At 32.8% G+C, this 72,089-nt stretch overlaps 1 protein-coding gene and 1 long non-coding RNA gene across 2 annotated transcripts; one reads left to right on the forward strand and one right to left on the reverse strand.

Annotated features, from left to right (window-relative positions):
- Nucleotides 1–8,846: 8,846 nt before the first annotated feature.
- Nucleotides 8,847–33,609, reverse strand: LOC129231430 (lymphocyte-specific helicase-like). Its single transcript, XM_054865748.1, has 2 exons — nt 33,507–33,609; nt 8,847–13,129 (listed from the first exon to the last, which is right to left on the reverse strand). The coding sequence occupies exon 2, from the start codon at nt 13,105–13,107 to the stop codon at nt 10,828–10,830; it is 2,280 nt and encodes a 759-aa protein (XP_054721723.1). The 5' UTR covers nt 13,108–13,129; nt 33,507–33,609; the 3' UTR covers nt 8,847–10,827.
- A 248-nt stretch (nt 33,610–33,857) lies between these two features.
- LOC129231530 (uncharacterized) lies at nt 33,858–54,406 on the forward strand. Its single transcript, XR_008581265.1, has 3 exons — nt 33,858–34,061; nt 39,095–39,208; nt 52,675–54,406. It is a non-coding gene; the product is annotated as an uncharacterized LOC129231530 (long non-coding RNA).
- The last annotated feature ends 17,683 nt before the right edge of the window (nt 54,407–72,089 follow it).

Genomic DNA, 72,089 nt, shown 5'->3' on the forward strand with positions numbered 1-72,089 from the left:
AGGTATCTCTCAAATTGTTATCCAGTGAATGAAATTTATTTGTCAGGTTCTAAGAACTAAAGTGAAAATCATGGGATATACACTTGGGGTGGGGGGATTGCGGTCTCCTTCCCGGGCCCTTGGTTTTAAAGTAGATTTAGATTGCCAATAATTTTAATACAGTAGTTTATATGCATGTAAAGATGGTTATGACCAAACTCCCCTCCCCTCTCCACAGAAGGCAAGTTCTGGCAGCGCTTGTGCTTTATGGTATATGTGTGGCCTATGCTACATACGAGGCGTGTTTTAAAAGTAAGTTCCGTTTTGAAATAAAAAAAGAACGAGTACAAATAGAGCAAAGAAATTTATTGCACAAAAATCTACCACCCTTACGCTATTTTTCGACATTGCTCCCGTGATTTTCCGAGCATTTGTCATAGCGTGGTACAGGTTTTTGTATACCTATTCCTACAAAGTTGCCGCCCGTGTAGTCAACCATGAGATTTTTACAGGGCTTTGAGTGGGACGTTTTTGAACATCCTCTGGTCTACCCCCACCTTGCTCGCAGCATCTTTCATTTGTTTCGGCATCTGAAGTCTTTCCTAGGTGGTCTGTGGCACAACAGCAATAATGCGCTCAGAGAACATGTTATCCCAAGTCCGACTTAAACCTTTTTAATGACATAAATTAAACAAAATGAATGAAAACGAAATAATATTTGAAAAAAAGTTACTCAAAAGTAATAAACTAAAAATGACAAAAATAATAATACTCTTCAAGAACCAGTAAAAATGTTTTCATACCAGGCCCTAATTTCGTCAAACTAATAATAACTTTGTAAATTTCAAATTAGTGTTAAATCTTATCATTTTATCCGGAAAAATTTTATCCGAAATTTCAATGTATGCTACTTAACGAATTTAAACATTGCATTTATCAATTTGACACTGAATAATAACATTAAAATTGAAAAGTATATGATGATAAGATTTTTAAAAATGTACTTTTCGTACTAGTTGCAATATGGTAGTTCTACTTATGAATAAAAAAATAATAGTTTCTGGGAATACTGAATTTCAGATTCGGAAATTTTAGATTCGCTTTTACGATTGTTACATTAAAAATATAAGTGAAAATAGATACGTTATTTATGATTAAAATGGGCAAAAACACTTAAAGCAATCACACTTATCAATCTAGTTAAGAAAGAAAAATCTATAAACAAGCATTACAAATCATTTAACAGGAAAAAACTTCAAAAATAAAGATTATTTGATGAAATATTATTAAATACTTAATACATATATGGTTAAAGAAGCTAATTTTTTTTTCTTCTATAACTTAGTGTATCCCTTTAAAAGATAGGGAAACAAAATTTTACAGTATTTAAGACATAATAATTACTTAAATTTTTCAACATTCCTTTTTGATTTTATCAAAACATTTCCTTCAAAGCATGTAACTTATATTTTTTTTCTTAAAAGTAATAGATTATGAATGTCCGTTAAAGACTACTTGGTACTAAAGATAAAAATAAAAGAAACACAAACACAAATATATTCAACAAAATTGGTTGAGACAAAGGAAAAACTTTAAAATCCGGACGTTTTGTCCAGCCTGCTCAGAAAACTGGACGTTATGTCCTAGCTGTCCAAAAATGTGGACGTTCTGTCTTTGGACCTTTTGTCCGTCAGACATTGTGTCCGTTGGACGTTATGTCCGTCGGACGTTACGTCCCTTGGATGTTTTGTCCGTTGGACGTTTTGGTCATGGATGTTATGTCCGTGGACGTTTTGGATCTGGACGTTTTGTCCGGTTCCCGTAAAAAACACATTTCTACAACATTAATCTTTCTTACAAAAAGTCTACTTTGTTGAGCAACAACATCAATGGTATCCTCTGAATCTATTTGATTTAAAGTGTCCTTCTCTACAGACATCAACATGAGAGCTTCTAAATTTTCTTGAGAAAGGGTTAGACAAAAAATCATGAGTTTAAAAAAATGAATGAAGTTCAGGAGGGCTATGCACATCCTCATATCTTGGACAAGCATACGAATTGTACTCATGGCAGGTTCTGGGTTCTGGATACCGGAACAAATCCTTCTCTCTCTCTTTTTTTTTTTTCTTCAAGTTTAAACTGTCAAAGTATTTTATTCTTCCAAATCCTAAATTTTATACCAAAAAAGGGTGGGGGGGGGGGAGAAAAATGTTCTGCTGTCTTTGAGAAGTACATTAATAATCTTAGTTTATTATCTCCCTTAACAAATTACTCTTGAAAAAAAAACATAAAAAATGTGTGTAACAATAAATGGATAAAATTGGTACAGTATTTAGGCTTTAAATTAAAATTAAGTACAGTAAAACCTGTAGAGTTGACCATCCTTGTAAGTTGACCACCTGTCTATGTTGACCTTTTTTGTCAGGAACGGAATTAGTCCTATCTTATATAACGAAGGAAAACTTCTGTAACTTAACCACCTGTCTATCTTGACCACTAATGTACGCCAAATTTGGTTTGAAGTATTGTAAAAAAAAAAAAAAAAAACTTTGAAAGTTTATCATTTGGTTTATTTTTTAAAACTTTCTTCAGTAAATTATTTTATTTTATTATTTATTAATTTATTATTATTGTATTATTATTATTATTTGATAGCTTCCCAAGAATGTTTTTAATGCTTTGATGACGGACTAGAATTTTACTAACTAAACAGCAGCATAAAACTTATGCTGCTCTTTATTCTCCAAACTTGTTTTTCATTTGTTGTTCTATTTGAGATAGTTTTTTGTACTTTGTTCAATAAAAATAGGTGTCAGTAGAAAAGTACAAATTGTTTTCTTTCAGTTGCAATAGGTTGTGGCAATACTGTAATTGCGCTAAGGCCCGGATCTGTACATTTTGGGCCCTTTGAAACAAAATGGATAGGGCATCTCCCTAGTGGCCCAGTGTCTATTTGTAAAGTTAATAAGTCTTAATGCCAGTTTTTCTTCTTTTTTTTCTTCAATTTCTAGGGCCGTCAGCCCCCTTGAGGAAGTGAGCCCCCCGCACTGCGGGTACGCAGATATGGGCTTGCTAAAGAGTCCTTCTGGCTTATTTTGGGTGCAAGGGTTAAGATATAAGACATTTTAATTTTGCCTTTATGAACTGAGAGAGTCGAGCTTGTTGCTCTTCGGGCTGTAAGTGTTACATAAAAAGACTTCAAAAAGAAAGTTTTGAACTTGAAATTAATAAAAAGTATGAAATATTAAAATGAACTGAAAAAGGAGAAAGTCAGAGAAAATTAGCTGGCACATATAGAATTTCTAAAACTATGGCGTCTAATATAGTTTAAAACAAGGAAAAAATAATAAAACTATTTAAATAGTATTTTTAATTATGGTTTCACTTTCAATAATGTTAAACAATGAAAGTTAGTTAAACAGAAAGAGTAATAAAAGGTGAATTCCTCGAAAAATGAATACACGGTGCGAGAAATGACAAAAAATATTTCAAAAAATCGTTACTGCCCTTTATAAGTTGACCACCAAAGTACTGCACCGCGAGTGGTCAACTTACACAGGTTTCACTGTATACAAAAAATACCCAATATCGATTTTACGTTGCTCTAAAATTTGCCTTTTTAAAGGAAAAGGTAAGGGGGTGACGGATAAAAAAATGTTGGAAATCACTGTTTTAAATATTTATACTGTTAGTACTTTTATAAATTTTATCTTAGTTAAACGAAAATAGATGAATTGGACGGTGTTATACAAAAAAGAGTTATCCAACAAAAATTATCAAAAAAATAATGAGTTATTCACATAGGTTGGCAGATAAACTGTTACACTACGGGGATACAAAGACGATTTAAGCCAAATTCTATTTTAAAATGCCATCTATGAAGTTCAGTTTAGAACTCAATTTACTCAAAAGTACTGCTTGGTGGGTTGACCCATATTTGTGTAACATCGTCAGTTTGTTATAATTATAACCGATAGTTCAAGTTCTTATTATTTAAAGTGCTGATGACAAAAAAAAAAAAAATATTAAAAAACACATGATGATTAAAAATATTAAACTTACCTAAAAAAAATTCTTGTCACCGTTGGATTTAAAACACATGCAATCCCATTGAGCAGACGTTTTGCTCCTATTCATTCTATTCTTAGGATGGCGCCTTTCTCTTATTTCATTTGAAAAAGGTTCAATGTAATCTTTTCCCAGACAGATGGCCACAAAAAAAGATCCCCACCCCCAATAAAACTCCTTACCAGAATTCCAGGAAACATCAATCCCGAACAGATACGAGAGACACCCATGGACCCTGAAGGCTTCGCTTCGGACGAAGACCACCCAACCAAGACATTGTTTCGTTTTCCCTAGAGTCCCTATATGAAAACTACGTTTTCATATAGGGACTCTAGTTTTCCCTACGTAACAAGATACGGTAATAGTTAGGCAAGAACAGAGTAACGTCCTGAGAGTGACCGTTGGAAAAGGAGCGGCTGTCCTCCTCTCCCTCCCCCCCCACCCAAAAAAGAGCAGTTCTGGCTGCAGCCCTCGACACAAGAACGGCCGGCCTAGCTAAGAACTTTTTTTTAAAATAAAATTGAGGAAAACGGCACGTACACATTGAATGCACAGAAAACGGCCCGAGTTAAGGACGGCCCATGTGGAATTTTCCACATCTCACACGTGGCCAGTCCGCCCCTGACCCTTTGAGGAATATACCGACTTCACTTGAGAACACCATTTATTTCTTGCTTCTCTTTTTTTTCAGCCAACTGAAATCACTGTGTCAGTTGGTTGAAGAAAGAAAAAATATATATATAAAAAATGGTTGCAAAAAGGAAGCCTCCGTCCCTGAAAGAGTTAATAGTTTGTTCAAGCTTTTAATTGATGATTAGGAATGATAATTAGAAAACGGATAAGATTGGAAATATCATTCTATTTCGTGTTATCAAAAGAATATTATAAATGTAAATAAATAAAACTAATTCAAGCTTTTTAAATGAAACCTTGTTAATATTTTCGTTGAGAGAGATGTGGGATTTTGCCTGAAATGTTGTTCAAATCGGACAGGGTACGTTATGTAACATTCATATAGTTATACATTCGACTCCATAGATATAGATTTATTTATCCTCATATAAATAATGCCGATGATCGAGTAACCCGCGTGTTTCAATAATGAATTCGCACCACGACATGATATGTAATTCGATAATATGTTTTGGTAATGTTTAACATGCAGAGAAAGGCTTTATTGTGACGAGGCTGAACTCGATCCGGTAACTTGAACAGTTTTACTGGTAAGACTATGTCATATCAGAGGAACGAAGAAACGAAAACAATGAACGCTATCTACTGGAGTTTAGGGTTAATCCACTGGTGTTAGAGTTAAAATTTCAACTATCAAAATATCACCAAACAGGCAATTGCTTCGTTCAAATGAAGAAGAGTTGAAGCAATTTTCACCTGTCATGCTTTGACGGGTGACTTTCTAGTTTTCAAATAAAATGGCATAAGTACAAATGTACATATTTTGTTGAAATATATTACAAAGCTTTAATATTTTATTAAATTATCGCATGCATTTTCCAAGTAATTTCTGGAACAGTTTTCGTTTTCCGTTTTTCTTTTATTGTGCCCTTTTGATTAATAGAAAATATATCACTTATTTTCAGGAGGACGGAGGTTCACCCATATTTGGAAACTTAGTTTGTGATAACTTTCAGTTTAATGTTAATTTACAAACTGACAATAATTAATTTACCACTTAACATAAACTTTTTGTTAACTAATTTTAACTAAGGACTCTATTAATTTCAATTATTTAATTAATTTTAGTTAATTATCATATTTTAATGATCAGTTTTAATTGGATTTATCTTAGTCTTGTGTAATTATCAGCTACTAATTCTGCTTTAGCATGCCTCCTCCCTTGAAGTTCGTGCAACCTTGGACCCCCCCCCCCCCTTAACAAAGTTCTAGCTACGTGCCTGTTTGAGCACTCATTGACTGGACTAGTAGCCCTTAGTGGGTATAAGAGCTGATTTTATTTTGGTGTCAACAGCTAAAAAGGGGGTAGCGCAATCGCCCGTTCTTTTTTTCCATTGTGAAGTGCCCTATTTCAAGAAGTAATGCTACGTTCTGGTTGAAATTTGGAATATATGTGAATCCATATGTAAACAGGCTTTGGTTCAATTTTAACGCCAATCGCCCCAAGAGGTGTTGATTTTTTTTTTCTTTTTGCGAATAAAAATAGCTTTATTAATGCAACAATAAGAAAGATAAATCGTAATAGATTGTCATCTGCGTAGTTCTCGTGATTTTAATTGCATGGAAATGATCGGAAATATTATCTCAATGAAATAGAATTTTTAACTGTTGCCATCGTATATGTTTCTTAACAAATAAAATATTTGTAATTAATTCAAGCAAGGCTTTTAAAATAACTTTCAATTTTCACTCTTTGCTTTGCTTTTGTAATTATAATTCAAACACTGGGATGTTGGTCAAGTTTTTGCACGTGTAATTTTTTTTTTTTTTTTTTGGAATATTGCTTCCTTGTCAAGCATGGGGAGGGATCAGAAAAAAAAAAAATAAATAAAACTATAGAAGAAAGTTTCGTGATGGCCACAACATACAAGTTTCATTATGAGCTCATTACAATCCCAGTCAGAATTTTTATCCACAACTACGGTAGTCAAAACACATGATTTTCATACACTGCTTGTCACATTTTCAATTAATAATTACGTGGTGAAAAAATTGCAACATTTAAAAACATCGGTAAATCTCTTCTCACAGTTTTATTATTACTTTTTGGAAAGAACCCTTTACAGTACCATTCTGAAATTTTTTACCACTTATGCACCACATTTATTGAGCAATCCGAATTGCTTATTGTCCTTATTTAACCGCTGTTGAGGTTCTTTGATTTTTCAGCTTGGACCAGGGGCCTCTGCAGCACCAACATCCTCTGCAGGCACGGCTCCTCTGGTCCTGAGCACTGTTTCCCGGAATCCGCTTCTCCTGGGTGTTGGCGTCCATGTCCTACACACACACACGCTCATACACAAACACGCACATACACACACGCCTACGTGCATACACACAGGTCTACACACACACACTAGTCTACACAGGCACACACACACACGTAACCACCCAGGAGGAGGGACAGACTAGGGGGGACAGGAGCCGTTTCTAGAAACAAAAACTCCAATGAGTAGGGTCCTGTCGCAACTCGTGATTGCGAAAAACATAATTTGAATTAAAAATTTCAGAATTCAAATTCATTTTTTTCCTCTTTTTAAAAAAAATATCAATATGCTTCTTATGACTTTGAAATATTAGTGTCGCATAACCTTGTGAAGTGACATATAATTTTAAGTCATATCCCCCCCACCTCCCGAGAGCTTTAAAAAAACACCTAGTCGGAAACTCTCGCCCTCATAGGAGCTGAGAATAAAGCACTGAAACTTAACTTTTTACATTTTTCGAGTTTTCCTGGGGAGCGCTTCCACAAAAACAAATGGTCTAATATATCTGAATTTTATTTTTCTTTTCAAAACACAGATGCAGTAGATCCTGTAAATTTTATTGGAATTGCTTGACATGCATTTGTAAGTAATTGAAAAAGTAATTTATGCTGTAAGTAAGTAATTAATGTTGCACAATTAAAAGTGTGCTCTTTTTAAAGATATGAAGAAAAATCAAATTAAAGAGGACCATTTTGAGATTGCTCTTTTTAATTGAGACAATATTGACGAAAACTTTTTTGACTGGTTTTTCAACTGGAAAAAATTTAGCAATTATTTGGGCTATCAAGATGCCACTTGCATACAGTGACGGATACAGCAGATTGTTTTGGGAGGGGCCATCCGAAATTTTTGAACAAACTCCCCAGGGCCGAATTTAGCTCCATGCCGCCCCTAAGCAAATTTGAAATCTGCCGCCCCCCCTGTAAAAGAAGCAAAATATCCTTGACTCAAAAAAACGTAAAAAAGTGTTCCCCAGATTCAAACTGTCAAACTTATGAAGAAATGATGGCGTTTCACATTCTGAGGCGCCCGGACAAGGGCGTATATAAGGAAACAAACCGGTAGTTAATGCAGAATTAGCAAACCAGATGAGCGACAGCAGCAATGGTGCGGTTCAACTCAAAGATTGAGGGCAAAGCTAAGGTATTTTCTAGTAAGTTACCACCCTAAAGCCAGGGCTAAGGCAGAAACCTGGCCGGCCTGGCTTTAGGGCGGTAACTTACTAGAAAATACCTTAGCTTTGCCATCAATCTTTGAGTTAAACCGCACCATTGCTGCGGTCGCTCATCTGGTTTGCCAATTCTGCATTAATTACCAGTTTGCTTGGCTCTCTTAAGAGATTTTTTGCTCTCCAGCTCATGTGATTCCTATTCCGGGCTGATGAGCGCTAAAAAGCACGAAACTGCAGTCCTCGGATGGAATAACTGAGCTGGCGGTGTATTTTAAGAATATATATAGTTGTTTTTATAGTTTTATGCACACAAAATGAATTTCAAATTAAATTATCTTACTTATTTTCTAATTCATTAATACATGCTACAAATTTTTTGAAAAATAGTTTACATTGCAGGCTGTTTTGTATTGCTAATAAACAAGTGTCTCTTGTCTTTGGTGTGAACAACTTTAAATGTTGATATAAGAAAACTTGCATTTAAATCAATAAATCAGTTTAAAAATTATTTCAATTATAATAAACAGACATATTTTAACAGACCTATTTATTTTAATTAAGTATTAAAATGTGCAACATTATGCATACAAATTGTATGTGTTTACATATTAGTGTGCTTTTATCGAATACAGTTTTGGCCAGTGGTTAAATTCAGTTTTGGCCGGGTTTTGCTAGTGGCATGGCCAAAATAGGTTTTATCCGACCAAAACTACAACTCTGCGCCCTGCATGATGCTTTTTCTAATAAAGTAACCTTATCTTGTGCTCTACGTAGTGTTTATTATTAGTCTACTCATATGAAATTAAATATTTTACCATTCATATTTTTACTGTGAATTTTATTTTGTTTGTTTGTGTCTAAATTTTTGGGACAGGGTGTAAGTTCACTTATACTGCAAGAACTTATAATGGAAGTTAAAATAAGAATTTAAATATAACAAATTTTTACTTATCTTGATATTGTACCCAAATGTAGCTGTCATGTATACCTCGCTGCTTGAAAAAAATCTTCATCTTACCTTGTACTTTGGGCAAAGACAGGAAAATGTTTCAAATAATATACCCAATATCAAAGGGTGTGTGTGGGGGGGGGGGGGAGTTAGGTTTCTCATAAAACTAAATCATCCCAATCCAATAAAAGAATAGCAAAGATTTGTATCAAGTAAAACAGATTACCAGCAGTTTTAAAATACTGACTTTTATGGACCAGTTTTATGCCATGTGAGGTGGATGGGCCCCATGGAATGACAAAAATATGTGCTTTTTACACAGCACATTCTGCGATTGTAACAATTCAAAAAGGGGTTCTTACAAATGGGTCGGGCTTACTATCCTAATACTTTTAAATCAGGCCCTATAAATAAGTGAATTCATAAATGAATACATGATATAATAAATGCATGAATAAGTAAACAAACCAGACAGTAGGCTGTATGGGACAAAATTGTGAAAAAGGGTTGTAAAGTTCAAAGACAAATTAAAAGGCAAACACTTTAAATATCTTTAATTAAATGGTTGAATAAAGAACATACAATTAAAAATGTAAAAAATGAAAGACCATTTTTTTCAATTGAAATTTTTGGATAGTCGAATTATTTTTCTTATTATCCTTAAAAGTTTGATACTAAATATTTGTACAAAGTATGTATAATTATAAGATATTCAAATGTGTACATTTTATAATTTCCTCCCCCCTGAATTTTTTTAATAATCAACTATTTTTCTTACCTTATACATATATACATATTATATGTATAGAACACATTATATATATATTTGTTATTTTTGAAATTTAGAAACTTTAAAAAAATATTTTATGTAAAAATTTGTCAATACAGCATTTAATCAGAAAGGTTAATTGTTGAGAATATGCAACTTAAGAACAAATGATAAGTCAGTTTTTAAAATTTAAAAGAAAATCAAACCACTACAAATTTAGCATAAATATACACTGAAGGACTCTACTTTCTTACTTAATATGATCAGTACTCTCCACCTTTTGCTAATTTATCTGATTTTCTGACCAACTATAAATGTTGCATTCCAATGGTTTTGCGTGTGCGAAGTCATTTAATATGACATAAATTAAAAGTGCAATTATGCTGAAATTTCTTAGGAAAAATAACAATTGAAAATATCATTAATAAGTTAATGCAATAGTTTTATCATTTGAAAATTTTGAAACAAAAATTGAATAGCTCATCTCTTTAAGTCAGTCAATAACCTTTAAATATTTTTTTTTATAGTTCCAGTTTAAAGAAAAATTTAATTTATTTACATGTAAAATGAAAAGTAACTTTATGATAAATTACTGTATTTTAACAATCAACAAATATATGTTAGATTTATGGAGCAACAGCACAAATTCTGGTCAGTAGTTTTTGTTAACAAATTTTGCAATTTTAAATGCTCAGCAAAATTTTGGACATTGAAAAAGCACACTATCTACCACGCTTTATGTACAGTATCATAAAACTGTTAGGATTATAGTGATGCCAGGTATGAATGAACTAGACCAGTATACAGCCTGTTGTGTTTTGTTTCATTTTCTTTTTGTGGGATTGGATGAACTAATGGTACAGCTGATTAAAAAAAAAAGATTTAAAAAAAATGATACAAATAAATGCAATTTGTTTCATCCCATTTTGATCTACATCATGTCACTCCTATCTAAAAGTTCTTCTAGCTGTTTAGGAGAAATTACGCTGCTTTCATCAGTTTTAACAAAACCATCCACATCAGCAGCTTCCAGCAATTCCAACAACTCCTCTTTGCTTAATTTTTTTTCATCTTGAGCATTCAGAGAGTTTATAGACTTGAAACGCCCCTTTTGTATGATGGCTTTCTCAAGTTTACGCTTTGCAGTAGCCCTGTCCAAAATTCTTTCATCAATAGTGCTAGGCACTATTAACCTGTATACAACAACAGGTTTGGTTTGTCCAATTCTGTGGCATCTGTCCTGCGCTTGAAGATCAGCCTGAGGGTTCCAGTCAGAATCAAACACAATGACGGTGTCGGCTGAAGTAAGATTGATGCCTAAACCACCAGCTCTGGTACTGACTAAAAACAGGAAAGAGTCTGGATTTGTATTAAAATCAGTGATGTTCAAGTCTCTTTCTTCCAGAGACATAGAGCCTGTTAATAAGTTGTAAGGGTAGTTACGGAACGAGCAGTAGTCCTCTAAAATTGCTATTAAAGATGTAAACTGAGAAAATAATATAACTTTGTGCCCTCTTTCCTTGAGAGCAGGTAGCATGACATCCAAAACTAAAAATTTTCCACTATTTTTTACCAATTCAATATCAACTTTATATTCCAAAGAGTTTGTTAGAGGATAAGAGAGTAAATATGGATGACAGCATATTTTTCTCAAAATCATTTGCGAGTTTCTTGTATTAATATATATCTCTGAAAAACCATCTTTTCTCAAGGAGGAGCTATTGTTATATGTTTCGCTCCAACTTGTTGTTGCTGAAGAAGTAGTTTTAAAGTCTGTTTCATTTAATTCACGATAATTTAAATTTGAATTGCGTTTTCGTTTCCCTACAACTATTTCCGAATCTTCTTTTTTGGAAGCTCTCGCAACTTCTTCAATTGTTTTATTCAGTACTGCCGTGTAATACTCTCGCTGTAAAGCAGTGAGTGGAGCATGCACAATAACTTCTTTCTTTTTAGGCAATTCTAGCTCTACATCATCTTTGGTACGCCTCAAAAAAAATGGGGTCAATATCTGATGTATAGTTGACACAATCTGTCGTTCTTGCTCCTTAGCAACTATTTCTTGAGCAGCTCCGGATGCTGTAAGACGAGTGACATCAAACCAAGATTCAAAAATTTGAAGATCATCAAAAATTTCAGGTAATATAAAATTAAGAAGAGACCAAAGTTCACTTAAATTATTTTGCAAAGGTGTTCCTGTCAGTAGCAAACGATGGGTAGCATTGAACAATTTCAATTCCTTGACAAGCCTGCACTGATAATTTTTTATTCTGTGAGCTTCATCTATAATCAGAAGCTTCCAATCAAAAGCATACAGTTTTTTACGATCAATAAGTGAAATTTGAAAAGATGTAACAATGACAGGATAGCTAAATTTATTCCCGACTGGATATTTTTTACGAATCTTACTACATAAACTGTGCCTTACATCTCTATGTCCATGATAAAGTACAACAGGAATATCAGGAGCAAATCGCTTAAATTCTGCACACCAGTTGGGAACTGTTGATAATGGTCCACAAACAAAAAATGGTCCTGAAACTCCCATTTCAATCAAATGAGCTATGAATGCAATGCATTGAATAGTTTTCCCTAAACCCATTTCATCACCTAATATACCATTCACTCCATTTTCATACAAAACTTTTAACCACTCATAACCTTCCATCTGATAGGAACGCATTGTTCCACCACAAAACAAATCTGGTTGCAGTTGATTTGAGCCCTTTGGCTTATCCAATGATGGGGAATTGTCAACGTTTTCCAGGTTTGTCTTTTCTTTTTCAAATAAATCAACCACATCAACACGCATTCTTTTTCTTCGGGTTTTAACGGGAGAATCGATTGTTTTCTTTCTTTTCCCAGAATTATCAGGGTCATTTCTCTTGCTCTTTTTTTTCAATTTAGCATTCTTCCGGTTCAACTTGTCAGCCATAAACTGGGCATAAATACTGCTCCGACCAAGTAAAAGTTTTAAACGTTTATAACATTGTTCTTCCATCATTTCTTTCTCTTCTTGTAGCATCTTCTGTTTCATTTCTTCTTCTTCTTTGATAGCATTTTTCTCTAAACGTTCTTCTTCTTTGATCATTTCTTCGGTAATAACATTATTTGGCAATAACTTACTTTCATTGGAACTCTCAGTTTGTTCTAAAGAGTCCTTTGGATTGTCACCTGCCGGACAAGCATCAATAGATGTACTGCTATCCATATTGCAGTTAAAAGAAAAAGAGCTACAAGAAAAGGCAAGAAAACGTGAATTAAACAAGGACAATAATGGCTCAATATTAACTAAACACAAGACTAACAGATAACAGGATAGAGAAAATATGATCAGTGAGTCTACAATTTACTAGATAACTTGGTTCCTAAGATAAACTTTTAAAAATTTAAGAGTCTAAGCGAATAAAAAACACTACCTTCGATTTAAAATAAGACCTATTTATTAAGATAAAATTTTCTCATGAAGCTGCAATAACTGTCAGCAACTGTCTTTGCAACTATTAGCAATTGATTGTATTTGCAACAAATTATATGAAGAATGATATTGATTTACTGTATTACTGAAAATGGCTGTAAGGGGCCATATTCGTTGCTCCGAGGGGGAGGAGAGGTTGGAAAAATCTCTACATACACTTACTTGGGGAGGGGGGGGGGGCAAACCCATTCTTACTTAACACTTTCTAAGTCAATATTTTGTATCAGAAATTAAGTGGTTAAGTGGTCAGGCTGGGATGCTATCTCATTCACGTCTGGAAGTTAAAAAAACATATTGGGATGAACTAAGGTAGGTGCGGGTATTAAGGCCTGTAGGCAAATAAGTTCTAAACAACAAAAGTACAATTAAAAATGTTCGTTTCCACTCAAGGAAACACTGGTAGGTATCAAACACTCATAGATGGTCATTCATACAGGTCACGACTAGAGACGTACCAAGTAGCACTTTTTTGTTTTAAGAACCACCGACACAAACATGCTGAATTTTGAACTCATTGGAATATAGACCTCCATGTCCATATAATAGTTTTCAAAACAAAATTCCAGCTGAAATGTAATAACTCATAATTTAAAAGTTTTGTTTGTCAAAAATTTTACAAGGAAGTTACTTTTAAAATTAAAAATAAAAGGTATGACAGAATTAAAACTCATTATATCAATCTATTATAGTTCTAGTCCAAACATAAATTATTTTTAAAAGCTAATAAAACATTAAAAGCACAAATGTGCAGGAACACTACAGACATGTGCTTCTGCATTACAAGGAACATCTTTTTCAGTGCATAAAATGTGAGCTAAAAAATGAGTGTAACACCGGACAAAAAAATCCAACTTTTGTTGGATGTCTTTAAATCCATAAGCTCACATTTTGTGCATTGAAAAAGGTATTCCTTGTAACACCAAAACAAATGTTTGCAGTGTTCCTACACATTTGTGCTTTTAATGTTGTTTTAGCTGTTCTTTTTTGAGCAAAGCTATTTTTATATTTCTTACAAATAATTTTTATTTGTCGCGAAAATTTTATTAATAATATAAAAATTTCATATTTTCTATACTTACTTTTTTTGCCTCATTTTTAATAAATAAGTTTTATTAACTTTGGAGACATTAAAATAAATTCTCTATCTCTATTGACTCCATTGAAGCATAACAAACTTCAGTATTCTCAAAATTTTAATTTTAAATGATTGCAGTATAGTATACTAGCTCTTACCCGCGGCTTCGCTCACGTTGATGTAGTTTTTTTCAATTGATTTAAGTTAATGGTCATTACAGGCAGAGGTCAAATAGTTACCAAAAAATTGTTTGTCTCTACTTTCGCCGACATTTCAAATTGTCTGTCTGCTTAAATGTATCAAAAGGTATGATTAAGACTGAAAATTAGGGGGAAGGGGAGTAAATGAAATGTCGGCAAAACTGAGAAGACACCCAAAAACCACAAAAAATAAATCACGAAAACATTCAGGAGTTGTAAAGAAGTCATGGGTAATTCCCAAAAAATCCTATTCGAGTGAGGTCAACTATTCTTAAATAAAGTGAAACAGTTCCCTTATAATCCCGATCTCCATCAAATGCATAATATCCAACGCTACACCGGCAATCTAAATTATTGTATAATGTATAACTTCTTACTGTAGAAATCGTCCCAAAATGGGACCAACAATGATGCTACCCGAAATGTTTCCAATAAACAGTAAAAATTTGGCAATTGTTTGAAATTGTGTGCAAAGACAAAGTAATGGAAGTTTTTGCGCTGTTTATGAATTTGCGAATTAGTTGGCGAATTATTTTACGTGTTAACAAATTTAAAGAAATATTAAAGAAATGGCGATATTTGGTTACATGGTGAAAACCGAGAAACACAGTACTGCGTAAGATAAATAAGATAAATTAACGTTGTTTCGTCTTACTTTACAGTACTGCGTAGTCTTTAGCTTCAAAAACAGCGACAGTTGAAAAAAATGCCAAATGCCTTAGCTATTGAAATGATTCCACAAAAAAAGTTTGGCTAGATTCCAGCTGATCGATTAAATACCCAGTCAATACAAATAAATAAAAAAAAGACCATTAATTGCCTCAAAGTTGCATTAAAATGGAAAAAAAATCAGCCAAATCCATGTATTATTTTCCAATCTTGTGCAAAAATCTTACTTCAAGATTTGACTTGAGAAAAGTCTTGAACACAGGGTTGGGTTTTGGACTGTCCAAAACTGGTTTAGGACAGGACAGGTGGTTTTTACCGTCCAAAACTGTCTAAAACTGTCCAAAAGTGTCCGAAACTGCCTTAAACTGTCCAAAACTGTGTTAAAGTTAAAGGGGTGTAATCTAATCAATTTGTTTTCACTGCAATATTCATGATGCATAAATAAAGATATTAATGAGGTTTAATTAATCAGTATTTGATAATATTTTTCTTCAAAATGTTCATTTAAAAAACATTTTACTTAAAAAAAAATTGCCAATAACTTTTTCACAAAAACTTATTTAACAGTTGGTAGAGTTTTGAAAGAAAATTCAACACTACCAAGACAACTAATTTCAGTTCCATTCATTACGCAAAGGAATATTATTAAATATACAATATTTAGGTGCAAGAAAAAAGCTAAATTTTCTAAATGGATTTTGCATGATTTTTTAACAAAAATCATTTTTTAAATCTTAGATTAAAGAACAAGAAATTGATGATTAAACACTTATATTATAAAACTTCTGCTATTCTTTTTTTAGTTTACGTTTTTAATATACATTCTGTTACTAAAAAAAATTGTAATTTATTGCATTTAAGTCAATTATTGCACTATATTTTGAACACTTTCTTTTGCACACATGCATAAATGTCAAAAAATTTTGTTTATACAAAAAAAAAAAAAAAAACTCCTGCATACAAATTGAAATTTTTAATGAAGAATTTAATTTCTACTTAACTAGATTAAAATCAGCTGCATAAATAAGTTACATATATATTTATACCTGAATATTCACATTGAATAAATATATTAAATAGTCAATAAAATAATTTTGACACTTTTTGTTCTGTTTTTGATATTTTCTCACAAAATAGTTTTGGACATTTTCGGACACAAGGGTTTTGAACAGGATGGTAAAAACCTTACCAACCCTGCTTTCATTTGCACACATGCATAAACATAGAGAAATTTTGTTCCTTATATCAAAAATAAATAAACACGCATAAAAATTGAAATTTTTATCAAGAAGTCAACTCCTATGCAACTAGATTAAAATCAGCTGCATAAGTAAGTTGAATGTTCTCATTGAATAAATGTTCAATATAAAACATTACTTTGATACATTTTATGCTGTTTTTTGATGTTTTCTCACACAATACTATTTTTCTTAAAATATAGTTTTTGACACTTTCGGACAGTTTTGGACAGGACAGTAAAAACCAGGGTTTTTACCATGGTTTTTACCGTAGTGTCCAAAACCTTGCCAACCAGGGGCGGCATTTCAACATTTCATTTGGGGGGTCGAGTTTTTTAAACATGAATTTTCACAATATGGAATAAAATACCAGTACATTTTTTTAAGTAAGGTCATTAAAGAAATTCAAATTTTAATTTCCACGCTTTTAATTTATTTTATAGTAAACTGTAACGGAAAAGATCTTGATACTGCCGTTTCTAAAGTAAATTTTTAATGTTCGATTTTTGGAATCCAGAAAAAAAAAAAAGGAAATCTTGGTACTATATTCCGTCAATGTCCAGTGGCATGCTCTTTGGCAGTGTAGCTGAAGATGAAAGTCTTGCTTGTCCCATCATGCACCAAAAAAAAAAAAAAAATCTCTAACCTTCTGAGACACGAAAATGATCTTTCACAGTTAGCTGAGTTGATTGGAATTGGTGAAAAATAATTGAAGCTACAAAGTTATGTTAGAAAATGCATCTTTAAAAATTTTCTCTTAAAAAAAAAACCACGCAAGTTTAAAATTTGTGCTCTAGTCTTCATTTTTCATCATTGAAGTACACTGGCTCTTCATAAAACAATTCTTTTTGCTTCGTTCAACAACTTTTACATGTAACTGAAATATTTTATTTATCTTGTTCAATAACCTGCACATATAATATTGAACTTAGATTTATCACTAAATCTTGTGTTAATTTCATTAGAAACTGAATGAATCTATTATTTGATACAAAATATTGAGCCAATCATAGGACTTTGCATCATCATGTGAATTTTTGTCACTTGTTTAAATATTTTTTTTAATGGGTCTAATAATTCCAAATTAACAAGAAACTCTTAATAGGAGCTCAATCAAGAGTTCTAGCTTTAACTTTTGAATACCATTTTGTACCTCTCAGTTTAAGAAATACAAAAGTAAACCCAACAAAAGTACTTGTTGATGCACGAATTTTTTTTTCAAAAATAGCGTGTCTTTTGTAAGAAGTTTCCATGAAAGTATACAATGTATTGAATTGCTCAAATATGCCTCTTAACAGAAGGAATCAATGTTCACTCACTAACTGAACGTACATTTTAAATATAATCGCAACAATGAACTCAAAATACCAAGGAACTTCTCGTAAAAATCGGGCCAGTCACACCTGTGCACTGCCCTTTCACATTAGAAGCAGAAGCATCATCTTAACTCTGAACTTAAAAGTATGAGGCATTTAACCCATATGAGGAAATTTCTTCTTCAGTTGAAACAAACTTATTCTCCATCTGTTTTTTATTCTGGAAGTTCTGAAAATGATTCATGAATTTCTAAGTTATTACCCTAAATAGTGAAAAACAGTTGCTCGTGTCTGGACAGGTCTCGAATTTCATCAACTTTTACTAAAGATCGTCTGCAGATTATTTTTTTTTAAGTATTGCATATGATTACTGATTCGCGCGTTATGTGAATTGAATTTCCCGATTTCTTAATATTTTGCGCAAAATATTTGGGGGTGCAACCGCCCCCTCTTGCTCCCCCTATTTGCCGCCCCTGTTGCCAACCCTGCTTGAACAGTCACGAAAAGCAAAGATAGTCAACAATACAATAGTCGCTATCGACAGGGAGTTGAGATGATACACTAAATATTGTATTGAGTTAAGGAAAGCCTTCGAACATGGAACTAAAAAGCTCATAACTCGTTTTTTATTCTACTTAGAAATTTCGAATAGGTGCCATCTTCAGCAGAAAAATCAGAGCTTTCGATGGGCATATAATGTTAATATGTGCAAGTATTTTTTCTTCCCCATATTAGAGAATTTATACTAAAATTGTGTTTTATTGCCCCCCTAAGGGGGTTTTGCCCCCATAATGGGACGAAAACTACCCTATGTGTTATTCTGATACATAAGCTATATTATTGTAAAGTTTCATCAAAATCCATTCAGTAGTTTTTGCGTGAAAGAGTAACAAACATCCATACATCCATACAGACAAACTTTCGTATATATAATAGTAGTAAGAAGCTTGCACTATTTTATTGATTGTAAAATCTGTCTTGAACAATATTCAATTTTTTCAACTACTCAGTATTGGCCGAGTATCTGGTCAAAATTTGGCCGAGTACTGAGTACTCGGTACCCCTCTAGTCATGACATATTGCGACGAGATCCATTTGCGTGGCGTAATCAAGAGCTGAAAAATATTGAACTTATGTTTCTGAAAGATTTTTACGTTATCTAACAACAAATAGATGCTCACTGTCAGATGTAAAGATATTTAGAGATGGCATCCACCCTTTTTATGTTGCATGAACGAAGGTGCATTTGGTAAATGTTCATTAGAGAAGATAGACAGTACCGATTAATTATTGACAAATGACTACTTATTGACAAAAACAAACAATCAATTGAAAAGTTGAATAAAATATGACAACGTATATGGGCAGTTCTCAAAAGGTGGGAGCAAACACAGACTTCAACTTTGAAGCTTCAACACCAAATAACTTTCATTTTAATTAACTCAAAAATTTTTGAGTTAAATTATAATACTGTATAGAGACAAGAATTGACATAAATTATGGAAAAAATGCTCTTTAAATGCCCTTAAAAAAATATTTTCTTTGCTAAAAGGCGCAATTTTGGACATACCAAAACGTTAACTGAGCAAATATACCATTAAAGAAAATTTTTTTAAAATTATTTCCATACGTTTCAAAAAAAATTTAAAGGTATGAATCTTACACTGAATAATTTTTTGTTAATATTTTACACAAATAACAAAAGTAAAGACAGATTATTCACTTTGTAAACGATTTTAGAAAATATTAAGTTTGAAATTTGATGCATGTCCAAAATTTACGATCTTTACAATGCTATTTTTTGAGAACTAACTATATGATGTTTTCATTTTAAAGGTGTTTATCAAGCCTCAGAATCAATTTTTAATTGTTTAAAAGTGTTTTCATAAGCTTTTATGCAGTATCTTAGAAGAAAAATAATTTTTTTTAAACGTACATGTGAGATGTCCAAATAGCGTTACGATCTTGACGCCGATAATTCTGTCCATTTATTCAAAATTTTTGATGATCTACTGTCTTCTAACCTCAATAAAAAACGTTATTATAATGTTATCTTCTTTAATCCATTGGTATTTTGCTAATTAATATGTTACACATTGAACAATACATAAATTACAGTAGAAACATGGCTGCTTATGATCGAACCGAAAGCCATTTTGCGCTAAAATCGCCAAGCAAACCTCCGTTGGCGACAGCACAGTATACGATAAGCTAAAGGTTACCAGAGGGGAATTCCAATTTGACAAATGTAGTTTATCGTCAGCTGTACCAGTTTTGGCGACTTTATCACCTGCGCTAGCATTCCCCCCCCCCCCCCCCCGCTTTTATTATTTTAGAATTCTTTTTCTCTTCTTTCTTTTGGAAACATAATTTAACGATCTCCAAATAGAAATACGAATTTCTTTCTTGCAATAATTTTTTTAGACATTTTAATCCTTATGGCATTAGAAAAAATATTCATTATTAAAACTGATGTCACTTTTTACAATTGTATTATTTTTAATTTGAAGCTTTTTTTTAACTTTGCATCAATTTCTTCAAAATCATTCCAAAACTTTATTTTATGTAAGGAGCAGCATGTATAGCCAGCCATTCATGTATTTCATTAATTATCCTCTTTATTATTAAATTTCAAAATTTAAAAAGTAGTAAAAAAATTTTCATTGGAAAAGTTAAAAATCAGATTAACAATTGTCAAAAATGGTGAAACTTACGTTATGATGATGTCCAAAATCCGTTACCTACAGGTCAACAATGTCCAAAATCTGTTACCTACAGACTGCTGATTTAATTTGCTAATTAACAATTTTTACAATTACCTGCTGTCTTTTCATGTTTATATATTGTGTTCTAGGTATGCATACTATAGAATAAAATCAAAATTGATGTCAAATCCGAAAATTTTTGAAATTGCTCAAAGTTAACTTTTTTGTTCCCACCTTTTGAGAACTGCCCATATAAAGTACAAATTCAGAATGAAAAAAGGATAAGGGGGGCCAAATTGTTGTTCTAAACAAAAAAGATTATATCAACAAATGCAATAACTTAATTTTAGACGGGCCATATGAAAAAATCAAACAAGATCCTTGTGGTAAAGAATTAAAAACTATCAGTAACGCCATTAAGTCATCTCCGTTGATTCCAGATTTTCATAAAAAACGCTTGATTCCTTCTGTTGCACAATGTTCCAGATTCTACGCTTTGCCTAAAGTGCATAAACCACTCATTTCTCTCCGTCCCATTGTTTCTAACATTGGTAGTGCTTCTTACAAATTGGCCAAATTTTTAGTTTCCGTTTTTTCACCTCTTCTTTCCAGCAACTGTTTTACTGTTCGGAACTCTCTTGACTTTGTTCGCAAACTTCGAATTTTTCAGTTAAATAACCATAGAATGGCTTCTTTTGATGCGAAATCACTCTTCACTAACGTGCCCGTTGAAGGTGCGTTAGACTGCCTTAAAATGAGATTAACTGAACATCACTTTTCCTACTTTGAGATCAATGAATTGTGCAATTTAACACATTCTTGCTTAAAACTAACTACGTTTGTTTTAGACGGTAATTTTTTCCGGATGACTGAAGGTCTTGCTATGGGCACCCCTTTGAGTCCAATTCTAAGTGATTTGTACATGCACTATTTCGAACTTAAATTATTTAAAATTATACAATTTGATTTTTACGTCAGGTACGTTGACGACATTTTTGTGCTTTTGGACTCGTCTGTCAGTGACCTTGATAACCTTTTATCCATCCTAAATACTATTGACCCACATATTCAATTTACTGTTGAATTGGAATCTGGTAATCATCTTTCTTTTCTTGATATGTCCATCACTCGTCATAACAATATGTTTACAACTACTGTTTTCCGTAAACCCTTTGCTGTTTCTCTTCTCCCCACAAGTTATCCGTTCATCCTCCTAAACAAAAATTGGCTGCTTTTCGATCTTTTATTTACCGTGCTTTAGCCATTTGTTCAAATTCCAATTTACTTTCATCAGAACTGAATTACCTACGAATTATTGCGGTTGATCGGGGATTCACATCAGATATTATTGATACCATTTATAAGAAGCTATGTAGCTCAACTAACAAAAATCAAACACTTGCTCCTGTGAACTATTCGAATTCCGTTGTCTTACCCTTTTTTCCTAAAATCAGTCTACAAATTGCAAAATCTTAAAAAAGTTTCATTTTTCCGTCTCTTTTTCTCCTGTTAATAAATTAAAATTTTCACAGCTTAAACACCCTGTTCAGAACCTTGACAAATGGGGCATTTATAGTGTTTCCTGCCAGTGCAAATTGGCCTATATTGGGCAGACTCGACGATCCCTCAAATTCCGGATAAAAGAACACCAAAATTACGTCAAAAAACAGGATCTCAAACGCTCCTCTATTGCTCAACATTGTTGGTCTTGCGGTCATAATTTTATTTTTTCTTCCGCCAAAGTTATTCACGAGTGTTCGTCTATTTATGATTTAAGATTTTTGGGAGTCATATTACATATGGAAAAATGCTAATTTAAGCGTCAATGATTTGTCTAGCACTCCGCCTTTTCCTAATGTTTGGAAGTCTGTTATTTGATTTATTTTTTGTCCGTGACGTTTTCTCCTGAGTGCAACTGTCCTCTGTAGTTCTGACGTAACCTTGACGTCATCGTTTCCGGTACTTGCTCTCATATCTTTTACAACTCGTCTCTCATTCCAATGTTCGCCTCGACTGTGTTTTAGTCGGGTTGAACCTGTCTTCGTTTTTAATTGCACTGATGATGGCACTTGTATTTTAGAGTGCCGAAACAGCTGTTTGCTGGTTTTTTAACCTTTTTTCATTCTGAATTTGTACTTTATATACGTTGTCATATTTTATTCACTATGCAGTACAAAGTTTCGACTACTTTTTATGAATTGATGATCTGTAATGAGTAATTATGTCAACAATTCATATTGTGACTAGATATCAATAATTTCATTCAAAATTTGAAAGGTTTACGGAAATATGTTTTTTTTTTTGGCAAGATTTGAAAAAATAACGAATAATTTAGTTAGAGGATTAATGTGCATTTAAATGGAACTTTATATTTTTGGCATGTTTTGGCTGAGTTATAGATTGCTTGGGGAGATTGGAAATAGATGTTTAATTTAGTTTAAAAATTTGTTTTTCATTTTTAATGCAGCCTTTAATAATTATTTATGACATGTAAGAGAAATAAAAGGAGTGGATTATTTACCATTTGATAATTTTTTAATGTCATTCAATTACTTGCAGGCACGGCTGGGTTTTGGACTGCCCAAAACTAGTTTAGGACAGGACAGGTGGTTTTTACAGTCCAAAAGTGTCTGAAACTGACCAAAAGTATGCTAAAACTAAAGAGGTGTAATCTAAATAATTCATATTTACTGCAACATAAATAGATTTTAATGACATTTAATTAATGAGTATTTGATAACATTTTTCTCCAAAATGTTCATTTAAAAAATGTTTTACTTTAAAAAAATTGCCAAAAAATGTCTTACATAAAAACTTCCTTATGTAACAGTTAATTGAGTTATGAAAAGAAATTCACGACACTACCAAGACAACTAATTTTAGTTCCATTCATAACTCAAAGGAATATTTTCAAATGTGCAAGGGGCCTCGGTGGCAATGTAGTAGAAGCTGTGTCTTCTAAGCCAGAGGTGCGGGTTCGATTCCTACCTCGCCCTGGGTGTTCTTCCATTGTTATGTATTGTAAATCTCTCATTTGTATTGTTCTGAGAATAAAATTTGGAAAAACGTTGTGGATTATCAGAGGTATAAAGCTTCTCGGCTCAGAATAGTAAAAGACCTCAATGTGTGTCATCAAATCAATGTGCAATATTTAAGAGCAAAAAAAAAAAAAAAAAAAAAAAAAAAAAAAAAAAAAAAAAAAAAAAAAAAAAAAAAAAAAAAAACCTTATTTTTTTTAATGATTTTTGTAAATAAGTTTTACATTACGTTTTAATGAAAATTATTTTTTAAATTATAGATTAAAGAACAAGAAATTAATGATTAAACACTTATATTTTAAAACTTCGGCTATTCTTTTTTTAATTCATATTTTTAATTTATTGCATTTAAGTTAATTATTGCCAGAGTTGGTATAAAAACCGGTTTTTTTGACCCCCCCCCCACTTTTTTTGATTTAAACTGGGTTTATTTGACTTTTATTACTATTTGTAAAGAAAAACAATTTTATTTTGGGAAAATCATGAAGATTTTATGAACTATAGTAGAACCTTGATTCTCCAAGCTAATTGGTACCGCTAGTGCATCGGATGTCGGAAATCTCGGTTAGTAGAAACTTTGTACAAAAACCTGTCAGGATCTCAGATTAAAAAGTATTAATTAAAATACAATAGAATATTGTTAAAGGATAAAAATGAGCATGTAAAAAGCAATGCTTTACAGTAAAAACTAAAATAGAAAATAACTTGTAGTAAATTAAGAAATATATATATATATATATATATATATATATATATATATATATATATATATATATATATATATATATATATATATATATATTTTTACAATGCCAAGTTAAATATTGAAAGATGCATTTAAAGAAACAAACTCCTAGAAAATAATCTTATTTTCAAATTGAAAACTCTTTATTTATTAAATTAAAAGTTTAATCGGCTTGGTTAACAGAAACCTTGGTTAATCGAGGTTCTACTGTAACTGTTAAGGAATGTTTAATATTTATATTTGTACCTATTTTCTTCGCAATTAAATAATTAAGAGTAAAATCTTGTAATTTCATTTTCTCTTAACTACTTAAGAGATTTCTATTGGATAATATTGTTTGAAAATCTTTAGCTCTTATAAAAAATACAATACGTAAATGGGTCTTGGTATAAGTAATCAAAGCAATAATTTATTGTGATAGTTCAGACATTATTAACTTAACCAAATATAAATTCTTGGAAATTAATTTCCTCAAAATCATAGCTATCTCCTATAAATAAAATAATAAAAGTAAAATCAAGGTCACGCATTCTTAAACATGTGGAAAGTATTTTGCATATCTACAAATGAGTCTGATGTACATTATACAACTTTAAAAATCAAAAGATCAATGGATATTTTGTTTAAAGTTTTTAAAAAAGTTACAAATCATGTAATTTGTTTACCTAATGCCCCAAAGCAGAATACTTAACGATGTTCTGCAACAAAAAATCATTTGACCAAAATTGTTCTGCAAGTACTTCAAGCATTGTATTCACAAGCAACCTATGTGACCTTTTCCACAAATCCCTGAAATCAAAATCGTTCCATACAGGAGATTTTTTTTATTTATTTACAAGATTCCGAACTTAGGTGTCAAATCACTTTTTTTTGTGTTAATTTTACATTGCATGAAGGAGCAATTAAAATAAATAAATTACTAAATAAAATGAGTAGAGTTAGGGTAGCACATAATAAAACACTTCAAAACTTTCTAAGCAACTGAAATATTATCAGGATGCAAAAGGATTGAAATTTCAAACAAGACACGCAATTTTCGGCAATGGATGTGTTTCATTTTTCGTACGTTTCCAAAACATACGTTTATGGAGGAAATTGCAGTGGGTGAAGATCAATTAGGAAAAATTTCTTAAGGGGAACCAAAAATGCTAGAAAAATCAAAATCTTTTCAGATATGACATTTCTACAGAAAATCTGCTGAAACTGCAGATTTTCTACAAATATGTTCCAACTCAAGATAAGAATTTTGTACAAATTCTGCAGATTTCTTCAAGTTCCTGGCAGATGCCTTATTGAATTCAACATTTTCCCTGAGCTTTCCGCCAAATTATCGTAATTTCTGAGAATTTTAGAATTTGTTTTCTAATTTAAAGAAATTTGCAGAATTTGTGCAAAATTCTGTCTCGAGTCGGAAAATATTTGTAGAAAATCTGCAGAAATTTTACAGAAATCTGTAGAATTTCTGCAGAAAATTTGTCAGAGTTTTCTCCTCACATTTGAACAGAATTGTTCTGCAGCTCAAGCATTTGTTCTGCGTTGTAAGTCGCAAATTTAGTAGTATTCTGCTTTGGGGACCTAATGTATCAATGACAACAATTATAGAAACAGGACAAGTAGGTTTTAAGAAAATCATTATGTTTTCCACTGTAGACATTTTTTCTCCTAGTTTAGTGTAAGTCCAAGCAGGGTTCCCGAATCACATCCCTCTTAAGGCACTCAAATATAGCCTAAAGTGGCGCTTTAAATATTTCAGCATCAAAGAATTTTCGGAAGAGAACTCCCGAACCTCTTCCTCTGAGTTCACCACAAATGTCCTAAATTTCAATTTTTAAGGCTTCAGTTTCTAAATTGTTTTGTAGGAATAGTACCCCTCTTACCTATAAACATGACTTATGACCACCGAAAATTTTTAATACTTTTAATTTTGGAAACGTTTTGACAAAATCTTCCTAAACCCTTCCCCCTTAAGTCATCTAAAGATAGCCCAAAACAAAGCTCTTAAAATTTCAGAAACTAAAATATTTCGGGCTGGGGGTGCGGAATCCCCCCTCCCTCTCATTGTGTTTACTAAACGCAGTGTAAGTTTTTGTTTAAGAACTATTTTTCTATTAAGAGAGCAACTCCCTTCCACACATCGCCAAAGACAACCCAAAGTTTTAAGACTTCAATTTTGAAAATGTTTCGAGAAAGACCCCTGAATTCCCTAACTCTTAACTCACTCAAAAGTAGCCAAATTAGCATTTCAATACTTCGGGGAGAGAGACCCCCCCCCTGAACTCTTTCCTCTAAGTTCACTAAATTTTACTTAAATTTGCGGTTTCCCCTTTCCATCACCGAAGATTTAAGAATTTAAATTCTAAAACGTATTGAGAGAAAGCCTTCGAATTTTCTTTTCTTAAGTCTTCCAAAGATTACCTAAAGCTGAGTTCTGAATACTTCAGCTTGGCATATTTTTTGAGAAAGGAGAACCCCGAACCCCAAGACGGTCCAAAGTTGCGCTTTTAAGACTCCAATTTCGGAATTTCGCCTAAAGAGAGCCACCTCCCTCCCTCTTGACATTGCCAAAGACAGCCTAAAAGATTTAAGACTTCAATTACAAACACTTTTCGGGAGAGGGTCGCAAATGTCCTTTAACTTAAGTCATTTAAGTATAGCCTCAAATAGTTTTTAATACATCAGCTACAAAACATTTTCATGTTAGAACACGAACACCAAAACCATCTCTCATCAATTCACCAAAGATGGCCTAAATTAGTGTTTCTAAGACTCCAATCTTCGATTCTTTTTTAAAACCCACTTTTACATCATTAGAGACAGCCTAAAACTTTCTAACTTTTAAATTTTTAAGAGTTTGCTGTGAAGAAATATCGAACCACTCCTAGCTTCAAAAATATTTTCAATTCAGTTTTTCGATATTTTATACTGTATAACCCATGAGTAACACTCCCCTCCCCCCTAGATTGTCCAAGATATCAACGTTTTAAGACCTCAGTATCGTGGGTTAATTTGCGGACAGATTACCCTCTTTGCAAGAGCAGAGTTTTTTCGCAAACTCGTGCTGCCGTTATTTTTCTCCTTTCCTTTCTCTCCTCCCCCCACCCATATTTCTATTCTAGCGAGTGTTCGATTCAATGACATTAGAATTTAGTGATTCCTCAAGTCTTTGTCAAAAATGCAGGAACGGTTTGCCCATCAGTGTTTCCAACCAGCTTGAAATCCCCCCCCCCTCGATTATTTATAAAACTCCTATTTTCATTAAAATCTTCAAAATCCTTGATAGTTTCTGTTTTACCTGGTATGTGGACACCCTTTGCTGTGGCGAAAATATTTCATCTTGTCAGCAATCACTCTCAAATTTTTCATTTATGCGTATAAAGTTTGCAAAAAAAAAACAAAAACAAAAACAAAAAAAAAAAAAAAAATGAAAAAAACGAAAGGATGATCGAAAATAGCATGAGAAAAGGCGAAATTTTCAATTAGAGTCGATAGCTTTGAAAAATCAGGGAGAATAGCGAGCACCTCCTCGGTCTGCAATGCAGTGAATTGGAAATAACAAAGCTATACCTAAAAAAAGTCAAACGGCGTGAGCCGAAAAGCCACCACTCCAAAAGCACATTGCAAACAAAACAAGCACATAGCGGAAAACCGAGAGAATGTTGATGTAAATTCGGGGTTATGGAACGGTCTAGTTACATTAAAGCATATTTTTCAAACACTCAATTTTTCTTTTTTCATTAAACATTAAAAGAAAGTCATTGAATTTCGTTCCGTCTCGGAAATTTTGTCAAGACGGAAATCCATCCTGAGACGGAAGGTCTTGCACCCATGAATGCTAGTACAATGTTTTATCAGAGAGAAAAAAATACTTTTAACACATTTTAGTAATGAAGACTCATAAAAATTCATGTTTATTGATTCTTCCACCATTCATACAATGAGACTTCTTTATTTTCTTTTCTTCTTCTGACTGCATCCTCTATCAGGGATACAAGAAGTGTGCAGGTATAAGTGCAAATTTTATGCCTGCTCTTAGTGTTCTTGGACTTATCTGGTTATTTTTTTTTCTCTTCTCATTTAAATATTCTAGTGGTAAGATATTTTTACACTATGTATCGCTTCAATGGTCCATAATCTATCTCAATAAATCTTAGTAATCAAGCAAATTATGTAGTACATAAAGTTTTGGTTGACATGCTTTTTGGACTATTTTGAAATGCAAATGACTGATATCAATTAAAAAATTATAAAAGAGTCACTTCGATTTTTTTCCATGTAATTTTAGAAAAACTTAGTTAGCCTTGTACTTATGTACCTAATAGGAAAGCTGCAAAGATATAAAAATAGAAGAAAAAAAAAATAAATAAATAAAATAAAACTTTAATCTTGCATTACTTAAGTTTCTAAATTTATTAAATCTGTAATTTATCTAAAGATTTGCTAGTTACTTTGCATTAATTAAATTTTATCCTTAGAAATAATATGTAAAACTTATGAAAACATTTGGGGAAAAAAAATGAAATTTCAAAAAAAAAAAAAAAATTTTTTTTTGAATTTTGGTTTTAACTAAGCAACCCTGATTATTGCACTATATTTTGAACACTTTCTTTTGCACACATACATAAATGTTGAAAAATTTGGTTTATGGGGAGGGGGGGGGGGACCTCTTGCATACAAATTAAAATTTTTAATGAAGAATTTAATTTATACATAACTAGATTACAATCAGCTGTATAAATAAGTTACATATATACTTGAATGTTCACATTGAATATATTAAATAGTCCCCCCCCCCCCAAAAAAAACTATTTTGACATATATTTCGATATTTTTTCACAAAATATAGTTTCTTAAAAAAATGGTTTTGGACACAAGGGTTTTGAACAGGATGGTGAAAACTTTGCCAACCCTGCTTTCATTTGTACACATGCTTAAACATAGACGTACCGAGTACTCGGTAACTACTCGGTTCTCAGCCTACTCGGCCAATGCCAAATTTTGATCAGATACTCGGCCAATACCGAGTAGTTGCAAAAAATTGAATGTTGTCCAAGACAGATATAAAAATTTATAAAAAGCTCAAGCATATATAATATTCTGCAATCATTTACAATTCAAGTTCACAAGTCAAATTTAAATTTTGGGAGTAATAAAGTTTGAAATGCTTCAATGGAGTAATTAAAAAAGTAAATGGAGTAAAATAAATTTTAATGTCCCCAAAGTTAATAAAACTTATTTACTAAAAATTGTGCAAAAAAGATAAGTATAGAAAATATAGAATTTTAATATTAAAAATGGATTTTTGCTACAAACAAAAATTAGTTATAAGAAATATAAAAATACCTTTGCTCTTAAAAAATAAAAGGAAATAAAACAACGTTAAAAGCACAGTGCAGGAACAGTGCAGACACGTGTTTTGGCGTTACAAGGAATTCCTTTTTCAATGCACAAAATGTAATCTCGTGGCTTTAAAGGCATCCGACAAAAGTCGGATTTTTTTGTCGAATGTCTTTACATTCTTTAGCTCATTTTATGCATTGAAAAAGACGTTCCTTATAACGCAGAAACACGTGTCTGCAATGTTCATGCACATTTGTTTTATTAGCTTTTAAAAATTATTTATGTTTGGCGAACTAGAACTGTAATAGATTGGTATAATTTGTTTTAATTCCAACTTGATTAAACATACCTTTATTTATTTTTAATTTTAAAAATAATTTTTTTTGTAAAATTTTTGACACACACACACATATATACATATATATATATATATATTAACAAAGTTTTTTAAATAATGCGTAATTAAATTTCACCAGGAATTTAGTTTTAAAAACTATTACATGGACAAGGAGGTCTATACTACTATTCCAAAAAGTTCAAAATTCATCAAATGTGTGTCGGTGGTTTTTTAAAAAACATAATCGGTACTCGTTACCTCGGCCGAATAGCGAAAGGCCGAGTACTTGGTAACTCTACTTGGCCACAGTGCTACTCGGTACGTCTCTACTATTATCAAAAATAAATAAACTCATGCATACAAATTGTTAGTTTAATTAGTTTAAACTAACAAAACAAAAGTTTTAATAAAGAATTCAATTTTTATGTAACTAGATAAAAATCAGTTGCATAAATAAATTGACTGTTCACATTGAATAAATGTTCAATATAAAACATTACTTTGATACATTTTAATCTGTTTTTGGGGATATTTTGATAGTTGGGAATCTGGTGATATCTTTCTTCATTGGCATCAATTTTTGGCTCCAGCCCCTGTGCGAGAGGTATTTTCCTTTGCAAATCAAAACAAAGAGATCGGAAACAGCTATTCACATAGGGTTACTATAAATCAGCAGGGTTTCCAAAATAAAATTATTTATGCCAAAAATGAAACGACTGCACCAGATTCCCAATTATAGAAATATCCCTCTGTTTTTGATGTTTTTAAACAAGGGACAGGATGGTAAAAACTGGTTTTTGTCGTGCCCAAAACTTTGCCAACCCTGCCTGAAAGGGTGGAAAATCAAAAATTCATTACCATATCAACTTTGTATCAGCAAAAATGCCAATTTTGTATCAGGTGAAGTCATGGTTTTGTAACAAAATTTTTAATTTTATACAGTCACTACACAGCACGTAATTTTTCACCCCTTTAATAGGCAATTTATACGAAATTTGAGCTTAAAAAATTAATTACGAGAAAACTAATTTGCATTTAAAAAAACAAAACCATAGGTGCAAACCACCGGGACTCGAAGTAATTTTGTAGAAAATTTCAAGGCTGTAGGTTCTATGGTCTCTCCTGGATGCAGGCTCGCCACCGACTTCCTTTCAAAATTTTCTTTGACTTTACTTTTTTATTTAATATAAAGCAGGGTTCAAAAATATGATATTTTTGAAAATATCCGATATTTTGATAATCGGATATTTTCAAACAGCATAAACTTAAGTCTTCAAAACATTCTTTATTTCCTTATATTGTTAATACAATATGTAGTCTTAAAATTTCTTTTATTATTTATATCTAACATTTCATTTCACATTTTAATCAATTTTAATGGAATTAATTTAGTATTAGCTGTTTTTCTCACTTTTCTTCTGTTGGCTAGTTTTACACAGATGATTCAGAAATAAAGAAAATATGTATTAGTTGGCACACAGTTATAACACATTTTCTTTTTTTCTGACCAAAGTTGATTAAATTATGCATTTTTAATCTGAAGTAAAATTGGGACATTACTAATAATTTTATGAATATAAAATGAAAAAAGCATACTAAATTACTTTGTTACCTTAATGATGTATTGATACATCATAAAAATAAAGTACATAATTTTTTGGTTAGTTAAAAAAAAAAAAAGAATATTACTATTATTAATATAATTTTCATGTTGAAAATACCGTGGCTGAAAAAATAAATATAGAAAATATCAAAATATCATGATATTTTCAAAATAAATATCAGATATATATCATGATAAATATCGACCGATATATATCGGCGAACCCAGATATAAAGAGATACAAAGCTGGAGAGAAAAAAAACCCCCTTCAAAAAACCTGTCTTCCAGGTTTTCAGAGTGAGTGGCCACCTTGGTTCAGTGGCGTAGTGTGCGGCACTTTGCTAGGGGCGGCAAATTCTGTAACACTACATTAACATCGAAAAGGCATTTTTTACGAGACGGTGCTTTGCTAAGGATGTATCACTAAACATCAAAAATCTTTTTTTTTTACATTTCAGCTCTAATCTGTTTCGGGGAAATTTTTCTCATTGAGGCACGAGCACAAAATAACGCGACCCCCCCCCCCATGCGATCACTGATGGCGCTGATATAGAAAGACAAGAAGAGTGAGGACAATCTCCATGGAGAGGATTATAAATCACAAAGATCGACAAGCAGGCAGGGACAGATTGGTTCCCATAAGAGGGCGCCAACCTTAACTACCAAAGGGCACGAAAGAACTGAGGTTCAAGGGCACAAACAATGCAAAATTTAGGATTCCTCCAAAATTTAAAAAATGCAAAACTTTGCAAAGAATTAATTGTTGAAAAAATTTGAAACTTCATTTTTTTCATCCTGAAGGTAAGTATATAATAAACAGACAAAAAATCATAATCTAAAACATTGACCTTCAAAATTTATTTTTTATTGGTTGATTTGATATGGAATGACCCTTTTAATATTTTCTCATACTACAATTTCACTAAAAATCTAGTTTTAGACAGTTTTGGACAGGACAGTAAAAACCAGTTTTCACCAAAGTGTCCAAAAGCTTGCCAACTCTGAAAATTATAGGTATAAATCATACGTATAATCATTACACACATAAAAATTAAAGATTCTATAAAAAAAAAAAAAACAGAAGAGCAACTTTTTCAAGTTATTTTCTGCGCTTTATGTAAGCCCAAACAATAAAAAACTCGCATGCAATTGTCTAGAATTATTAAATGCCGAATTTTGAAAGGGGGAGGGGGGAATAAATGATCACAACCTATAGAAATGACAAAATAATAAATATTGAAATTCTTTTAACGTTAAAAAGAATTTAATGAATTAAAAGAATTTAATGTTAAAAAAAAAATTCTGCTTAACAAGATAGGAAATTTTAATTCAGGAGAATGAATTTGGAAAATAAAATTATTAATAAAAAATGTTGAAAAATTCACTTCTTTCAGTTTTTTTGAAATAGTACAATATTATTCTTGTACATTGAAATTCATTTTAATTAAAAAAAAAATCAATTATAAGTTTTGAATTATGATCAAATTCTGGTGCTATCAAGAAATTTGTTTAGAGAGTACGATACTTTTTTCTTTTTACACTAAAAAATTGTATTTTCAAAGAAAAAGGCGTTTTTTCGGGGTAAGATGTTACTGTCATTCAATGAGCTGTCGCTAATCTTTCTGTATTCAGGAAATCAGAATAACTAAATAACTTTTTAAAAGCAAAATGGTAACCTTCGAAATTTTTTAAGCGATGCAATAAAAGTTAATAATAAAATATCATTTATGAAAGAAAAAAGCGGAATTCTTGCTCACTTAAGGGAATAAAAGCATAATTATATGGGACACTGGAACTTAAATCTACAACTTTTGATGCACATCAATAAGAAAATTTCGTTTTTAGAAAGATAATAAATTAATAAAATACCTTTTTACTTGCTAATACTTTGAAAATAACAAATAACTAATTATGTAATAGGATTTCTTTCACGTTCGGGCGAAACTTCGGGACTACGAGAGGCGCGAAAAAGTCTACGGAGAAATTAGCTGAGTTGGCTTCTTCAGACGAACGCTAAATCAGACTGCTGCTTCAACATTAAGCATTAATAAAAAATGTAAACTTGTATCAGTGTTCATTGTAATATTATAAATCTTAATTTTTTCAATATATTTTGGCACAATGTAAATATTTTTTCTCAGCAACAAAAATTTGGGTTGTTTTTACTTCCTTTAATCTTTTTTTCTGTAACTGTACGTTTATAGAAGCAAACAAGCAAAAGCAAGATTCGATTCCATAAAATTCGAGTGTTGTAGTTAATGTTTATTTTCTATGTTTTTCGCACATGTGAAACAACGAAATATCGATCTGAACAACATTATATACAAATACAGCGGCTTCAAGTTCACTGAAATTAATTTCTGTATTTTAAGTGCTGTTTATTGAATAGTTTCAGACATTCAATCAAAGATGAAAATAGTGAAAGTTAGTGGAACCGCAGTTTTAGCTTATGTTTTAGACAATATAATGTATGTTGCATAATCTAATTGCTCAAAAGTATTTTCGATGCATGAGAAAACTTTTTTTCTGCACTTGTATTTTACTGGAAAGTTTCTTTTAAATAAAATCTAATTTAAAGGAGAAGTCTCCAAATCCTTGAATTTGAAATAACTGTTTTATTCATGGTATGGCTCTCGGATTTCCGCGGTTTTTCCATTAAATTCATTCAAAAAGCAACAAAATTTTTTAAATCTGTAAACACAAACGACGTATAATACTCAATGCAATTTTATTGGAAAACAGCAAAAAACAACGCCCACCTGCTTTTACACATATTGTCCCCTCAGAGCAACATTTGGATATCTAATCCCAGCAATAATACTAAGATATCCTAAACTGTTGCTCTGAGGCGATGATATATAAAAGCCTTAATTTTTAAAAAATTACCTCTACTGATCCTTTCTAAACAGTATGATATCAAGGGCGCCCATATGGGGGAAGGCAAGTGGGGGCTTCAGCCCCCTTTAAAATTACAACTTCCTTGCTTTTAGTACTTTTTTCTTTGCAAAAATGTAAAACCATTTTTTCTCCAGCAATTAATTAATAAGTTATTAAAAATGTTCAATTTTAATAACTCTAATCTGTACTGAAATCAGTCTCTATGGGGAAAATATCCTGCTAAACCATGAGGAAAATATCTGAGCCTCCCCTTAAAATTTTGCATATGGGCACCCTTGCGTGGCATATCCAGGTATTGAATCAGTGGTTAATTGAATCAGGCACTTCAATGAATCAATTGTTAAGAAACGTAACAGAATAAAGCTTTGACATTAAAAACCTACTTGGTATTTGAATTAAACACACTATACTTAAATCAATCAAGTTTATACAGTCGACTCCCACTACAATGCGATACCACTTGCGCGAAATGGCTACAACGCGGATTTTTTCCGAGTAACAAGTCTTAGAGCTAATGTGAAATTTTTGTCCACAACACGAATTTTTTTTTTCTGAAGGAAGAATCTGCTTCATTATTGGCTACAAAATATTTATTTCGTAAATGTTATTGCATCCCTTTAAGCATCACTGACTGCAAAAGTTTTCACACCAAACTAATCTATGCATTGCGTTGTTAGTCCATCAAAAAACCACTTAGCATCTTTCATATATTCATTTTTTTTTCATTCTGAATATTAAAGTGTATGAAATTTCTAGCACCAAATTGAAACGTTATAAAAGAAAAGGCGAAGCAACCATATTCAAAAATGCATTAGATAAGAATAACAATTCAATCATGGAGCATAAATCATCATTATCTTCATTTTTTAACTCATAAATATTATTACTGTATCTACTGTACAGTACTATTATAGTTCAGCATTTTATTATTAATACATACTTTGTGTACCATGTTGTTTTATTTTATGTCTATATCTCCCATTCATTTTGAGCATTTTAAATATTTCATATTGAATGAAATTTTTTTATATTTTTTAAATATAGTGAAAGTTCAGTTCTTTATTTAAGAAATTGTAGTGTGTAGTTAAGGAATGTTTTTAAAGCAGTTTGAGGGGTGTTATAAGTGCCTAAAAGAATTTCGTATGCTTTAAAAAAATATTTTACATATATTTTTCCACAATGGAAAATTTCAACTTACGCGAGGAGTCTTGGAACGCATCCTTGGACTCGCGACTGTATGACTAAATTTTTCAAACAGGCAGTGCCTCAGTGCAGTCTTGTTTTTTTTTTTGGCTTTTAAATGATTTTTTTTTCCTTTTGTATATAAATAAAAAGATAGGATGGTGAAGTGTTGCACACTTTTTGTGACAGTTTTCTAGGAAAAGGCCAAGCAAAACCAATGAGATAGAGAAACACTGTATCTGTAAAATTCTACATTAAAAAAAAATAAAAAAGAAACATTTTTGTTTTACTGAATCAGCTGCTGTATTGAATCAGAACTGTTTGAAACGATTATGATTTGTGTAAGCATTTTTGTTTTTATTTTGAAGGAAGGTCAACATAGCCAAGCTTAGCTCCTGTACTTTTTTCTTTTTAATTTGAATTTTCGGAGGGGAAAGCAACAGTGTTGCCAGAACTTTCATTTTTTCCCAAGAAATAATAAAAACTGTTCAGTGTTTCTAAAAAATGTATAGAAAAATGAATGAATACATAGAACAACATATAAATACATGTCAGAAAATGAGATTTAAATGTATCCTATAACTTTTTCTTTTGGGTGTAGGGGGAAGAGGTTTGAAAAGTATAAGCTTCCAGGTCGAGATCAATAGTGGCCTGAAGTTTGAGAATCTCCGAAGCAGACATTCCACTTGTGTAGCTAGTTCACAAGGGTGGATCCAAAAAGTTTTTAAGGACAGCTGATATTTTAACCGACTTACTACTTATCTGATTCATACATGCTTGTGTTTGCTTCCAAAGCATTTTTATCTAAAACCACTAAAGCATAGGGCCATTCAACGAGAAAGCTGCCATTTTGTCCCGCATGTGACAGCTGATATGTTTCAATAAAACATAATACAGTAGAACCTCTCAATAAGGGACACTATGGGGACCAGAAATTTTGTCCCTTAAATAGAGGTGTCCCTTATTCGGAGGTGGATGATTTGATGTATGCTGTGTACTTAGTAGTATAATATCACAATAAACATTGACTTATAATTAAATACTGAAAATGTTTTATATATGCTAAATAAAAGTCATAATTATTCAAATTTCTAAGTTTATATTATTTTATTAATTAAACTTTAATTTAAAAAATTTGTAATGACAAAGTTTTGTAACATACAGAAATAATTTTGAAGTGTAATTCGTTACATATATTTGCTTTATGTTATGTAATTTGCAATGTAATACTATGTGAATTACAATTAATGTTCAAATTTTACGTTTTATAGTATATAAAGCTAATTAGTTGCTGTGCACTCTCTGTCGGTTGAACCTACTTGAATAAGTTTTTGAGAGGGTCAATCATGCATGTTAATTTCAGCATTTTTTTTTACAATACATTACTTGTTTCCTTCACATATGTTTATGTCAAACTTACCTCAATTAATATTTAGAGGAAAAGTGAAACTTGAATTCCAGAAAAATTCACTATTTCTTATGCGCTTTTACATTATTTTGGCTTTGCAACTGTCCCTTAAACAGAGTGTCCCTTATTTAGAGGCAAATACATGGAAGTCCCTATTCAAAGGGACTGGGACCAGAAAAAATATCCCTTAAATAGAGGTGTCCCTTATTCGGAGGTGTCCCTTAATGGAGGTTCTACTGTAATTTTAAGAGGAATTAGAGAAATATAGAAGTTTGGTAAGACCTCATTTGGAGTATGCTGTTCAGTTTTGGTCTCCTTATCTTATGGAAAGGGTTCAAAGGCAGGCTACAAGGCTAAAAAATGGACTTTCTCATTTAGACTACGATTCCAGGCTTAGAAGGCTAAAAATGTACAGTCTTGAGTAAAGAAGGAACCGAGGGGACATGATTCAGTTGTTTAAATTTATTAAAATGAAAGATGTTACGGGGCTAAAGTTTAGCACTGAAAACAGGACAAGGGGTCATTGTTTTAAGCTATTTAAATCTCAGGCTAACATGGATATTAGGAAAAATTATTTTTTTAGCAGGATAGTGGAATCTTGGAGCAGCTTACCGGAAGAGGTGGTTATGAGTAAGGGAGTAGATAGTTTTAAAAGGGCCATTGATCTTCACTGGGGAATGTAAATTAACTAGTGCCAGCCTAGCTGGGCCCAGAGCCTGTTGCTGGTTGTCACTTTTGTATTTTTAAATTATTTGCTAAAGAAATCACACATGCATTTGTGATTTATTAACCAACAAAACTTTGTTCATTACCCTTTTAAATTATTATTTTTAATGAAATGTATGAGTTGTCACCATCGGGACAAAATGACCCTTTTCTGTGGAATGGCTCCCTAGAGCCCTAGCAGGTTCTCAAAATTATTCTTTTCCCTTTCCGTTGAAAGACGTACTCTGAAATTGCGTTTTAGAACTTCAATTTCATAATGAATCTAGAGTTATGTTCCCAAATTCCTCCTCCCATCAAAGGTGGTCTAAAATTTTGCTTTTTGGAACTTCGATTTCGAAAAATTACCAGAGGATAGTCATTGAATACATTCCTTCCCCTAAAACTACCCGAGATGTCGACAATTTCCTCTTTAAGACTTAAATTTTGCTAAATGCCCAGGGAAGACTTCCAAACTTCTTTTCCAAACATTGTCTAATATATAGTTTTGTTTTTGAAACTTTAATTCCAAAACGTTTCCGGAACGGAGATTTGAACTCTATTCCTTTTTGTAACGTCATCAAAAATAGCCCACACTTGTTTTTTAGGCTTCAATTCAGAAAAATTACAGGTGCCAGGCATAGCTAGATAATGTAGATGCAGGCCATGCACGGATACATTTGCAGCTGTGCAAATACATTTGCTGTAAACATGTACTTTGCTCAAAATTTGTTAATAAATATCAGTATTAAACAATAGTTATCTTGAAAATCTGTAGTAAAATTAATGAAATTAATCTCTAGCTTTCATGGATACATGATTGAAAGCATAATAAATATTGCATTGCTGATAATTTTACCTACCCACTGTATATATTTTTTAAATACTTGCAGATAGTTTTGTGTTGTGTGCGTATACTTTTTATTTTTATCTTACTATGATGCAGGGTAGCTCAAGGGAGGAGCGATTGTGCCCATCTCTTGTATTTGTCCTTAGTAGTTCATCTCATCTGTTAGTTCCCTTATGTCCCTTCTAAAATAAGTTTGCTTCAATATAGCATTTTATTTATACCATCTAAGAACTACTGCCTAACTGCAAGGAATGCCTGAAATGCTTTCACAGGTTGAAAGGATTGCCTTGAATATCTTTGCAGAAAGCCCTTGACATCTTTTCACTTTTTTGTGAGGTGATATTTAACACTTTTCCTTTCTCTTAGGTTGATGTATTGCATTGGTACATTTCTGATTTATTTTTCATCTCATTTTAGATAAATAAAGCTGATAAACAAATGACCGCTTCTTATTCTTCTTCTGATGCACAACTGCTACAAGTGTTTAATTTCTCCAAATGTTGTAAAAGCTGAAATAATTTAAATTGTGTGGTAAGTTTATATTCTCTTATATATTCTTAATTATGTTTTGTATAGGTTAAATATTTTTGTTAATTTTTTGTTTTATATTAATGCCCTAAATCTTTGTTATTTAAAATTATTATTTCAGTTGACTTCTTAGAAATTTCTCAAAATTCGCAGACAAATATCTAGAGATAGCTCATTGTACAAAATGTAGTTCAAACCCACAGACAAATTGTTGTATTAGAAATAATTGGCATCTGTCATAATTATATTTTTATTATAAGCACTCTTGGTGCTAGGTATTTGAGCGCCCGCCCCACGTGCAAAGCTGAAAATGTCGCCCCTCCCCCCACTTTAGCACAAACAAAAGGTGTACCAAAAAAAAGGGGTCAGTGGAGGGGTAGGACCCTAGCTTTGCATTGACGTAAAGTAGCCCTCTTGACTTGCATGACAAGGTAGTGCTATTCTCCCCTCCCCAAAATTATTTTGAAATTGTAGTCTTAAAAATGAATGCAATTTTCGACAATATTTAGTGATCCAGAGGAAGGAGTGGTTCGTCCTATAGAAAACTTTGGTAAAATTAGGAAAAAAAGATTTTTGAGGGTCCTCTTGTGGAAATTTTCCAAAATCAGTCTCAAAAAGGCATGATTGTAAACCATCTTATTTTAGCATTTACAAAGAGGAACAAAGTTCAGGGATGATTTCCTGGTAATTTCTTAAAACTGAAGCTCTAAAAAAAAAAAATATTTTAGACGACCCTTAACAATGATAGTGGGAGAGATTTCCTCCAAAAATTTGTAAAATGAAGTCCTTAAAATGCAATTTAGACCATTGTTGACATAGAGGGAAGAGTATGGGATTAAAAACTCTTGTCCAAAAATTTTCCAAATAAGTTTTGGATGCGCAATTTAGATCGGTTCTTTGTGGTCGTTGGAAATGGAGAGGTTCAGAGACTTTCTCTCAGAATTTTTTTGAAATTGAAGACTTAAAAATGCAATTTTAGCTAATATTACACAGTCTAGTCACATTAATGTGACCACACATACTTTCTACGTCAGAGTTAAATAACCAATCACAGAAGGCAAATGGCAGCACAGTGCAGTTGAGTGTATATAAAGGGTGTGTGAGGGCTTCAGAAAACATTTCAATTGTTGGCGTAATGCAGAAACGAAGTGATTTATCCGACGTCCAAAAGGGCATGATCATTGGCTTTCGGGCCAAGGGTAGAAGCATTTCCGAAACGGCTGAGTTTGTGAACTGTTTGCGTGCCGTCGTGGTAAAAGTGTACCATGCATGGCAAAATGGGACTGTCCAAAATCAGTGACGTGGCAAATGTGGTGCACCACGCGCCATAGATGACAGAGGCGAACGACAGTTGCGGAGATGCATTCGGGCAGATAGACGGGCTACCGTTGAGCAACTGACCACCAAAATGAACCAAGGGGCTACCAAAAGTGTCTCCCAAACTACTATTCAGCGAACATTGCTGCGTTTGGGCCTCCGAAGCAGACGCCTGGTTCGTGCACCTATGCTGACTGCTGTTCATCAACGACGAAGGCTAGAATTTGTACGCCATTGCAGCAGCTGGACGTCCACTGAGTGGCGACAGGTAGCGTTTTCAGATGAATTGCGTTTTGTGCTCCATCGGACAGATGGACGTTGGCGTATAAGGTGTGAAACCTCTGAAAGGAACCACCCTGCAACCATTGCCGGAACGGTCCAAGCTGGAGGGAAGAGCATTATGGTGTGGGGAATGTTTTCCTGGCATTCTCTGGGTTCACTGATCATTGTGGAAGGTACGATGGATCAATACAAGTACGCATCTGTCCTTGCGGACCATGTCCACCCGTACATGCGCATTGTTTTTCCTCAGGATGATGGCATCTTCCAGCAGGACAATGCGAGGTGCCATACAGCTGCCAGTGTACGTGCGTGGTTCGAAGAGCACCAGGATGAGTTTACCGTCCTCCCCTGGCCAGCTAACTCACCTGACTTAAACCCAATCGAGCATCTGTGGGACCATCTCGATCGAGTTGTTTGCGCCATGGATCCTCAATTGCGTAATCTAGCGCAACTGGCCACGGCGTTAGAGTCGGCACGGCTCAACATCCCAGAGAATACCTTCAGCGACCTAAGTGACTCTCTTCCTGCACCTCTCGCAGCAGTCCGCTCTGCGAAAGGTGGTTATTCTGGCTTTTGACAGATGGTCACATTAATGTGACTGGACTGTGTATTAACAATAAAAGACAAGATAGGATTTAGGGACTCTATTCTTCCTCGTGCAGCATTGGGAGATTCACAAGCCAACTTTTCAAATGCTAAGGGAAATGATAGTGTACTTCTAAAAATACAGTTCTATCTTTGATGACGTTAGGAGAAAAGATGATGATCAGTAGGGTGGGTCATCATCCTATAGTAAAAAAAAAGTTTTTGATTTCCATCGGTCAGGGCAAGAAAAAGGTGCCAAATGACGTTTTAAGGTTATACAAGGCATGTTTTTAAAGTAAGTACCATTTTGAAATAAAAAAAAGAACAGGTACAGATAGAGCAAAGAAATTTATTGCACAAAAATCTACCACCCTTATGCTATTTTTCTACATTTCTCCCATGATTTTTTCAAGCATTTGTCATAGCATGGTACAGGTTTTTGTATACCTATTTGTAGAAAGTTTCCACCTGTGTAGTCAACTATGGGGTAACATGTTCTTTGAGATCATCATTGATGTTGTGCCATTGAAAACCAAGGAAAGACTTTAGATGCCGAAACAAATGAATGTTGCTGCGAGCAAGATCGGGCAGTTTCGGAGGTTGTTCAAAAACTTCCCAGCCAAAGCCCTGTGAGAGTCCTCATAGTTGTCTTCACAGGCGGCAACTTTCTATGAACAGGTTATGCAAAAACCTGTACCACGCTTTGACAAATGCTTCAAAAATAAAAGAGCAATGATGAAAAATAGCTTAAATGTTATAGATTTTTGTCCAATAAATTTCTTTGCTCTATCTGTACTTGTTCTTTTTTTATTTCAAAACAGTATTTACTTTGAAAATGGGCCTTGTATATAAAATTTCATTCAATTAGGAGTTCATTGTTTGCCTCTGGATTGAGTTTGAAAAACCCGTATTTAAGGAAAAATCTATTTTCATAAAAAAAAACTGAAAAAGAGAATTACAAATATATATAACAACTTAAGGTTGTCCAAATATTGATCATTTATTTACAAAAAACTTTATGATAATCATTAATTTTCAAAATTAAAAATATTCTTCTTAAAATAGCTTTTTAGTCCTTACTACCTGGTTTTGGCATAAGTTTCCGGGACTCCAGCTGGTTCTTTATTAAAGTTTCTCTTTTTGCACAATGTAGTTGAAACTTACGCCAATTTTAACTGCCCTTCCACAGGGGTGCCCATTCCAATGGGGTGATGGCCCCACTTCCTGCATGCTGGGAGGTATTCCCTAGAGCGAGAGCCTTCCCTTCAAAAAAAGAAAATAAGGTTAAAAATCTGTAAAATCCCCTCTTAAAAATTTTAATGCTGCAGTCTGCATCATGAACCCCCCTGGTTGGCACCCCTGCCTTTCAATAGCCTGTGTGTACATGGCAGCTATAGTAAACAGTTATTTTTTGCCTGAAACAAACAGTTGAATATCTTCTTCAGAGATTGATTTCAGTATTTTTGTAGATCAGACACATTTTTCCAGTCATTGAGATCAATTTAAGATTCAGCATCAAACTTAACAATAAGAATGTGAAAATTTTGTCTTTTGAGGGTCTTTGGTTGAACACTACGAGCTTCTAAAATCCAATAAGCTGCCAATTCACAGATATGCAGTTCCAAGTCTGTCATCATTGTAATAAATTAATTTTTAGGACATACGAAAACACTGCTTCTTTGGATTGCGAGATTTATTTTGCACTTTAACTCAGCGGATAAATATCTAATTGCAGTGATTTTGAATAACTGCCGGGCCAATCTGCACATAAAGAGTAACTTTTAATAGCAAACCAGATTGGAGCATAAACGTTGACGACTTATATTGCAAGCATTATTAAATTTTCAGAAGGAGATTCCACTGAAACACACAAATGTAGAATTCGATTAGCACAAGTTAGCCATAGAACATGAGACCTTTTGCTAGGCTTTGGCTCTTGCCAAGGCAGATTTTCGTGCGATTTTGCACTTCCAACGAAGCATGTTTTTCTCAATAATTTCTGAAATGTTGGGATAAAGTACTGCTGAAGCAACAGATACTCCAGCCTTGTCGTATACTTCGTATCAATCACATGTCTGTGGAAGCAAATTAAAGTCCACTGTATTGCTTCTAGTAGTAAATTTATCAGTATAAGCGTTTGTAGTTTGAAGCATGTAAAGGTCCCTTGAATTGATCCTCACTGTCCGTATCCAATAAAAGATATGCGATGAAGTAGTGATACTAAAACTGTCTTCTCTTTCTTGAGGCTGAAGCAGCAATTTCTCGCCCTCTCTCGTGTGTTTTTTTTCTTTGGACAAATGTAGTCGTTAATATCTTCTCATTTGCAAGATGAAGTGTCAAATAGCAATTTACCAGTGTGGTAAAATGATTTTGATTATTTTCTTAGTTATTTTCAGGTAGGATTTCAAAAGATTGCTGCTGCATTTCAAGAGGTAGATTTTTAGCATCTCTTACCCATTTACATTGCACCGTAGGCAGGGAGCGTTTGACCTAATTCACACATTTCAGCCAATTCCTACACCTAAAATGGCAAGTGTGAATTTGAACCAGGTGCAAATTGAAAGTTTCATCACTTGTTTCTGTAAATGAAGTAACATTTATTATTATTGCAATCTTACATGGAACCTATCCTATTTCGGTAAGAAAATCCAAACTTCAAACTCAATCCGGAGACAAAAAGACATCAAAATAAAATAAAATTTCACATATGTTAGTTTGAAACCATTAAGCACTTTTTTAAATCCACTGCCCCTTAACATTGCGATTTTTTTTTTTTTTTAACCCACCCTCATGATCAGTATTCTCCTCTGGGAACATTTAGATATTGAAGTTCCAAAAACGCAATTACAGAATGATGTTGAGGGATGGGTGGATTCTTCCCTGGAATTTTATGAAGAAACTGAGGTTATAAATACCTACTCAATTGTATAGTATCTTTGGTGACCCAGAAGCGGGAAGACATTAGGTTCATGCTTCCCCCCCCTCTCCCCACCTTCTTTTACTACATCTCTATTTTTTTCTTTCAATTTCTAATTGGAAAAAAAATTCGGCACCCATTTAAGGTGACAAAGGAAAAAAAAAGCACTAGTTACACACAGTCATCTCACTGGAAGATCGTAAGTCTTTTTGGCAAAAAAAAAGTGTTGATGATAAATTAAATCCTTTTTTCTCAATTTTGGAAAAGAAAAAAAAAAAAACTGCTATGAAATTCAGAACGATAAAGCTGAATTTGGCACCCCTCCGCAAGGTAAAGGAAGGGAAGCATATTTAGTTACGAAGTTCAACAGGAAGATCCTAATTTTTTCGGAAAAAAAATGTTTAACAGGCTTAAATGCTTGTTAGAAAAATCTGCAATGAAATTCAAAACTATAAGGCTGATTTTGGCACCTCTCTAGTGTGGCTCACCCGTGCGGTGCAGGCGTTGCACGCCCGCTTATGGCGGGCCTGATAATAAGTATTGTTACTGCAGTCCTAAAACTAAAAAACAATTCAAATTTTACATCAAACCTGGGTCATTCCATGCAAAATGAGCAAATCAGCTGTGGCTGACATGTCACAGATTTCAATGAAAATTTTTATTTAGATAAACCATGCATATCTATGAGGGAATGCAAAGTATGGAAGTTTAAAAACTGTTTGTTGCTTTGTTATTGACATTAGAAGTTGATGCTTATGCTAAGTCTAAATTTTCAGAGTTCATTGCTGCCAGTTTGTGACTCAATAACTCCATAAGTTATAAACATACACTTAAAAAATAAATATTTCCGCATTCTATAAACAAAACTCTATTGGGAAAAAGCAAAGTAAAATTTATTCGGATCTTTTTTTGAATCTGAGATATTAACAAATATTGAAATTTTGCCAATTTACTTCAGATTTCAAATCACTCTTCTAGCTCTTTTAATGAAAATATAAGAGTAAAAATGATTCAGATTGAAAAACTATCTGTAACTAACTATCTGCTCTAATTTAGTTATTGTTTATGAATTTCTTGATGTCGAAATCGTACTTTAAAAAATCGAAAATTTCAGTTTTTCCTCTATTTCAGATGTTTTTTTTGAAGATGAGGGAATGCTCTAAATTCACTCAAGTTTTTTTATGTAATATATTGAAGTGTCTTTTAGATGCTATTAAATTTTAATCATTGGTATCAGCGTATTTTTGTTACTAGAGTAACTTGAACTTAGGCAAAATTTCATTAGTTAGTTCTTTTTATTGTAAGTTTAGCAAAACTAACCATTTCTTTCGTGTTTCATTTTCTCTAAAGCATGTTTATGAAGTATTTGCTAAAATGTACATTTTTTAAAAATCGAAATAATTGTTAGATATACTTACTTTTGCATCATTGAGTCTTTTATCTAGTGTTTTGAATTCTCGTAATTTCACATAAGGGTCAATCCATACAGGTTTCATACAGTGTAAACTACTCATTCATGTTCAAATATTTCTAAGTTATAAAATTAAAATAATTATTTTGAAAATTACAATATGTTTTTTCAGTATAATGTATTATGTAGGGCACAATATATGTAATTTAAGAAGGTGCAATGAAGTTTTCATACTTTTAATTTCTGTTTTAGTGTGTGAATTGACTAGCAAAATTGCTCAATTTCAAAGACCTGTATCTTTTTTACAAATCAAATACAAAAAACAATATATATAACATGTATAGTACTTGAATGGAATATTCAAAATTGCTCAATTTCAAAGACCTGTATCTTTTTTACAAACCAAATACAAAAAACAATATGTATAACATGTATAGTACTTGAATGGAATATTCAATTGGCCAAGAAATTTTATTTTTAATTCCATCCCCTTTTGGTTTACAGGGGTCTAAAAATGTCATTTTTCCAATTTTTGAGGGGCTGTAATCTATAAAGGGTGCACAAACACACAGCAACAGTTACATATTCTTTTTAGCATGGTTCCAGTGATTAGTTTTTGCCGTATTTCATTTTGTGTTTCCGTCCCCTACGTGAGTTATCCCCCTTTGAAATGAGTAAAATTTTTACATTTGGTCTTGAACTAACCTGTTGCCATTATTTTAATTATTAACGTACAGCTACGTAACTCAGCATGTAAGACTATCAACTTATGCACTTTAACATCAAAGCGTTAAATTAACTGTCATAAATGTAATTCAAATAGATTTTGGCCAAAATGTAAAGGTCTAAAAGTCCCATTTTTGAATACGAAAATCACTTTTGATGACCTCCAAAAAATCAAAGTTGAGGTAAAAAATAAAAGAGGTTTTAAACATCTTTCATATGCAGCTTTTAGGGATATGAATTTCAAAAAAATTAAAAATGGTCGAGCGCAACCATCCGTTGAACCTGTATGGATTAACCCATAAAACAGAAAGAAAATGCTATTTTTCTGAATTTTATTTTACGTTTGGAAATCAAAAACCAATTTCGAGTTTCTTCAAGCAAATAAGAGAAACACAGCTCTATATTCTTGAAAAATTTTAAAGTTGTCTGAATTTTCCCTCATTTGAATTTTTGTGTGTACGTGAAGGGGAAAATCATCATTTTACAAAATGTCACTAAGTTTAAAACTGATTTTGAAGACAAATGAGTTAAAATACAACTTCAAAAGTAAGGTATTTCTTTTATGATGCTTAGCACATTATTGGGTATTAATTTCATCAAAGCTAATGCATTCCTTAAAGATTGAGATTAAAAAATAAAATGCTTAATTATGAGAAAATTGAAATATTTTCAGTTTTTGAGACTCGGTTAAAAGTTAACTATAATAACTTTGAAAATTTTACTGATATCAGATTGATTACCCTACTCCATAGATTGCAAAAACATATAATTTTTATTTTTTCATCAAATAGTTAACAAGATACAAGCCTTCAAAAGTGCAACATTAAGCATTTATGAGAATGCTGTTCAATTTGACCAATTTTCAATCGCATGTAACTATTTAAATAAAAAATTTTAAGCAAAAATATTTTAGATATTTTTATATAGGCATAAAAGGAACCTGTATACCAAATTTCATAAAAATCTGTTACCATGCGGCCACCACTTTTTTGCGAATTTTGCTCATTTCGCATGGAATGACCCACCTGGAACCCTGAAAATTCAAACTTTCCCTTATGTTAAAAAATGCAGGGTTTATTTTGCCAAAAAAAAAATGATGAACAATAATTATAAAAAAGTGAAACAAATTGTTTGTTTTGTCAAAAAAACATAGATTTAAACAAGGAGCAAGATAAAATTAGCATAGAATTAATATTAATATATAGATCATTCGTTATGGATTTACTTATGTGCCAATAAAACGGTCACTCAAAAGCTTTGACTTGTGTTCCGCCCAAGCAAACCAAGCACAGCTTGGGCGCTCCAAAATTTTTTTTTTCATTTATCATTCCTATGCTCGTAATTGACAGGAAGTATGAATTGCAAGTTTTTTCTTGTTTTAACTTTCACAGAAAATAAATTTAAAAAAGATCAGTCATTCAAACGGCAGTTACAGTTCAGAACAAACTAAAAATTTACAGTTTTCTTATACACCATGACTAATATGGTTAAGAAAATTGATTGTTCAACCTATTATTTTACACTAAAACATACATGATGATTGAAACCTTATCTTTAAGCAAAGCCTAAAACAAAATCACATCATAATGTATCTATTTCGTAAACCTTAAAATTTTTGGAATATTTCGAGAACTTATCCTAATTTTAAGAGTAAGCCGAATGTATTCATTAGTTCAGATTAGTGATGTACGGAGTACTTGGTAACTATTTGGAGTTGTAAAAAATTGAATATTGTTTGAGACAGATTTTACAATTAATAAAAAAGTGTAAGCATATAATATGCTGCAGTCATTTACAATTGCTATATTCATAACTTAAGACTGTATTCTATGTATAAGTTAAAAATAAATAAATAAATGAAATAAAATCTTATCAGAGTAAAAGTTAACTATGGATATGTATTTAGGTGCAATTACCTTTTCTATGTCACTTATTTGTGTAGGACAACTTACCTTTGGTCAAGAAGAGTTTAAGTGGTCCTTAAGATGAATATATATAGACTCCTAACAAAAAACCCTTTCAATCATAACCCAATGTATTCCTAATCATTTAAAAACTTAGATTGCAAATTTTTAAAATTATTAATTATTTTGCAGATTCAAATTTTTGGCATAATGATAACAATACAGAGAAGTGAAGTTGTCATTTATAAGAGCAAGAAAAAGGTTCTTACGTTAGATTAAGAAATACTTATGGAAAAAAGAAGAAAAACAAGCTCTCAAGCTATTTTAATGATCTAAATTATTGTATTTTAAATTATGATGCAGGAAACTAATCTCTCGAGATTTTCTGGAGACAGATTACTTCTTTGATTGCTACAAATCTGCCCTTCCTCAGAAAAAAACCTTTTCACTGTACACACTAGTTGAAAGTGCACAAAGAAACTTTTTGCTAATTTGCATAAGGTATGAAACATATTTTGGTGTTTTTTCCACCAGGCAAATAGAGTGTTTGTTCTACTTAACAATTCTCCAGGATAGAAAGCCTTTATCTCTTTTTCTACTGTCTGTTCATATTCAACTTCAGTGTTGGTATTTTCGCGTTGATATTTTCCTGCACACTTGCAATTTCATGAAAGCACTCCCAGAAAATGAATAGACTTATCTCTAATGCTTTTTCTTGTGGATTATCTGCGTTAGTATCAATTGAGTTTTCACTTTGTGTTTTCTTTTTTTGCATGGATTTCAACGGGAGATTCAGCTGGAAGTATAAGTCTTACAGCTGTACGTTTTAGGCATTTTTAAACAACATGCTTGTATTTTTCCGTAAAAAAAGAAATTTGAATCTCGGATCAACAACAGTTGCTAAAAAATAATGAACATATTCTTGAACTTCTTTTTCAATAACTTCTTGCTCTTTCTCATTTGATTTGTTTTCATGTAATAAAAAACTGATTTTTTTTTTCAATTCACTTTTTAATGCCAGTTTCATTGTATTACAGCCAAAATGTTCTGAAGTTTCCTTTTCTAAAAAGTGTAGTAATGCTTTACTTGGTGGCATGACTTCTTTTTCATTTTAAAAATAACTTTTTGTAAAATTTTGACCCAGACAAAATGTTTTAAATAATGCGTAGTTAAATTTCAGCTGGAATTTTGTTTTAAAAACGATTATATGGGCATGGAGGTGTATACTACTATTCCAAAGAGTTCAAGTCGGTGGTTCTTCTTAAAACATAATTGGTTCTTGGTAACTCGGTACTCTGCCGAGTAGAGAAAGGTCGAATGCTCGGTACTTGGCTACAGCACCAAAGTGCAATTCGATACGTCTCTATTCCGATTGCTCTATTATCAAGTTTTATAGATTGCCTTCTTCACCCCAATTGAATCCATTTCAAAACTTTTGTCGACTCTAAGCCGATAAACGTAGAAAACTGCCAAATTTTAAGAATTTTTTTTTAAAAGTATGAACTATGAAAATTAAAATTCTAGGAAATAGTGGTACCACTGTTTAGCTAAAAAGTTGCTTTTTTATATATTGTATGAAATATATTATGTTTATAAATGTAAAGTAGTTAATATCTACAACTTTTTGAAAGTAAAAAAAAAAACAAAAACAAAACAAAACAAAAATCTGATTTAAATAAAAATAATCTGACAAAAATTTTTTTTCTTTGCTCCAAAAAATCACAATCCCTGGTTCTATTCAATATGGCAGTTGCTAGAATTAACAACCTTTACTCAGAAGGTAGATTATACTACAAACAAATATTATAAGGTGGAAGTAATAATGAGGGGGGGGGGCATCATTTAGTAAGGGATCCATCATCATAACGGGGATTTCAATTTTCTGGATATTGAAAAGAATAATTTTTACCCCAGTAATGGTGTCTAGGGGATCATATTGGAGATAGTAATTATAACAGTATTAGGTTCTGGATTAAATTTGATGTGTACAAAGATGAAAATTTTAGGTTTGTGCCTAATTTTAGATATACTGATTTTTGTTGCACTTAAGTAGGGCTTGAAAGAGGTATTTTCATCAGGATTGGAAAACAGTGACATAGATCTGCAGTAGATAAAATTTAAGGAAAAACTATACAAAACGGTTGAGGATTATGTTCCATTTAGGAGAAAAGGTGTTCATACTAAAATTTGGCCCATGTAGTTCTCCGGGGAAATTAAAGAAGCTCTAAATTAAAAGCAAGCTGCTTTTTGTCAGTTTAAAGAAACTGATCAGAGTGCTGATAGGCTCCAGTATTGTAAGCCAAGGCGTAGTTTATAGTATTTGGCATGGATTCAGAAAAGGAAATTGGAATAAAGGCTAGCAGATAGCATTGATGAGAATCCTGAAAGGTTTTTTGCTTACACCAATTCTGGGAAAGCTCGAATAAGTCAAATTGGGCCACTGGTTGATGAGCATGGAAATTTAATTCAAAACAATAGGGATATTGCAAATGTTCTTACTAACTTTTTTTCCAGTGTGTTTGTTGATAACTTTTTCAATAGTTGACCCTTGCAAGACACAAGCCATGATACAGCTTGAGGATTTTGTGTTTTCCAGGGAGGAGATTCTACTTCACTTGAAAAAAATTAAAGCAAATAAAGCTCAGGGACCAGATAATATTCATCCACAATTTTAGCTGAATGTGCAGAGGAATTAGTGAATCTTATTTTAAATATTTTCAAAGCTTCTTATAACTTAGACACAGTGCCAGAAGACTGGAAGCTGGCTAACGTAACGCTGCTCTCTTCAAGAAAGGGTCTAAAAGTAATGCAGGGAATTAGACACCTGTAAGTCGGACTTCAGTGGTTTGTAAGATTTTTGAAACTTAAATCAAAATCAAGATTATGAATTTCTTAGAGACTAATAGTCTCTTGACTAGTTTGCAGTATGGTTTCAAAAAAGGTAAATGTGTGCATTTCCATGACAAGGTTACCTTGGCTTTAGATTACAAAAGTTTGTGGATATTGTTTATACTGATTTTCAAAAATCTTTTGATAAGGTACCGCGTGTTGCACTTCTGAGCAAACTAGCTGATATAAGAATAGAAGGGTGAACTTTACTTAGGGTTAAAAGTTGGCTGACTGGAAGGAAACAAAGAGTAGTTGTGAGAGGAAATCATTCTGAATAAAGAGATGTTTTAAGCGAGATTCCTCAGGAATCAGTTTTGTTGCCTATTATGCTTATTTTTATGAATGACATTCATAAAAATATTTCTGAAAACATAAATTGTTTCGCTGATGACATAAAAGTTCTGGGGATTGTAGAAATTGAAGAACAAGTAAAGCAGCTTTAAGAAGATTTAGATCATATTATTAAAAGAGCGGATAGTTGGAGTATGGCAGTTAATGTAGGGAAATGTCAAGTGCTACACTTAGGTCATGGAAATAAGCATACGAGTTATCGTTTATAGGGTTCAGTCATTAATCATGCAGAAAATGATATTGATCTGGGTACCTTAATAAATCAGGATTTCAAGTTTAGTCAACAGTGCAGCATTGCAAGTAACAAAGCCATTGTGAGAAAAATAATGCTGGTTAAAGGTTGCAAAAGATAGGTTAAATGACATCCGGGAATATAAATGTCTGCTACATCCTGAGCAGACACTGATAAAATTAAAATTTATCTAGTATGATTTTTGTTAATTAGTTATGAAATAAAGCTTTGTTTTTTTGCGTAAGTTTTATTTTATTATTTTTCCAAAAATATGAACTTGGTAATAAACGAATGTATGATATACAAGCTCTTGGAATTAAATGTTATGATTATTTAGATTTAAGAGAAAGGTTTTTAAATTATGTAGGGTACATTGCAAACTGCTTTTCAAATGTAGTCACAAAAATATAAACAAAAAAAGCATACACACACCATTTGATGATTGAATGAAAAAGTTTGAAAAGTGGTTTGGTTTAATAAATTAACTCATCATTTGAGCATGGAATATTACAAGGAATTATATATTATTTCTTTTCCCTTTTTTAAAGTCAGTTTGCCATTCTAAACTTCTAAACCATTTTTTTTTTTTTTTTTTTTACGATTCTTAAAAATATTTGCTGCAAGAAAGAGTCAAAAAGTTGAAAGAATTCAACTTTCAAATTTTTAATCCTTTCTTGGCAGTGAATACTTAATTTAAAAAGTGCAACTTGGCTTTTTAAAAATGTAAATAAAAGCAGTCATAATCTTATATATTAAAAAGTGAGTGTGCAAATCTTTGTATCTATGCATCTATCTATGTCATTTGCTACTACTTTTTGAAAATAAAATTATTTTAATGTGAATCTTTTCTTTTAGATTCTGTACCAGGGAGACTATTTTACTTAGCTCTCTTTTTATCATAACTATTGAAAACTTGTGACAAGTGGCTAGTGCAGAAGATAATGTATCCTGGAATTATGATTAGATTTTGCTGCAATGTAGACATTTGATTGTTACTGCTGAAATCTGTTTTTCCAAAGTAGCAGCATTTCATCAAATGATGTATGAGAACTGTGCAAAAGAAATTTGACTGTGATAATTATTGAATTTTTCAAAGTTTTTATGCTAAACTGCAATTTAGGTATAAAGGAAATAATGTGACCTCCAAAAATTGTTTTATTCATTTATTAGTTATTTTATTCTATGTGTAACTATGTAAGCAATTTTGTATAATGTAATTTTCATCATAAGATATTATTTGCTAAGCAGTTTTATGAGTGCTTACTATTAATTTTGAATTAGATTTTGTAAACTGTGCATTGTGTTACAACCTCATCTTAATAGCACAGTGAAATCCTGCTACAACAAATGCCAATGCAACAGAATATCTGTTTCAATGAAGTAAACTTTCAATCAGTTTAATTTCTATTACAGTGAAAAAAAAAAAAAAAAAAAAAAAAAAAAATCCCTTGAAGTTGTTGTTGCAGAATTTCACTGTATATTGTTAAAATATCCTTTTGATTTCTCTCCTCAGAATTTCCTCTTTTTTTCCCTCTCTCTCATCTTTAGTAGATTTGAGTTCAAAGTAATAGATCTGTTGTACATGTGATTTTTATGTTTACAAATACAAATACAAAAGAGACGACCAGCAACAGGCTCTGGGCCCAGCTAGACTGGTCCTAGTCAATTTATAATCCCCAGTGAAGATCAATGGCCCTCTTAAAACTATCTACTCCCTTGCTCATTACCACCTCTTCGGGTAAGCTGTTCCAAGGTTCCACTACCCTGCTGAAATAATAATTTTTCCTAATATCCATGTTCGCCTGAGATTTAAATAACTTAAAACTATGACCCCTTGTCCTGTTTTCAGTGCTAAACTTCAGCCCTGTAACATCTTTCATTTTAATAAATTTAAACAACTGAATCATGTCCCCTCGGTCTCTTCTTTGCTCAAGACTATACATTTTTAGCCTTCTAAGCCTGGAATCATAGTCCAAGTGAGAAAGTCCATTTATTAGTCTTGTAGCCCGCCTTTGAATCCTTTCCAATACATTAATATCTTTCTTAAGATGAGACCAAAACTGAACAGCATATTCCAAATGAGATCTTACCAAACTTCTATATAAGGGCAGAAGAACTTCTTTAGATTTGTTTGAAATAGATCTATTGATAAACCCAAGCATCTTATTGGCTTTGTTACTAGCAATGCTGCACTGTTGGCTAAACTTTAAATCCTGACTTTTTAAGACCCCCAGATCAGTAACTTTGTCTGCCTGACTAATGACTTTACCTTGCAAATAATAACTTGTACACTTGTTTCCATGCCCTAAATGTAGCACTTGACATTTCCCAACATTAACAGCCATATCCCATTTATCAGTCCACTCCGTAATATGATCTAGATCAGTGGTTCCCAGCCTTTTTTGGCCCATCGCCCCTTTTGAAAGTTAAATTACGCTTATCGCCCCCGTGTTCTTCCCTTAAAAACACAAATTAGATGGCAGTAATTTTAGTGAAGTTTAATGTTACTGAACGCCTAATTTTAGTTTAAATCTTCAAAAAGTGCATGATAAAGCAATAATTAACTTTAAAACTGAATTTTATATTCTTAACCCCTTCCCCCCCCCAAACAAGAAAAAAACTAATTTGAAGTGCTTTAATTAACCAACGTCATTTACATACTTAGCAAAAATAAGAGTACTACATTTTTCAGTAACATGCTTTTTTTTAAATTGAAATCCAGAAAAATTTGGAAATTTCAACTGTTAAGATTTGTTCATTTTTACCTTTTTAATGGCTGCCTTGTGCTTGATGGAACTCTGTTAAAGATTTGATGTCTGGCTTTATATTAGTGAGATTTAATCTGAGGTCCCCTTTGAGACAAATGTACAATCTATTTCTTTGCTTCGTGAGAAGCTGCACTACAGAGCTAAATCCTCTTTCAACTAAATATGTTGAGGGGAATGATAGGAGCTGTTCAACTTTTTAAAAAATTTGTTGATAAGTACCCATAAGCTTCACCCAGGCAAGTTCGTAACCGTATTGCTTGAAAGTAATTTTTGATTCACAATCAAATTTCAAATCCATAAACTCTGTCTGCAAAGAGTTTTCCAGTTCATCCACATCTTCAAAACTAAATGGGTCTAAAATCCAGTCAGGAATTTGAAAATTGATCAAATCTGCAAACCTTGATTCCATGTTCTTTTTTAACTGATCAAGGTGATCAATAAAAATTAAAATTTTTTCTTCAGGAAGTTCATCATTCACGATTAAACTTTTTTTTTAGAGTCGGAAACAGGATAAATTCTTTACGGTCAATTTGCCTTGTGGATTTCGAATTTGGCAATGAATACTGAAACTATGCTTTTGGCCTTGATGAGGTTCATCTTGTTTCCTTGAAGCTTAATGTTGACTTCGTTCATTTTTTCAAAAATATCTGTGAGATACGCAAGAGTTCCAATTTGCGCTGTTTCAAATTCTCACTTAAAGCAGGATCATGCAAGTCGAGAAACTCAGCTACAGAGTCGAATAATTCAAAGAAACGGCGCGAACAGTTTCCTTTGGAAAGCCATCTCACAGACGTATGTAAAAGCAAGCGTTTGAATTTTTCATCGTTTTTATGGCAAAGCTCTCGAAACAGGCGATCTTTGGGAGAATTAGCTTTGATCTTGTTAATACCAGTAATGACTAATTGTAAGGTTTCATGTAAAACACCACCCAATTTTTTTGCAGCCAAGTATTGACGATGAATGACACAATGGATGGTAATCACTTCTGGCACTCCTTTTTTAAGGTGTGCAAGAAACCCAATATGACTACCCGCCATGGCAAGGGCACCATCTGCTGCACAAGCACTTACATTTGTCAATGGAATTTCTTTTTCTTCAAAATAATCCTTCAGCACTTTAAAAATCGACAATCCCTTTGTATCAGTAATCAAAGTTCTGGCGAACAACATTTCCTCAGTTATCTTTTTCAGCTCATTCATAAACCTCACGTAAGCTAATAAAATAGCTCTGCTATCTGTCACAGTTGGTTCATCAATCTGTAGTGCAAATTTACTTTGTTTCAAAACATTTATGAGTTTGCACTCAACGTCAGCAGCCATTTCATCTATTCTCCTGGAAACTGTGTTGTTACTCAGGAGAAAAGATTGACTTATCTTTTTACTGGAGCTCTCACCAAGCAAAATTCCAACTATTTTTTTGGCAGCCGGTAGAATAAGAGATTCGCCAATCGTATGATTCTTACCACATTTTGCTATCAAAAGAGACACTTCGTAAGAAGCAAGAAGCCCTTTGTCAAGATCTGTTGCTTGTCTTCTAAGTAATTCACCCACATTTGGCTGTTTATCCGCTTTTGTTTTGAGGTCTTGAAAATAACTAAGAGGTTTATTTACTTTGTCGCCATGTACTCCTGACAAATGCTCTTTCATTCGCGAGGGCTTCATCGCTAGAAAATGTTTTATCGCACAAAAGACAATGCGGAAATGCACAATTTGCAGTGACGTGACAAAACCAAATTTTAAATACTCTGCTGAATACTGCCAGCACTTCTTTTTTGAATTCATATCCAACTTCCACACTGCGAAACATGCACAATTAAACAGAAATTCACTAAATTAAATCAAACAATAGAAACTACGTAAGGAGGTTTATGCGCTGATTGCAAGATTCTGAATGACAACTGATAAGTAAATGCAAAAATTCATTCCTACACATATCCATCCACTTTTCAGGCGTTAAATATATGCTGGTGCAAATGGTCAGACAGTGCTTACAAGATTTTTTTTCTCCCTCGTGAAAACAGCAATAAAATAAAAGATATTATTTTTCGTTCTTGGGATTTTTTTTATCCGTACAGATTTGATTGAGCTGTAAATCATACATTCCTTATTTTCTGGGAACGACTTTCTTTGATTTGACGAGCCATATGCTTGGTTCGGCATTACACAACATAGGTATTCTGAAAGATATTTCTGAATTGTGTAGCGATTTGTTTCAATAAATATAGTTTTTGTAAGGTCAAGAATTTCCCATCGCCGGATATCTGAATACCGGTTGCCCCCCTATCGCCCCCCCCAGAAATTTATCGCCCCCTAGAAGAGTTCGATCGCCCCCAGGTTGGGAATCACTGATCTAGATCCTCTTGCAGCTGATTTGCTCGATCTTCATTTTCTACAGTACCCATAACTTTGACATCATCAGCAAAACAATTCATGTTCCCAGAAATATTTTTGTGAATATTTTTTTAAAAACAATGAACAAAACAGGCCCTATTACTGATCCTTGAGGAGCCCCGGTTAAAACCTCACTCCAATTAGAATAATTTCCCCTTACAACTACCCTTTGTTTCCTTCCCGTCAGCCAGTTTTTTACCCAATTGAAAGTTTTCCCTCCTACTCCTATATCAGCTAATTTGCTAAGTAGAGCAACATGTGGCACCTTAGCGAAAGCTTTTTGAAAATCAAAGTAAACAACATCTACAGGCTTCTTATTGTCCAAAGTCATGGTAACTTTGTCATAGAAATGTAATAAATTAGTTGCACAAGATTTACCTTTCCTGAAACCGTACTGAAAACTAGTCAATAGATTGTTAGTCTCTAGAAAATTTACTATCTTAATTTTCATCAATGTTTCAAAAATTTTGCAAACCACCGAAGTTAGACTCACAGGTCTATAATTTCCCACACTCCCTTTAGACCCTTTCTTGAAGAGCGGTGTAATGTTAGCCAGCTTCCAGTCCTCTGGCACTGTCCCCGAGTTATAAGAAGCATTGAAAATATTTACGATTACATCTGCTGATTCCTCCGCACATTCAACTAAAATTTTTGGATAAATAGAAACACGTGTAACTTTATTTTACGATTTCAGCTTATGATTTTAAACTGAAATTGAAATTTATTTCTTAATGTCCTAGTTTATTTGTAGAATGTGTTTCAATGTAATAGACCTTTTAGAATGAGGTGCCTCAATTTTTGAAAACTCGTCGCAACCACTTTACTATAACTCTGCTCAAAATATCTAGATGCCAACCTCAAAATAGCCGAAAGCAATAAAAATTAAACTGTGTTGTATCTGAATAATACTATTTTTGAAATACAACTGAATTGCATGAGTTTTGTCATAACTTTCAATTTTGATGAGTTGTGCGACATGTAGAACATTAGTTTTTTTAAAAAATTAAGCATCAATTATTTCTGTGATTTTGATAAGAATAGGGTAAAATTTTACCGTTACTCTAATATGGTCGTGTCAACTTTTCAAGACTCTTGATGCCACAGCCTGTCATTACGGAACGTTCATTAAAATGTGAAAATTCTATGAAATAAATAAACCTAAGCACAAAAAAAACTACTGAAAGATCCATTAAAATTTAAATGTTCCCCAAAATTAATTTTAAAAAAAACCACAAATAATTATAGTAACATTTTCATTAAAGCATAAAATAATCCACCAACTCTCTTATTATTTCAGGTTTATCTTTCCAAGTGATCACATTTCTGTAACCCAGCCGATGTGCATGTAATGCAAGATGTTCGATAGCTGCGATAGCGGACTGTATTTTTATGCGGAAAGGTGCTGGTAGATGCGGGGTTGTTCATATTTATGCGATGTGATGAAACTTATGCGATATAATGAATAAAATAAGACAACTGACCACACATCATCCTTGTTCCACCATTTATTGCGACTAGAAACAAAAACAGAATGAAAAATGCATGCCAAAATAAAACTCGTCTGCAGATAAAAATTGTCTGCGTTATTATTCAATTCAGAGCAAGGCTAAACTTAAGCAGCGGAACTTCTCTTAACGCTAAACACACAACATTCCGCCCGGCATTGAAAGAATTTTCAATAATAGTCACATTATATGAGATGAGTTTTTTCACAAAAAAAAAATTTGTTAACAATCCTTTTGTCCTGGCAGGACACATATCTTTGATATCCCTTTTGTGTAAATATTTGATGAGGTTTTTACTTTGACCACCCTAATATTTCCATCTGAACCAAATGTAGTCTGTATAATTCTGCCCAAGGTCCATTCACCTGGGGGTAAGTTATCATCTTTAAGAAGAACCATAGTACCAATAGGAATATTACCTTGTTTGAAACACCACTTAGTACGGTTTTGGAGATGATTTAGATAATCTCTTTGCCAACTTTTCCATATCAATTGCGAGTACCTTGTAAGTTTTTGCCATCTTGACAAGTGATTTTCATTAGTATCAATTAATTGTGGCTCTGGAATTGCGTTAATTGGACGACCGATTAAGAAATGGCCTGGAGTGAGAACTTCGTATTCATTAGAATCTGATGGCAAGGGAGTTAAAGGACGCGAATTTAATGTGCCTTCTATTTGAATAACGATAGTCAAAAATTCTTCTATTGTAAGTCTAACATTGTTTAAATTTCTTTTCAAATGGTATTTAACCGACACCAGCTTAACACCAGCTTCCCACAAACCTCCAAAATTTGGGGAATTGGGAGGAATGAATTTCCAAATTACTGATTCAGAAGTTAAATAATTAGAAAAACTGCTATTTTGCTTAGTAACAAGTGATAACAATCGTTTTAACTCCGAATCTGCACCTTTAAAATTAGTGGCATTATCTGACATAATAGTTGAACTTTTCCCTCTGCGAGCAAAAAAAACGCTTTAGAGCAGCTATGAAAACTTCTGAAGTCAGCTCTGTGACTAATTCAATGTGAATAGCTTTTGTAGCCAAACAAATAAATAAGGCTAAGTAAATTTTGGAATAGATTCCCTTTCTTTGGTTCTTGTATTTAATTTCAAACGGACCACAAAAGTCAACTCCCGCAACATTAAATATAAAATTAGGGTTGGTCCTTTCAGATGGAAGATTACCCATAATTTGTTGTGCAGTAACAGGTTTATTTTTGAAACACGTAATGCATTCATGAACTATCTGTCGTGCAGTACTTTTACCATTAATTGGCTAATATTGCATGCGAACATGATGCAGCAATGATTGTGGACCCAAATGTAAGTACTTTTTATGGAAATATTCAAAAATTATTGAAGTGAGTTTATGGCTCTTAGGTAAAATAATTGGATGTTTATGATCAAAATTTAAGTTGGAATTATTTAACCTACCTCCCACTCTAAGAATTGAGTCCTTATCTAGAAATGGATTTAAAAATTTAAGTTTACTTTTCCGAGCTACTGATTCGTTTTTCTTTAGCAGTTCTATTTCTTCTGCGAATTCCACTTCTTGAACAGATTTAATCAAGAATTTAGTGGATTGCTCCAACTCTTGGATACTTATCTGACCCTTAGAGCTGCTTCGGCCCTTAGCAAATCTGAAAATAAAACATAATGTGCAATAATTTTAGAAAAACTGTTAGAAATATTTAGGACTGTCTCAATAAACGAAGTGTCTTTCGTTAATGTCAAACAAATATTCTTCTTGAGTTCAATTTCATAGGTGTTAGAGTCTAGATAATTTGTAGAGGTTTCTGTCATTTTCTCTTCCGACATGTCTTGTTGTAGAAATTCTGGACCCTTAAACCACAAAGATGAGAGTTGAGAGCTGCTTGCTCCGCGTGAGATCAAGTCTGAAGGGTTCTGTTCGGATGCTACATGTTTCCATTGGTAGGCTTCAGTAAGTTGTTGAATGGTAGAAACTCTGTTGCCAACGTAGGTCTTTAATTGATGCGAATGAGTTTTGATCCACGCAAGTGCAATGGTGGAATCTGACCACAAGATGACTTCCTTGATATTCATTTTCAAAGATTTTAAGGTTTTTTGTGTTAAGTCTGCGAGTAGATGACAAGCGGAGAGTTCTAAACGGGCAATTGACATTTTCTTCAGTGGAGCTACCCGAGATTTGCTACATAATAGATGCGAGGACACTTCATGAGATTCAGAAATGCTCTGAAGATAAATAGTTGCTCCGTAAGCAGCTTCTGAAGCATCTGCGAAACCGTGTAATTTTAATGTGTCACCGTCTTCATTTTCTAGGTAACGCTGCACTTTAATATTTTCTATCTCCTTTAAGGATATCACAAAATTACGCCATTCGGTTGCGATTGAATCTGATAACTTGTCTTCCCATTTTAGTCTAAGTAGCCACAGTCTTTGCATAAAGATTTTTGCCTTGCATATTATGGGGCCAATTAAGCCAAGAGGATCATACAATTTTGCAATGTCAGATAGAACGTCTCGTTTGGTGTAAGTTATCCTGGGTTTCAAGGAAACCTTGAAGGAAAATTTGTCTTCTGTTGGGTTCCAATTTATCCCTAAAGCTTTTTTCTCATTTTCCGATTTCTCGTCAAAACTATGATTTTCTCCAGCCGAATTAAAAATGGAATTGCTGACATTTGAGCTCCATTTATGAAAAAACATGCCACTGGTTTTAAACATTTCCAAAAGTTGTTTTTGGACCTCTTCAAATTCCTTAATGTTTGAGGCTCCGGATACCACATCATCCATATAGAAATCACTTAGAGTTACAGCAGACGCAAGAGGAAATTTTGATGCTTCATCATATGCAAGTTGTTGAAGTGTTCTAATAGCTAAATAAGGGGCACTTGATGTCCCGTATGTTACAGTCTTTAACTTAAATGTGAGAACAGGGTCTTCTGCCGTCTTTTTCCACAAAATTCTTTGGAGATTTTGCTGAGATGGATGAATTCCAATTTGCCTGTACATCTTCTTAATATCGGCTATGAATGCGTATTTATGTTTGCGAAATCTGACCATTATGTCAAAAATATCTTCTCGGACGTCACCTTTCAATAAAATATCGTTAAGGGATTTTCCAGAAGTTGTTGCGGCCGATGCGTTGAAGACGACACGTAATGGAGTTGTCTGATTTTCTGGTTTATATACTCCGTGATGCAGCAGATAACAAGATTTTTCTTTGATATCTTCATCTGAGATAACTTCCATGTGATTTAGATCTTCGTATTCTTGCATGAAGTTTTGATATAATTGCATCATTGTTTGTTTGTTTTTCAATTACTTCCAAAGGCTTTCAAGTCTTCGTTCTGCATTTGCTCTGGAATCTCCTAAGCAGGAAGGTTCTTCTTTAAGAGGCATAGAAACAATGAATCTACCGTCATTATCTCGATTATACGTTGACGTAAAATATTCTTCGCAAAATTTCGCTTCATCGCTAATGATGCGTTTATCGTCTTCCACGTTTTCAATATTCCAAAATTTCTGAATACTTTGTTCAAGAGAATCCAAACCTTTAACAAAACCACAAAATTTAAATTTGGATGCGCTTGTGCTTGTTCCAGTAGCTATATAGCCAAAAACTGTCTCTTGAAATCTTAAATCCGGTGAAGGGGTTCGAAATTGTCCAGTTTTTATGATTTCCCAAAACAACTCTGCACCAATTAATAAATCAATTTTATTTGGAGTGCCAAAACCCGGGTCTGCTAAGATTACGCCTGGAGGCAATGTCATATTTTTTGTACTTATGACATAGGATGGGATGACATCAGTAATTCTTGAAAGAATTAATAAATCTAATTTTCTATTAAAAGTGCGATTTTCATTCGAAATTACTGCTTTTATTTTTGAAAATAGTTTCACTGAACTACCATTGATGCCCGAAACCGACGTGTGAAACCTTTCTTTCCTTAAATTCAATAAATCAGCGAATGCAGCAGTAGTGAAGCTGCTTTGGGAACCACAATCTAGGAGAGCACGTCCAATAACTGGATTTCCAGAAGCATCTAAAACTGAAACAAGTGCAGTTGACAAAATCACATTTCGCTCTGCTGAGGGAGTGTAGCCAGCGAAAGTCCTAACGTCTTGGACAGCGGGAGAACCATTGTCATGGGCATTGTCTGGGAACTGCAATTTTTCAATTGTATCCAAAGACTGGAGAGGGGGTGTGGGTTTCGTAGTCTCTCTGACTTTGTGCAATAAGCTGTTATGCCTTTTCCCACAAGTAAAACAGAAATGTTTGGATTTACATGAATTAAGTTGATGCTGATAGCTTAGACAGTTAGTACATAAATTATGTCTCTTGACTGTGTTCCATCTTTCTTGAACATTAAACTGTAAAAACTGCTTACATTTAAATATTGCATGATCGGGAGATGAACATAAAATGCACAAATTTTTATCACTATTTATCATTAACGATTTTGAGTTAAATTTTTGTTCCGACACATTTTTTGAGGTTTTATGATAAACATTCCTCGATACATTGTCCAAAACTTGACACCTTTTTTCTAAAAATGATAGAAGCTCTTCCAATTTGGGAACTTCTTTGGAGCTTGCGTTTAGCTCAAATTGCTTGCGAGATTCTATGTCTAGTTTTTCTAAGATGATATTTATCAATAAAATATCACTTAAATGATTTCTCTCATATTTGAGCACTTTAAGGGCACGAATATTTTTATTAATAGTGTCAATTAGATGTCTAAGTTCTTTAGTAGATTGTTGCTGAATTTTAAAATACTTAAGAATAGAATTTACGTGTGTTTCTACAATTATTCTTTCGTTTTCATATCTTTCTTCTAAAGCTTTAAATAATGAGTCGTAAGTGTCTTCTGCTGACATTAAATGTTTTGCTTCACCGACTAAGCAAGATTGTAAATATTGAAGTTTGTGTACATCTGATAATTGGTTGTTACTATTAATTATACGATTGAATTGCATTTTAAAATTGTTCCATTCTTCAATTTTACCTGCGAACTTTGAAATCGAAAGTTCCGGTAATCTAACTAATGCATTGTTTTTACTTTCATTGGTAGAATTATTTTCTTCATGCGTTGAAAGAAATGTATAAATTCTTACCTCTAATTCTTCAGTTTTCGATTCTAATTCATCGAGATCCTTTTCAATTGGAGGCAAATCTTCATCTTTTTCAATTAGCTGATAATACTGAGAACGCAATTCTGAAGCACTTTCTTGACTTCTTTCCAAGGCTTTAAGTTTAATATCCAGTTCAATTTTTGAAAATGTCCATTCTTTGTCCTCGAAGAATAGTCCTAATTTAGTTACTTGCGTTTTTAGTGCGCCCTTTTGGCGGTTTAAGGCAGTTATTTTCGCCATTTTCTACTCAGAACAACTGTTTTGAAGTTCTGTAATGCGATGCAAATAATCAATGTTCTCCGGCTCGACGGACCAATTTGTTCGATAGCTGCGATAGCGGACTGTATTTTTATGCGGAAAGGTGCTGGTAGATGCGGGGTTGTTCATATTTATGCAATGTGATGAAACTTATGCGATATAATGAATAAAATAAGACAACTGACCACACATCATCCTTGTTCCACCATTTATTGCGACTAGAAACAAAAACAGAATGAAAAATGCATGCCAAAATAAAACTCGTCTGCAGATAAAAATCGTCTGCGTTATTATTCAATTCAGAGCAAGGCTAAACTTAAGCAGCGGAACTTCCCTTAACGCTAAACACACAACACAAGATTTGATTGTGAAACGATCAGAGACAGTTCTGGGGTTGTCAAGCGACTAGGAGCAAGAGGCTCTACTCCCTAGTATATTAAATTTTTTAGATAATGATTCGTATTAATGTCATATAGTGTGATACAGAGTAATTTTGAATCAGTGTGTTATACGTCAAATTTTTAGAAAAGGTTTTTGAAGACTAAAAAGAATTTGAAACATTGCATGACGTGCAAACCTTATTTCTATTTTAAAATGTTATTCCTAAACTATATTGCAAGATATTTCTACTTCTAATTGGTTACTTCTCATTTATAAACAGATTATGATATTTATTTCTCACATATTTAGATATTTTTGATTTTCATGTAATGGGTGCTAGTTTTTGAGTGCATGATCGGAAATTTCAATTTATTATGTAGTGGATTTTTACATGAAAGTTTATCTGTTGAAGGGCTTATTAAATGAACACATTAAATGGAAATCTTCCTCTGAATGAATGTATTGTTATGCTTTAAACTTGCAATGTCTCTTTATTTTGCTAATCTTTCAAATAAAGAAATTTGCAGTGGTGAGAATCAGCTCAAACTTATGAAGTTGCGATTTAAGGCTACTTACACTGGGGGAAGGGGAGGGGGGGGGAACCAGCCTAAAAATTCAATATTTTAAATAGCTTCCTTCAATAATTACTACAATCTGGGCTTAATTTCTAAAAAAAAAAAGTTCAGGAGCTTCATAGATTTAAAAAGTTTTTTTTTCATCCGTAAATAGAGTGAATTCAGTCTAAATTTATAAAAATCTGCATAAAACTAAAGAAGTACAGGCTCTCAGATTCCATGCAAACTAAGTCCTGGTTGCAACTTCATTTGAAAAAAAAAAAAAAAATCTGTTATTGAGTGTAACACAGTAAAAACTCAAATCTTTTGTCATTTAATGTGTTCTACTAAGCTATGAAATTGTTTGCTTCCTCCTAGTTTCCAAAAATTTCACACTATCTTCAGAAAATGTTACTTACCTAAGTCAACTATCATTCCTGCTCTGAAGTAAATTTCTAACCATATTACTCAATATATATATTTTTGAAGGCTTAACCGTTTTCAATTTTATGAATCTTGAGCATATTAAATTTATTTTACTATTTCATGTGTATTCTATAAGTATTTAAGTGTAAATATTAATGTTGTTCTTTATTTCATTTCATTTTCATTTTTTTGTTACAGGTTCATCTTTGGAAAAATTCAAACAGATATAAATGTGTTTCTGCGTAAAATAATTTAACTACATATTGCAAAATTATCAGAAGAATACATTTATAAAAGTGTTTAAGTGCAACATTTATATTTTTAAATATTTTTAAAAAATCAACTTCATTGTGGCCTGTTCAGAGTCTGAATTTTTCCAAGAATAGAAGATGTCTTATCTAAAGGAGGACCTACATAAATAGTGCAAGGCATGCAAAACTAATAATTCTAAATAATTCTGTTATTCACAATTCATCACAACTGGAAAATGCAAAATGCTGCATATTGCAACATTTTAAAGGTAACTCTTTCATCATCATCCGATTTGAACACATGGTGCCTCTTTTACTGTAGCAGTTTAACTATGGCACCACGTACAGTACAGTGGGATGAGAAAATTGATTTATAGCTGAAATAAATTATGTTAAATGGACATTGGATTTTTTTTTCAATGATTTTCTTTAATATTTGGATTGCTTTTCTGGTATTGAGTAAGTTCTCATTAAGATCTAAATATCCTTTGTAGTCTTTTTAATTTGCTTTTATGTATATTTTGTTGTTTAAATTTATGTATGATTTTGTGGTGATTTGTCTGTTACACTGCATTTTTATATGAACTGTGATGTTCATTTGTTTTTATGAGCCTCAAGCTAATTTCATCATTATTTTTTGCAGTTTCATTTCGAAACAGGAGAGGCTACCTCATTGCAGATCCAACAAAGAAGTTTCAATGTCAGTTTTGCTCTTATTCTTCGAATGACAGCTCGAACTGGCGAAGGCACAAACGAGTCCACACGCAGGAGCGGCCATATGTGTGCCAGCTGTGTCCCAAAGCTTTCAATCACAAAGTCAGTTTGCGTCGTCACGCCATTGCTCATAAAGGAGGGATGCGGTTTTGAGTGTGCATGTTTTAAAGTAATTTCAGTCTGCATTTAAGGAGAGCAAATGCAATATCCTGAGCCATTCCATCTGTTTATAATTTTCTTTCTTCTCTGAAAGTAGAAGGTATATATTTCTGAAATTAGTCACGTTATTTTCGGTGTCAAAATCGTAAATATTGTGTGAAGGTAAAAGTTTTGTGATTTAAGTGAATTGAGACGTGAGAAGCAAAGGGATGTTAGTGGACATTTTTTAAGTTGGTAGTAAAATGTGTGCAATGTCTAAACTAGGTAGGCTTTTTTGAAATGTTTTTCTAAATCATGCTGTGAAACTAACTGCCAGGTCTGTTATTACCATTTCTTGTCCCAAAACAGACTAGAGTTTCTTTTACTATTTGTCCAAGTTACAGTAAATCGACCAGTAAATGAGACAAGCTTGATTTCATTTTCGAATATTCGTAGCCTCTTTAAAATTTGTAGCATTTGGCGCATGACATATAAAACATTTTAGATGATATTGTCGGCACCATGCTGAACTAACGAATGTGAAAATTGGCACTTTTCAGGAGAGCCAAAACACTGAATATAATTTTTTGTGCACCTGATAGATTTAGTAATTTTCAATGTTTTAAATTTTATAGATAACTTTAAGAGTAAAAAAAAAACTATTATTTGAAATAGTAATAACCAGTAGCCCTTTTTGAGTGCTACAGCAAACATCGAATTTGAAAAATGAAATTTTTATTATTCGTTAGTTTAGCATGATGCCGACAATATAGGGTGGATAACTTGGATTTCTTAGAACATAAAAATCTTAGAACTTGAGGGGACCAGCCCAGATGTTGCCCGAAAGCTGGCTATGGAAGTAGGATATTGTACTTAAAAATTAAAAAAAAAAAAAAAACCTTGGGAACTAAATAGACATTAAGTGAAACAAAACAGGATTTTAAAATATTTTGAATACAGTTTGATGACATGATATCTGCTGTTTTGCCACTCATGTAGTGTAGCCAGGGGCGGATTTATAGCCTATTCAAGGGGTTGGCGGTTGAAGACCGTTACTCCCTCCCAGCCCCATCACTGCTTCCCTCCTTACCCCCAGGACTTTGAAAAACTTATGTTTTTACACAAAATTGAGCATGATTTTTGCTATGCAAAATACAATGCTTCCTTTTTACAACGAGAACATTTTTTTGGACATGGAGCCCATAGTAGTGTGTTCTATACTCAGGTTTTATGCTGAAATTATGTGAAGACATTGTAAAGCAAGACCTCTGTTTTGGTGATTTTTCAAATATTTAAGAGATGAATACCCCATGAGTCACTGAACTTGCTCCAAATGTTCATGCATTTGAACTTTTCCCCTCTCTAACCCCTCAGAAAATTGTTAATGGCTAATATAATGCTCCCTTTCCCTTTAAATAAAAACAATGGCTATCAAACTGTCGAAAACTGAAAGAAAATGGAGGGAAGATGCCATTTACAAAACGTGGGACATATAGGGGGAAATGGCAGTCATATTTTGACTCAGTGGGTCATTTTACATAAGAATTAGCAAGAATTATGTCTGAAGAATTTTGAAGGTTTTCTGTTTTTGTTTTTTTGTCACGCAGTGTTATTAAAGTTTTAAAAAGGGGGAAGGGGTGAGAGTGGGTAACGCCATCTATCCTTGACTACACTACTGTCTAAAACTAATTTACAGAAATTTTATAGGATTTACTTGATTAAAATAGTTAGTAGCAGTTGCGAGTAATTTCTTCAATTTCATGTTATTGTTTTCAGGAAATGGTGGCCACGAAGGGGGCGGTTGCTCCCACCGCCCCTTTAGTAAATCTATCACTGGGTATAGCAGGCTCCTTTTGTATCAGATCTCTTTGTACCTTATAAAATTGTGTGTACTATAAAAAAAAAAAAAAATGTGTGAGTGCAATAAGCTGAAAAATACAAAATAGTGATTGGGATCCCATTCTGAAATATACCATTCAATTGGAAAAAAATCTTAACTTTTCCCTTGGTGTTTTACTTGATGTGTGGAGAGATGTTAGTTCTGTACTTGGATTATGTTCGTACTGTCTGTTGAGTATCACAGGGCCACAGTTGGCTCTGTGGTGTACTAGTTTTGCTATGGAAAATTGTACTTGAATCATTTTTCAGCTTATTAATCATTATCAAATAATTAAGTTTGAATAAAAAACAGCAATAAAACTTAGGACTTAGTTTTACTTATCTGCAAAACTAAGTCCTAAGTTTTATTGCTGAGAAAATTTGCTTAGAACCTGTTGTAAGATGTATTATGAGGATTGAAGTTGTAGTAGTAATTTTTAAAAGTTTTGTGGGGAAAGAGTAGAAAAAAAGTCCTTTTTTTATTTTTTAAGTTTGTGATTATCACTTTATTGTATTTAAAGTCTGTTGTAAGGTGTAGTATGAGGATTGCAGTTGCAGAATTAATTTTGAAAAGTTTTGTTGGGAAAAAGTAGAGAAATAAGTCTTGTTTTTATTTTTTAAGTTTGTGATTATCACTTTATTGTATTTAAAGTCTGTTTATTATTTTCTAGATATTTACAATAGTTTTGTGTCATTTTTTCTGCATGTATTGCTTTGTCAATACAAACTGTTCTGGCGTGCATGTTTGAGTGTCTATCAGCATGACTCTGCAATTGTTGCCTTCTTGTATGAAACTAAAATGTTGATGTGATTATGGTCAACCCTACTGTGATGCTTCCTCTTTAATTTTCCTCCTTATGTTTGGTTCTGGGCCCGAAAATTACATCATGAAATAACTTTCATGCTCTGTAATAATATTGTGTTTTGACTTATGCAAAACCAACAGTAATGGAAGACGAAATAATTTAATTTTCTATCATGCATTCTAACGCATCCCCAGAGCACAGTAAATTATGTTGCTTCATTCTAATTGTTTCTCAATATTCAATTTTTGTTCAAAAGTAAATGTTTCAATGCCTATTTATGGTTTAACTGATTTTGAAGATGTTATTGAGTGGGCAATGGGATTTCAAAAATAATTTTTACTTTTATCAAATATAATTATAAAAATAAAGCAACCAATGCAATTTTTCCTTAAGATTAGTATTATTGTTTTAGCAGTGACAGAGAAAAGTTGTACTAAAAGTGTTGCCTTCTTGGATATAATTTTTGTTCTGGAGAATGAAAAATATAGTAAGTCCATGTCAAGTTTTGAAGTAGCATTTCTCCTCTGCCATTTTAAATGCTGAACTTTCAGGTATATTATTACAATTCTTATTCAATTGCAGTTCAGACCATTGTTGATTGAACTTTAACTATTTAGTAGGGCCTATATTATATATGCTTGTAGATAACAATGCAAATTATTACTAATCAATGGAAAAAAAAGTGTAAATGCTTTTTTGGCTGCAACTTTATAAAATTAAATAATAACACAATGTTGTTGTAATTTAATGTTCAGGATGCATCAAGTTGTTGATGTCATGTAAATACTTAATGTTTTTTAAATAATAAAGAATTTCATATAAAATTTAAGACTGATTTCTGGTTTATATTTGTAGAAATAAACTTTTTAACAAGAAGAGGTTTTCAGAATTAATTTTGCTTCTAAAAGGACAGAAAGAGTTTCAAAATTTGTACTATGCAATACAGGGTACAATTAAAAAGTAACGGAACTTTGACCGCTGAGCGGTTTCCAGGCGTCAAAAAAGAATGAGGTTGGTGGGAAATGTGTGTCTGATCCTTTTCTTACACGACCCAACATGAGTCAGTGTGCTGGGAGCAGCGGTTAGTAAATATTGATAGCCAAAAATGTCTATTTGAGAAATATTCTCAACAATTCATTTTGGAAAACTAAGTGTAAATGTTTTCACTCACTTGTATTTCTTTAATAATGAAAAGGCAGTTAATCTTGTCTCTTAAAGGACGCTTGTTTCAAATCGCGTATCGGGAAAATCTACTTGTAAACATCAGAACGACTTTCGAACGACGTGTTTCGTCAGGAAGAAGGATGTGACGTCAGAGCACGAGCGGAGATGATGTAATCTCCCGATAGCTCCGCGGCAAATCGAATGTTCTGGAAGCATCCAGATTAAGCTCTTACGTAGGCATATACGGCGTGACGTGCATTGAATGCGCTGTATTATATAAGCAGGGGGAAATGAGAAGGAAATCACTTCTTCTGCTCGCGTTTCTCATTTTCGACTGACAATAGTCGTATTTTTGAGAGGATCGTTCGCTGTTGAGGCGACGTCCTGCACTTAGGGGATGGCTTTTAGAATTTCGTCATGAGAGTTAGGGACTTAAAATTTTTGAAACATTTTTAGAATAGTTTATGTTAGGGTGTCAAAAGTTTTTTTTGGAAAGATGTTCTTTTGGAACATTAAGATTGATTTGAGTATTGTTGAAGTACCTCATACTTGTTTATACTATTTATCAAAGTTAAAGTTTATTTTACAGTTGTTAATTATTGGATTTATGAATAAAATGATTTAGCATTACAACTTGGATTCTGACATTTCATTCACTTGATAGCTACAGAAATGTGAAACAGAAAGGCATCTGCTAAACTTGGTGTTTACCTTCCTTGCGGGAGTTAGACACAATTTGTTAGGTCAACAAATATTGCTCTATGCGCAAAGGTTCTTTTTGCAGTCGGTTACATTTTCTGAGTGGTGAAAATACAACAATGGATCAGTGTTACACAATCAAGTTTTGGGTAAAACTAAAAAGGACCTTTACTCAGACCCAGGACCTGCTTAAGGAAGCCTTTGGAGATGATGTTCTGTCCTGGACACAAATTTATGATTGGCACAAGTCGTTCAAAGACGGCCGGGAGGAGGACGCCGAAGACAAACAACGGGCGGGGAGGCCTTCGACGTCAAAAACTAACAAGGGCGCCCCTATAGGAGGGGAGGGGGCTCAAGCGCCCCCCTTGAAATGAGAACTTCCTTGCTTTTAGTGCTTTTTTCTTTGCAAAAATGTATAAAAATTTCTTTTCCACCCATTAATGAATAAGTTATTAAAAATATCAAATTTTAATATCTCTAATCTGTACTGAAATCGGTTTCCATAGGGAAAATATTCTGCAAACCATGCGGAACATTTTTGAACCCCCCGCCCCTTAAAATTTTGCATGTGGGCGGTCTTGAAAATTAACAAAAAGGTCGACAAGGTTCGCGAATTACTTACTATACTGTCGTGCCAATCACAGATGTGGTATCTGCAGTAGAGCTGAAAATAAAAAATTGATGGTTAAAGTTTTACAACTTGTTTCTTTGATTTGTAATTTAATTATAATATACTTAGAATATTAAGTGCATTTCTTAAAAAGTTCAATAAAATTGTTGTTTCAGATGAAGTGCGGTTACTTTTCAATCGCACCTTGTAGTTCTTGAATGAATTGCAATGAATTTTTATTAATGCTAATTATATAACTTTTTTTCCCTCTAATGAGCACTATTTTTGTGCAAAAAAAAAAAAAAAAAAGAGAGAGAGAAATGCATTCATATGTTTTGCGACTACATGGGACTCTTATCAATGCATGTAGTTGAAAGTTTTTTAATTTAAGTAATGGAAGACTTCACTGAATTACTTGCATGCTGTAGCTCACAACTTTGCTAATATATGGGATCCTAGGAACTCTGAAGCATGCATATAATAATGTTGGTTTGTTCATTAAGTGTTTTAAAACACTTTACTGCTTACTTTGTGCTTTGTTGAATGAAAAGAGATCATTATCATTGTATATTGTATAATTCATTGATTTCAAATTGACAAATGTTAAAAGTAA

The sequence above is a fragment of the Uloborus diversus genome, chromosome 1 (assembly GCF_026930045.1).
Source record: "Uloborus diversus isolate 005 chromosome 1, Udiv.v.3.1, whole genome shotgun sequence".
Taxonomy (NCBI): domain Eukaryota; kingdom Metazoa; phylum Arthropoda; class Arachnida; order Araneae; family Uloboridae; genus Uloborus; species Uloborus diversus.

What these genes read in the sequence shown, in the direction of transcription:
- LOC129231430 (XM_054865748.1), bottom strand. Translation starts at nt 13,107, where the DNA reads ATGGATAGCAGTACATCTATTGATGCTTGTCCGGCAGGTGACAATCCA.